Source organism: Sorex araneus, chromosome 6 (assembly GCF_027595985.1).
Source record: "Sorex araneus isolate mSorAra2 chromosome 6, mSorAra2.pri, whole genome shotgun sequence".
NCBI classification, from domain to species: domain Eukaryota; kingdom Metazoa; phylum Chordata; class Mammalia; order Eulipotyphla; family Soricidae; genus Sorex; species Sorex araneus.
Window position 1 is genome coordinate 45,910,420 of NC_073307.1, and position 60,948 is coordinate 45,971,367.

The window sequence follows — 60,948 nt, forward strand, 5'->3', positions numbered from 1 at the left end:
TTTCTCTTAGAGCTTTACAACTCACCCTTGAAGTTCAACACACTGGAAAATGCAATATATGATGTGATATCCCTTCGTCTGTTAAGAATGGATCCAATAATCATTGCCTTCCCTTCAAAATTGGATTCATCACTTTATGTTTTAAAATCAATAAATTTTAGCCAATGGAATTCTCTTTAAGTAAAGGTATATTTTATAAGATATTCCAAGCTTATGTTTTAGGAATATAGAGCTAAATATAGACCTTTTCTAGGGATAGATACAGAATGATCTCTCTCATATGTTGGACTTAAAAATATACGGCAAGGTAGAAGCAAAGAGCCAATCGCAACACAAAGGGAGAACTGATAAACACAGTTGAGCTAGTGTCAGTAGTGGCAGTGGAAAGGGAGGGGCATTGGGATCCTTAGGGAAGGGAGGTGACTAGATTGGAAATGGGTATGGTGTTGGAATTATGTACATAAGAAACCATTGCATAATTTCAATTATATAATTTATAAAATTGTGACTTGTAGATCACAGTAAAGAAAGAATGAAGGAGGGAAGGAGAAAAGAAGGAAAGAAGGAAGGAAGGAAGGAAGGAAGGAAGGAAGGAAGGAAGGAAGGAAGGAAGGAAGGAAGGAAGGAAGGAAGGAAGGAAGGAAGGAAGGGAGGGAGGGAGGGAGGGAGGGAGGGAGGAGAAAGGGAAGGAAGGAAGAAGGGAAAGAAGGAAGGAAAGGAGGGAGGAAAGGATCTTTAAGCAGCTCCTAGTCTAATACAGTAATTGCAAAATACACTTATTTATTAAGAAAAGATTTTCGAAGAATTTATGAAATTGAGATTACTTTGCTCAACTCAGTTCTTAATGAATATGTGTTGTTAGTAGGAATGCCAACTGGTCCAGTCTTTTTGGAAAACATTGTGGGCATTCCTTCAAAAACTAGAAATTGAGCTTCCATATGACCCTACAATACCATTTCTGGGAATATACCCCAAGAGTGCAAAAAGCATAGTAGAAATGACATCTGCTCCTGTATGTTCATTGCAGCACTGTTCACAATAACCAGAAACTGGAAACAAACTGAGTCCCCAAGAATAGACGACTAGTTAAAGAAATTTTGGTACATCTACACAATGGAATACTATGCAACTGTTGGGAAGGATGAAGTCATAAAACTTGCTTATAAGTGGATGGTCATGGAGAGTATCATACTAAGTGAAATGAGTCAGAAAGAGAGGGACAGACATAGAATGACTGCACTCATTCACGGAATATAAAATAACATAATATAAGACTAACACCCAAGGACAGTAGACCCCACAATACCAAAGGGCCAGGAATATTGCTCCATAGTTGGAATCCTGCCTCACGAGCTGGGGGAGAAAGTAGCTGGAATAGAGAAGGGATCACTAAGTCAGTGATGGTTGGAGGGATAGTTCGGGATGGGATATGTGTGCTGAAAGTAGATAAAGCACCCAACTTGATGGCCTCTCAGTATCTGTATTGCAAACCATAATGCCCCAAAGTAGAGAGAGAGTAAGAGGAAAATTGTCTGCACAGAGGAAGGGAGAGGATTGGAAAGAAGGAGTACTGGGGACATTGGTGGTAGAAAATGTCCCCATTTCCCCAGCAATATTGGTGGAGACATGGGTGTTCGATCATTGTATGACTGAAACTTGAACATGAAAGCTCTGTAACTGTATCTCACTATGATTCAATAAAAGAAAACAAATAAAATAAAATAAAATGCTCTGACCTCCCCAGGTCAGAGAAAACCCTAATATATATTAGAAGTGACTGATTTTAACCACCTATGATAGGTTCTACAATACATTTTGTCCCTGTAAGCATCCTCTCTTACTTGCTGAAGTCTCTTTGTTAGAACGACACCCTGCTGATGAGATGCTGTCTGATTTCAGAACCTGAAGAGAAGAAAATCTTTCTCCTTTAAGTCTCGAAAAATTCAAGTAGTATTAGGTCAATCCTCAAGTAAACCAAGTTACTCTGAGTCAAACATGATGATTTTTCAAGTCCACTAGCAGTATTCTTGTGAGAGATTAAAAACTGTGGACTGGGCTAGGGAGCTGGTATAGCCTGGCATGTGCCCAATCTCTGTTAGATCCAAGGACTACGTTCATCCCTTACCACCACGTATATCCCTGAAGATTCCTGAGACACAGGTGTGATCCTGGTGTCCCCACACTCGGGGCTGTGCCTGGTGATCCCTCACATTACACATCAGGGCCCCGGTAGCACTGTATCGTCTGTCCCTTGCAATCAACCATCCAGCCTGGTCTGCCAAAAATCTCAGATGTGACCCTTAAAGCTTCTGACCACTTCTCCGACGCTAACCTCCAAACCATAGGCATTAGATTTTTCCTTTTTAGGATGACTGGCATGGAATGATTAGTGTTCAGTGGACTGAGGCACTGATAGTCCTCCCTGGGGGATCTCCCCGATCATAAAACATAAAGCTTACAAGAACCAGTGGAGATACTGGTTCTTTGACTATTTTTATAAAACACTGAGAGAGATTAGTAAGAGAAAAATTTTTATTTGTCTGTTTCTAATTTGAAGCATGCTAATTTACAATGAGACTGAAGCAATAGCACAGCAAGTAGGGCGTTTGCCTTGCACTAGGCCGACCCGGGTTCGATTCCTCCATCCCTCTCAGAGAGCCCGGCAAGCTACCGAGAGTATCCCACCCTCATGGCAGAGCCTGGCAAGCTACCCATGGCATATTCGATATGTCAGAAACAGTAACAACAAGTCTCACAACGGAGATGTTACTGGTGCCCACTTGAGCAAATCGATGAACAATGGGGCGACAGTGCTACAGTGCAGATTTACAATACAATAGGGTTCCTATACACAACATTCCAGCACCTTCCACCAAAGTGTCCCCTTCCCTCCACCACTGTCTCAGTCTTCCCTCCTAGCCACGTCTTCCCCCTTGGTGAGCTCAGTTCTGTAAACATGGTCACAGGACAAAAATCAATTTTTCAGATAGTGATACATCCGATGAAATCTGTGCCCTAATCAGCAAGGCAAGATTATGTAAAAAGAAGCTGCCTGAATGTAGACTAGAGACTGAACACAGTGGCCACTCAACGCCTCTATTTCGAACCACAACACCTAATTAGAGAGAGAGAGAACAAAAGGAAATGCCCTGCCACAGTGGCAGGGTGGGGTGGGGGGAGATGGGATTGCGGAGGGTAAGAGGGATGCTGGGTTGACCGATGGTGGAGAATGGGCACTGGTGAAGGGATGGGTTCTCAAACCTTGCATGAGGGAAACATGAGCACAAAAATGTATAAATCTGTAACTGTACCCTCACGGTGATTCACTAATTAAAAATAAATAAATTTTAAAAAATTTAGAATATAGATAAAGTTCATAAATTATATAATGTACAGAAAGATCCTAGTCAATGCCCTCACTCTCCATCATTCTTTCCTACCTTTATGGGAAACAACAATGATTTTTAAAAACTAAATCTTATGCCTGAGATTTTAACTTTTTACTCTTCTTGCTGACAGTGTTTGTCAAACTAACCATAAATTACCCACCATCACTTGGTCTTATCTTCCCTGCTTTTCTCTTATGCTTTTTAATGACTCTGCTTAAGAGTAGACTAAAATGAATCTTTTACAAAGATAGATTTTTCTCAAAGCTTTGTGGAGATAAATTCACTAGGTACTCTTCCTTCTTTATAGTTTAAAGAATACTTTGATAAAAGATTTAATTCTTAACTGACATTGGATTGATAAGTAAGGACAGTATGAAGCAGCAAATTCAGATTTTTGGGGGGTGCTTTTTAAATCCAGAGGTAGATCACTTCAAGAAATCAATTATGTTCCAAGATACTATGTAATAAGAATGACAACAAAGGGACCAAGTGAAGTGATACCAAATATCTAATTTATAAATGTGGGTGTATGTTTTGCAGAATTACTGGTATTCTTTTAATGTTTGCTTTTCTAATATGGAAATATCTTTTAGCATTCAATTGCATCTGACATTCAATTTGATCTGACTTCTTCAGGCTAATAAAACATTTTTAGTTTTTAAAAAAAAAAAAGAAGAAGAAGAAGCTGCCGCCGAGATGTGACCCCGGGGGCCGCACACGTGTGCGGCCTCTCTGCAGCTGCACGAGCATGAATCCAGACCCAGCTAGACCACTTTCGACATGGGCAGTTCCTTGCAAAATGTCTCCAGCCTGAGAACTAAGCCTCGACCCCATGCCCACCCAGGAGAGGAAAGGGATGAAGGGCATGGGGACCGCCATATTATGACGACCACAGATGGGATTTACAAGCTTGCAATGGTTCAATATCCAGAAGAAATCTCCCTGAACTTAGTTGTTAAAATACAGAAATCCAAAACTGCGGCCGTGCGACCTCATTTCTCTTCACAACTGGTCTGACTCTAGTGGGGTACTCCTAGCAATAATGGTGAGGTTTGTGTTGAAATATTGAATGTAACCAAAGTAAATAGAAAGTAAAGTGAAATTTATCAGTTACAAGGTGGGGGGGAGGGGTGCGGGGGTGGGCGGGATAGGAGGTGTACTGTGGGTTATTTTTGGTGGTGGGATATGGGCACTGGTGAAGGGATGGTTGTTTCAGCATTGTATGACTAAGACTTAAGCCTGAAAGCATTGTAATTTTCCACATGGTGATTCAGTAAAATAAAATTCTTATTAAAAAAAAGATTATGCAAAAAGAAAATACATTTGAGATATAAAGACAGAACAAAAAAATGTTTGGGATTTAGAATACAACTATAGAAAGGTTTTAATTTTTAATTTGTTTGTAGGGGGCCAGGGGGGCTCTCAGGAAGTGCTCCGGAGGTTCAGGGTCCCCACCAGCAGTTCTGTCAACCAGGCCAGATGTTCAGTGTTAGGTTCTGAGGATTCTGTGCTGCTCAGGCCCTGTTCTCAGGGGACCCTCCAGGGCTGTCCACAGCTACGCACAGGACATGTGTGTTGGGGATCAAACCCAGGTTGTGCATAGGTTTAATGTACACCCTAACCATTATACTATCTCCTGGTCCCAGAAAGGGTTTATTAACATAATAAAGTAGACCTGGGGACCCCAACTTGGGGTTATAATGCTGTTTCTCACCTTCAGACCAAGGGGAGACATCTTATTTCATCCTTTATAGGGAGACGGGTAATAAGGCATGAAATTAGCCTTGAATCCTTGGCTCTGCCATTTCTCAGTTGCTTTCAATTCCAAATAATAATCATGGCCACACTGGTACATCCCGGGGCAATGTACTCTTGTCTCGAACAGAATATAAACTCAATCCTGATTCTCCTCAGGCCCACACCTGATATCAGTGATACTAGTACCATGAAACTAAGCTAGATGAGTGCCTCAAAATCTTTCTCAACATGCCGTCTTGCCATGCCTTATCAATCACATTTGGTATGGAAGATAAAGTCTATTTGCCATTTCCTATTTGCCCTTACTTTTTTTCTTATAATTCAGGAACCTTCGTGGTTTTTGAGATGAAGTCTCCCAGGCACCTGAGGCCTATGCCATTTCCTATATCTGCAACCATGCCTGGTCATTCCCTTTGTTTCTTCTAAAACAAGACTTAAAAACATGGCTGCACCATCCCAGCAGGCACCTTGAACAGTGTATCTCTACTTGCCAGCATTACCTTTTCAAGGCTTTTTCTAATTCAGTGAGTGAGCAACACCCCCTACTGGGGAAACCAAGCATGGCAGGTTGAACTTTGGAAGAATAACCACTAAAGAAAAGACAGCTTGGGGCCCAGTGATGGTATAGCAGGTAGGGCTTTTGCCTTGCTGTGAGAATGGCCTGGGTTTGATCCCCAACATCCCATGCAATCCCCCAAGCACTTCTAGGAGTAATTCCTTAGTGTAGAACCAGGAGTAACCCCTGAGCATCGTCGGGTGTGATCCAAAAAGGAAAAAAAAAAAATCTCAAAGTGATTGATGATTCAAAAAAAAAGAGAAGAAATTTCCCAAGGATCCTATATCTGACTTCTAAGCCAGAGAAACATCTGAATTCAGGAATGGTTATAATTTAAAGATATCACAAAATTTTTCTCCATTTAAATTCATCCAGGCTTTTTTAAAAATTCTGAGACAGCTGTTGCCTACTCTCATCCTGGTGGCGGATGCTTGAAAGTTCTAGAGTTACAATTTCAGCAGAAAGAAGTGCTCCTTGCCCAAAATTCCCCCAAATATGCAAAGATTTATGAACGACTTTGAATAATATTCCTTAATCATTTATTAATCATTTATCATTAATCATTTTCCTGGAGCAAACATATCATTGGGCTACACTAGCATGCGACAGGGACAAATGGAGACGTTACTGGCGCCTGCTCAAGCAAATTGAAGATCAATGGGAAGACAAGTGAAGTGATACATTTATTAAGGACATCTACATACCAGAGTTAACTGTTCTAGAACTTATCATATACCTTCCTGTAGTTCTGCACATTCCACTTCTGTCACAGTCCAGTGAAGAAGCCACTAAGCCAGCACATAGTTAAAGAACAGGATACTATTTCACAGTGAATAAGTAGGTTACAGCCATTTGTGATTTTAGCATGCTGTTCCATTTGTTTGTCCTGCATTTCATGGATGTATGTAGACTTTTTTAGCAGAAGTATCTAAAAGGAGACCAGGTGGCCCCATTGATACAAGCAGTCCTAGTCTTGACTCTGTATCACTGTTATCTCGTTGCTCATCGATTTCCTCGAGCAGGCACCAGTAACATCTCCATCATGAGACTTGTTGTTACTGTTTTTGGCATATCAATACGCCATGAGTACCTTGTCAGGTTCTGCCGTATCGGTGAGATACTCTCAGTAGCTTGCTGGGCTCTTCGAGAGGGGCAAAGGATTCGAACCTGGGTGGCCACGTGCAAGGCAAACGCCCTACCCACTGCACTATATCACATGAATTATTTCTCATATGATTTTTTATAAAAATTACGGTAAGAGTATCCATACCATTTATCATTTTAGCTTTGTAATTAAAATTTTTCATCTGGAGCACCTGATGGTATTTGGATCCAGACCTGGTGATGCTGAGCGCCACCAGCATCACGTCCAATGTTGCTGGGGGAGATGCATGTGGTGCTAGGGATTAAATCTTGGATTTTGTAGGCGCTACTACTTGAGTTCTGTTCTAAGCCCCTTAACATGGAAGAGAAGCACCCTGCCTGCTATACCACCATTTCGCTGGCCTCTGCTTTGGGAATTTAGGGGCCATGTGTTTAGTAGCTTCTGCCTGGTCTTCTCCTGACACAGCCAAAGAGATTGATCTGCTTTGTGCTTACAAAGGGGAAACCCATTTGCTCAGCCTATAGAAGGAGAGTCCTAACGTGTGAGGGAAAGCTTTGAGCCCTATGTGCAGCTGGGACATGCAGCTTAGAAAGAGAAATGAGTGAGGGGCCAGAGCGATGGTACAGTGGATAGGGTCTTGCCTTGCATGCAGCTGACCAGTATTCAATCCCTGGCATCACAGATGGTCCTCCTGATCACTGCCAAGAGCAATTTCCCAGTGAAGATCCAGGAGTAACCCTTGAGCACCTGTGCTCCTCCCGACCTCCCAAAAAGAAAGAGACATGAGTCTGAGAGTTGGCTGCAACCATACCTACTGGGCTTGGGAGTTGACAGGCTACAAATGTGTGCTTTTAAGGTTTCTAGTTTTGCTTTGTTTCCTAAAGAGGCCACATCTTGTTTTGAGCACAAGTTTGAAAGAAGATTTAGTGGGATTAAAAAAAATTGCCATGGGGCATTATAATACTACAGTCATTTGAAATATTAAATTTAGTCACTCCAAATTTTATGATAAATTTCTAGTTTACTAGCTGTGTGCCATGAAGCAAAATAGTTAACCTCTCTGAATTAATAATTGAGTTGAATTCCTTATTACTATGGGACTAGCAATATTTCACTGTATGACTGTATCACTGTCATCCCATTGTTCATCGATTTATTCGAGTGGGCACCAGTAATGTCTCTATTGCACTCAGCCCTGAGATTTTAGCAGCCTCTCCTTACTTGTCTTTCCCAATGATTGGAGGCGCTCTCAGGGTCAGGGGAATGAGACCTATCATTACTGTTTTTGGCATATCGGATACACCACAGGTAGCTTGCCAGGCTCTGCCGTGTGGGAGGGATACTCTCGGTAGCTTGCCAGGCTCTCCGAGAGATATGTATATATCTGTTACTGTATTTTGGATATGAATACGCCACAGGGAGCTTGCCAGACTCTCCCAAGTGGGCAATAGACTCTTGGTAGTTTGTCAGGTTCTCCAAGAAGGAGAACTTGGCTATTAGATATCTATTATATTGTATTATATTATAGTGTGCAATGTGGCCATGCACTTCCAGGGGCTGGGTTTTATAGTCTCTGGATGTTGCTCATTGATGGTATTACACGACGCCAGGGAAGACTCTGGGTGTGACTGTCTAGCTACTAGAAAATGGGGGGTCTGGGTGGAAGAGGCCCAGTCCCAATCCGAGCAGCCTTGGAGATCTCAGCCCCGGGTCCCACACACCTGGGTTCCTCCACCGGCTCCCCCATGCGTGAGGCTCATCTGAACATGTAGAGAGTGGCCCTGAGCATGGCCATGGCTGGATTCCAGAGGTCGTCAACTTTCGAGGCTCTGCTCGGGGTGGGGGGTAAGAGAAACACAACCTGTCCCCTCCGAGGGGCCCTGGTGAAGACAGCAAGGTGCAGGGGCAAGAGACTGCATTGCTCTCTTCCAGGAGCTTGGTTTTATAGTCTCTGGATGTTGGCCATTGATAGGATTACACAGCGCCTGGGGCAGTCTCTGGGTGTTACTGCCTAGTTACTGAAAAATGGGGGATCTGGGTAGAAGAGGCCCAGTTCAGATCCAAGCAGCCTTGGAGATCTTGGCCCTGGGTCACACGCACCTGGGTTCCTCCGCCAGCTCCCCCATGTGTGAGGTAAATAGCAATATTTACCTCATATAACTCACAAGGATTATGTATGATACTGATGTTTTTTAAGTGATTAGTATAATGACGTTGCGACTTTGTTGAATGCAAAAATAAAAAATTTGAAAGGAAAAGACTAAAATCAGGATGAGGCAGAAATATGAGTAGTGATCCAGAAACCCACTGGGAGAGGAAAGAGAACTAGTGAGAATGATTGTGATTATTTTAGTATGGTTGCAGAGGGCCTTCAATGCCTGCCGGCTGCTCCAGGCATCACAGTATCCCACCTTGCCAATATTTCCCACCTCTCTCTTCCTAGTTGATGATGTCTTCCAGTCTGAGAACAGCGACTTCTGCAGTCATCTCTACAGTACAGGTGTCTTACATGTCCAGATTCCATATCATCACGTAAATGAATGTCTCACAATAAATAAATCTTAGTAAAACACAATTCTTGGTATTTCAAACAATATATTTTCTAAAGAATGACTTCTTTACTCTCATCCTCCCAGAGATTTGGCTAAAAGAACACTACTCATAGGTTAAATATTAGAAAGAAAGCTCATCAAGTTTCCAAAATCTCACCCTTTACCTTTCCACTTTCTCATCTCATACACTTAATTTTATGCAGGATGGTACAAATTGAAGATAAAAAGCAAAGGCCTTGTCACTTTAGTTCTTGCTCAGAAATGATTTTTATAAAAACCTTCCTATCCAGGCTGCCTTTTTTTGTTGCTGTTGCCCTTCCCTAGATCCCTGTATTTGATTTTGCAACTGCAACTTATGTATCCCTTTGTGTATTTTTGTTATGAAATGAGGAAATTTAGAACGCTCTGAAACTGAACTTCATAAATACCATGTGCTCAATGCTCAGGCTTTTCAAACTCAATAGTAGCTGAGACGGAAAGAAAAGAGGCATCTGACCAATTAAATATCAGCAACCTTTGTGGAGTTTTTACTCTATGCCAGGCACTCTTCTAATTAGTTAGAAATATTATCTCATTAAAACTAATCTGAGTAAGAATGAGAAATTGGAACTCTTTTGCACTATTGGTGAGAATAGTAATGGTGCATAAGCTACTGAAAAGTTTTACAAAATGGCATATGATTCAGCAATTCCACTTGTGGTTCTTTATCCAAAGAAAGAGAAAACATATTTCTGCATTCAAGTTCATTGAAGTATTATCCCAATAGACAAGAAGTGGAAGCAATCCAAATGTCCATTGATTGACAAATGAACAAAAATATGATTAGATATGTACATGCATATACATATTATACCATCAAATAATATATGTAACATGTATATGGAAATATATATGTACATCTATAGTAGAATTCAGCCTCTAAAAGAAAGGAAATTCTGACACATGATACAATGTGGGTAAAACTTTAAGATATTAGGCTGCATGAGAGAATATAAATATGAAAGAACCAATATATTGATTCCACTTATGCAGAAGGTACCCAGACACAGAAGTAGAAATGTAAATTATGGGGAGGGGTGAATAGGAACTGTTTAAATTTGAGATTAAAAAATCCTGGAGGTAGGTGGTGGTATAGTTGCAAGGCAATGTGAATGTACTCAATGACAGTGAATTATATATTTTAAAATGTCTATAAGGGTCCTAGAAGAGAGTTCAAGTAGAAGCACCTGCAAAATCCCAGATTTAATCCCTGGAACAACATGTATCTCTCCTAGCACCACCTGGTGACTCCTAGTATCACCTGGTCTGGACTCATCAGGTGTGCTGTATAAAAAAAAATTTTAAATAACAAGATAAAAGATAAATGTTATGTGTATTCTTACCCTAATTTTAGAAATCATGTAAATAATAATTCATGAGATTAATTCAAGATTCAGGACTACTTGTACTGGTGGGGACCCCTGGCCTCCTTCTAGATACATATATCCAAATAAATACAGGACAAACAAGTGGGGTAGTGTGTTAAAATCACAGATATTCTCAGCCTATTTCTTCAGATAACATCCTATTCTTTTTTAAACTCTGTAATGGCTTAATGGCTTCCTCAGTGGAATGTGACAGAATTGATTTCCAGAATTATTGATATTAGATAATAAATTCTTTAACAGTTTTCTCTATAACCTCTCTATACCTGAGCTCCCTATCAGAACTCAATTCTTTGTTCTGAAAAACTCTAAACTGAGTGAAAGTTCATGTAAAGGTGTGCGTATCAGCTGGGCCTATGTAGGATAACATTGGTTTGTCCTTTCTGCCTTGCCACAGGGAGTTTAGGTTTGTTGGGTTACTCCCATCACAGTGATCCTGAGGCACTCCCATTCCTCTGTGTTTATCTGTAATCTTTTCCTTTTGTGCTCTGTTTCCCCAACTGGTCAATCACCTTTCTCTTTTAATCAGACTGTTAACTTGTAAATGCTGATTTTCTCTTCTCCTATGTCCTTTGTATAGTTACTTCAGAGCAATGTCCTTTTTGTATGGACACAGGAAGACAGTTAATGCTATGCTTTTGTAATCTGGGAGTTAATTGACTCCCTATACTATTCACTCCTGGGCATTTTTTCTTGACTTAAGCTCAGTTGCCCTTACATCCTAGCACCCCAAAAGCAGGGTCCAGATGAGGAACTGGATGGACCCAGGGCATCGAAATGGGCCAGTACAAAGCGCCATAATACTTAACAATAAGTTAAGAGCACGATCATGAACAAATTCTGCCATGATCCAAAGAGCAAAAACTGGATTAGGACCCTGCTAGGATTAGGAAAGACTAATCTGGCCGGAGCACTGTAGTCTGAGAGCTATAGCAAGATGACCCCAGAAAAGCCATCCTATAAGCTTAATGTATCTCTTACTGTGTCCATACAAAATGACTCATATTATTAAGGAATAAAATTAAAATGAATGTTTAAATGACTATTGGACTAAGGAAAGGAGAAACATACCCTAGGTGGTATTTCGCCCTTGAGCAGAATCTCCTGGCTTCAGGAAATCAGGAAGGGCTTTCATATGTTGATTGTGCTACCTGCCCTGGGGGTGGTTACTACTGCCAAGGTTGGGAGGAGGGGGAGAGACTAGACTGAGAAACCAGAACTATGAGTCAGAGCGCCAAGAGACTAGCATGGGGGACAGGAGAAGATGGGAATTAGGGGCAGAATGAGACTGGAATGGGGAGATTAGTGAGACTGGAACAGGCGAGTGGGGAGAATGAAATACACAGCAATTGATCACCAACCAGCCTGGCCCTCGTTTTCTCTTTCGTCCGCCCATGGCATCGGCTCTCCTGGCTGGGGAAGTGGCTCGAGACTACTGAAAAAAAGCTGTGAGAGAGAGCCATGGGCTTTTTATTTGTTTCATGAATACCCAGGCCTAGAGTGTCAACGATGTAAATCCATTTGAGCTAAAAATCACTTCAACTGACAGCCAACTATATGCTCCATAGAACCCTAAACTCAAAGAGCCCAGCTAAGTACACAATATCAGGACACAATATAACAAACTGTGTTAAAAACCAACCAAACTCGTGTGATTGGTATGATTTTTTTTTCTTTTTGGTTACACCTGGCAATGCACAGGAGTTACTCCTGGATCTGCTCTGAAGAGTTACTACTGGCTTAAGGGACCATATGGGATGCTGGGAATTGAACCTGGGTCAGCCGCATGCAAGGCAAATGCCCTACTGCCTGTGCTATTGCCTCAGCCCCTGAAAAGCGGATAGGGCATTTGACTTGCATGTGGCTGACCCAGGTTTAATTCCTCCGACTCTCTCAGAGAGGCCAGTATGCTATTGAGAGTATCTCGCCCACACAGCAGAGCCTGGCAAGCTCCCCGTGGCATATTCGATATGCCGAAAACAGTAACAAGTCTCACAATGGAGACGTTACTGGTGCCCTCTTGAGCAAACTTATGAACAACAGGATGACAGTGATACAGTGATACAGTTCATTTTTACATGACAATCCTGAGTCTTTGTTGAGTGCTCATCTCTGGCAATAAGTAGAGGAACTCGTAACTAACCAGATATTTTTGGACCTAAAGTCTGTATTGCTGAACACTAAATACAATTTCCCACTCAAAATGGCTGAAAAAGAATTTTTTTTTTAAAAGGTTCTTCATTAAAACTCTCAGCTGAGCTCAGCTCTAAAGATAAAGTGAACAATCCCCAGTGTGCAATGTACCACATTGCAGGACTGCATGGCATCCTTGGATGGAAGTAGCCCTGATGTATAGACAGACCCTAACTTCAACCACAGTCTGTTCCATAAATATGAGAGTTTCTAATAAAGCAGTTACCTGTTCTCCAAGGATCTGGAAAGTTTCAAGGGAAAGAAGAGACCTGTTCTAGACTTATGAGAATACGAGAACAAATGTTTTTAGATGTAGATCTAAACTGGAGATTAATGTAAAACAACAACACTGCTGTTCAGGGCCATTTATCAGAGGGCAAATTTTCCTGGAGAGCTGAGTCATCTCAAAGGATGACACTTTGTGACAGGACAGAACACAAATCCAGGACGCTAATGAAAAAAATATTCTGTAGGAACAAAAGTTCTTGAAGAGTGATAGTAGGTTGAATAGGGAGTTTGCTTTACATGCAGCCTTGCGAGTTTTATCCCTGGTACCCTACATGGTCTCCCCGAGCACCACCAGGAGTGATCCCCAAACTGAGTACTTGCCACCACTCACCCACCATACCCCCCAAAAAAAAAGTTCTTGAAGATGGAACTTGGGCATTGTATATGCTCTAAAATTGTTAAATGTTAAAACCAAACTAGTTTTGATGTGCAATTGTGCACAGTAGGCACTCAGTATTCATAAGATCTCTCAAGCATGTCTTATAATTCTTGTAGGTATGCTTTCTCCATCCTCACTTCCTAAATTTGAGGTAGGAAACATCTTAATTATAAATATTTTTGGACACTTCACTAGGTTTATTTTTTCCTTTGAGACATGCTAATCAAACACAGAAAATAATTAAAGAATTGATTTAACTGCTCTAAAATAAATCTATTGAATGCCTTTTACTTAAGTCAGACTCAGAGCCAAATACTTTCACAACCAATTTCTACTAAGTATCAGGAAACAACAACAAAAGGATTTGCTATTTTATGCATTTATATTTATATATGCATGGCAGAGCCTGACAAGCTCCCTGTGGCATATTCGATATGCCAAATACAGTAACAATAACGGCTCTCATAACCCTGACCCTGAAAGAGGCTCTAATACAGCACCATTTGTAAGGACGTGTAAGGAGATGCTACTAAAATCTCAGGGCTCGGATGAATGGAGGCGTTACTGACACCCGCTAGAGCAAATCAATGAACAATGGGATGACAGTGATACAGTGACGGTGATATTCATATATGAAAATGTAGCAATTGATATGAGAATATGATTTATTTTGAGTAATAATGTAATGTAAACGCTGGAATTAAGATGACTGGTGCATAAATATAATTAGATCTATTTTACATTTCTTCTCAGAGCTGCAAGTTAAGAAACATGGTTTGGCACAAATGTGACTGCAGAAGACAAGCTGAAATAGCTTGCTTCAAACCACAGTAAAGAGAAAAATAAATAGATATGCAAACAACCAAGAAAAGAATAGAAAAGACCCTGGAGGCTCCTTAAACTTTTCCACTTGCAACCTCTTTTCACCCAAGAATTTTTTACACGACCGTTAGTATGTAAATTTATAAAAATTTTAGACAAGCAACATATTTTGTGTATAACAAATCATAGAAATTTTATTTTACAAGTTACACAACCCCACATATGGGACCACAATCTACAGTTGAAGAATTAAGGGCATCCGGAAATCATCTTCACTCTTTTCTTTGGCATAAGCAGCCCATGTTTTCTCCAATCATGTCTCAGTATCAATACGCACTAACCTCATGAGGTGTTTTTAATTCTCATTTTATCTAGGTATTTTAGACCATTTAGAGTTAAGAATGCCTGGATTCAGAGTCTTATTTCTGAATCCCAAAGAAGATATGGAAATTTAAAACTCCCAGACACTCTGACACTGAACACACATTTTCTGTAAATATTTTCTCTGTGAAGCTGGTTTCAAATCCATTAAACAGAAGATCATGTTGATTCTTGCCCAAACTTGAGTATAGTCACGAGTTTTTAATTGAGACTACATAGTGTAAGTAGTCTCATTTTTTTTATTAAAAAGAAAAATACTACTGATTATGTGCATGGATAATGTATCAAAAATATGATTACTTTAACAATACACATCCAAACTGTCTCACACATCCCCACAAGTAAACCAAACAGGCCCCCCAAAAGTTTTCTTTAGCTGGAACGGTGAAAATCAACAAATTCTATTGGAACCAATCACCTTGTCATCTTGCAGATGACAAATCGTGGTCCAACGCCACTAATGCCAAAGTATCGACGACGCCAAAGTAAAAAATTAAAATAACAACAACAACAGCAACAACAAAAACCAGAACCACAACCTGTTCCCGGACGTCAAACACTTTAGCACGCTAGTCCACCCAAACTATTACGTAGAAGGTCCGGCACTGACGGCCCCGACGCACCACACTCAATATGGCTGCCGAGCAACCCCGCCCCCCGCTTCGGTTCCACACCCAACATGGATTCGTCCTGCAGCTCCGCCCCGGATGACTCTACTCCGGAAATACCTCGGCGGCGGCGGAAGCGGAAGTGCGGCGGAGGGGGGCCGCGGGAAGCGTCGGTGGCGTTCCTCCCTCCCTCTCAACCACAATAACAGACGGAGGGCCGGCGGAGGTGAGGCGGGGGGCCGGGGCAGGGCCGCGGGGGCCGGGCGCCGCGGAGGGGCGCGGGCGGCGGGATGGGACCTCCGGGCTGCCCGCCGCCTGCGTGTCGCGCTGCCTTGGGGCCGAGGAGGATCGGGGTGTGTGGCTCCTGGCCTTCTAGGCCCTGCTCGCGGCTCTGCCACCTCCTCTGAGCCTGACCCAGGGTTTGGGGCCCGGAGAAGCGGCGGCAGAGCGGAGGGGGGTCGGCGGGGCTCCCCCCGAGGCCACGCCGCGCCTCTCGACTTCCACATCTCGGCGTTGTCAGGGTTTGGCTGGGTAAACTGGACAGGCCACTGTGGTCGGCGTCCTGCGGGCATGCCCCTGGCGACGCGGTGAGCGCACGCATCCCTCGCGGGGCGCCCAGCTCGCCCCCTGCACCCCCAGCCCACTGACCCTCCCGCTGACCTTGCCCACTCGGCGAGTCTGTACGATGGTCAGCGGGATGCTGTGGGCGCCCCCCGCCGCCCCCCACTCCAGCTCCGCAGATCGGCCTCCCAGCCCGCTTTCCCCGAGTCTCCCCGCTCGGGGACGGCCGTGAGCAGGCGTGCGTGGGCCATCCTCGGACCCGCCTCGGCGCGTGCCCAAGGGCAGCTGGGCACTCGGGAAGGTGCCCGTGCTTCCGGGGCAGTGGGACGCTGGAGCCTGAAGACTTTGTTATGTAAATTTCGGTGTCGCTGTAAAACACAGCTCCTTAAAAAGAAAGAGCTGTTATGTTGGTGTTGCCCTAGAGCTGCTATTAACTTGCTGGGTCACTGGGCAGATCCCGTCTCTGTGGACGAGAGCTTTTCTCATCTGTCCAGTGAACGTGTTAAAGAAGGTCATTGCCTGCCTCGTTATCACCCTCTTCATCCTCCCAGCACAGCTGCAGGATAGAATGGTGGTTCGTTGGAGCATATGATTTTCAGAGGGAGGGGGAAAAAGATTCCGGTGTGGAGGGTGCACAGTAATCTGTATGATCCTGTAGATTGGGAAATCTGCCTCTGTAATTTTTGGGTTTCCTTGGCAATTAACCAGTTAGGTGGTCCATAAGGTGCCTTTCCTTTTACCTAGGTGGTCCATAAGGTGCCTTTCCTTTTACCATAGCAAGTGTGTCATTGCTGTGATTTTAATATCTTTTTAGGTTTTGTGTGTGTGTGTGTGTGTGTGTGTGTATGTGTGTATGTGTTCAAATTGACTATGTACTACAGCTACTTTAGTAAAAAGTAAAGTTGCTAAGGCTTAGAATGGGGGAACAAGAAAATCTAGATTTTATTAAAATATAATGATCCAATGGGATGAAATTAGACTTGAGCACCACTGGGCCCTTGCTTCATTACAGGTGCTTTCTGTCTCTCCAACTTCGGATAAACTGACTTTCCTGTCTGATCCTCCGATTCCCTAACTGAAAGAAAAAAGGTTGAACTCTCTGATTCCAGGATCCTGTCAGCCCTGTAATTCTTGGTTTTTGTTTTCCATTTGAGCAGTAGATGACATGTAAGGTTACTTGAAAACAAGCAAAGCGATGCCAGTAAGTGAGTGCTAAACAAGTACTAGGAACCTGAACAGAACAGCCTCTGCCCAGATAGAATGACCGAGGACATTGGCAGATTTTAAAGGGAAGAGAGGTGTTTTTGGTTAGCATAATGACAAGTAAATTATTGTGAATCGAAATCACTGAGGTTGTTGGCACCTGGTAGTTGGAATCTCTCTCCACTCTGAGATTGTAAGTCTCACCACCAAGTTCTTCATGGACAGTTAGTTATTGTGTTGCGGGGATGGATGAAGTTTCTCTAGAGAATTGCTCGGAATTGCAGACAGAATGGGAAATTAAGAATTTTGCCAGTCTAATTAAAGAGTTTTCTAAGTTTTCTTGTCTGTTGCAAACTGTGTTGGTTTGAACTGCTATGAGATGTGTGTTCATTAGAGACAGATACCCTAGAAAAGTGGGACTGAGTAATTGGTAGAATAAATCAGGCAGAGGTGCATGTTATTGACAAGATAGAACAGGTTGAGGATGTCTTTTAATTGTGACACATTGAGGGACTGAAAGAGTTGAAGTTTTAAAATCCTTCATGGAAATAGATGGTCTAAAGGGGAATAACTTGATTTTGTAAGCAAGGAATTGTTGGCGTTTTCTTGTTAGGAAATAAAAGTAACTATAGGGTTAAGGATTAGAAATGAAGAGAATTGGGCCTGGGCAGTGGGTAGGATGCTTGCCTTGCATGCTGCTGACACAGGTTCAGTCCCTCCAGCCCCCTATATGGTTCCTCGAGTCCCACCAGGAGTAATCCCTGATCGCCACCAGATGTGCCACCCCCCAAAAAAAACTTTAAATTATTTAAATAATTTAAAGAATAAATTTGGGAACAACCATAATGAATTTGGAACAACCAGGTGGTAGTATAGTTTTATTCAAAGTAAGAGATTTGATGTCACCGATTAGGAGAAAAGGAGTCCCTAAGAGACTGTTGTGAGAAGACCCTGCTTTACAGAAGGCTCATGAGGCAAACTCAAGTTTTATGATTCAAAATGCATTTGGGGCTGCCAGACAAAAAAAATCATGTTTCCTTTGACTAATGTGGCTCTCGTTTTCTATATGCTTGGAGAGATACACTGTTTTAATTACAACAACAACAGAACATAACAAAATCCCTAGACTTAGAATGAGAGGCTTAAGAGTAGTCACAGGAAGATGGTGGGCTACCCATAGCTGAGATTAGGCTACTAAAAGGAGTCTGTATTAGATGTGCCAGAAAGCCTTATTTGTGAAAGAGGGTGTAGCCAGCAGCACTTTTATCAAGAATATCCAGAAGCCCGTCTCTGAACACCGGGGTGTACCTTTGGCATGCAAGGAGGCAGCTGCACTGAGGAGGACTGCCTTGACAGTGCGTTTGTGGTACAGACTGGCAGTCTTGACTGCTGACCGAGCCCCTTGCGCTTAATATGTGCCCTTGAGCAACACTTCCAGCAGACAGCCTGAACGTTGAAGGAGCCAGTCTTGGATACAGACTCTGGGCCAGCTTTTGTTTATCTTTGAAGGCCTTGAAATTCTGTAGGTAATTCAGCATTACATGAATTCAGGTATAATTTGGTTTTCTCTTAGGGAGAAAATGGGCAAGTTTTTATTGTAGTCTCTCAAATATATATGTGGCCCATAAAAAATTCAGTGCTATATGGCTAAATATTCTATCAGGATCCTCTAACTTTTCACCAAATTTGCAGAATCTTTAATTCTGTCTGAAGAGTATTTCTTTGATATTCAAAGACTGAGCCCCAGAACTTGCTAACTCTAAAAATAGCACTAGAAACAACATTATAGTCTTCATATAATTTAAGCTTTCTAGTTACTTCACACTCACTTGTCCCTCACCATCCTCGCCTCCTTTGTTGGACATGCTGAAATGTCTCTGTTCCTAGTACCTAGAAGAGCTTCCCTTTTTCTCTTTCTGTTTTGTCCTACTCAGGTCTTTGGGCCTCCTCTGCCTTTTGGAGTTCTTTCATGTCAATGGAGTTGAATCGATGTTATTGTCCTTGTAGAGTTTGCATGTTAGTAAGGGATAATGAATGTGTCTGTTGGTGGGGCAGCTTTTTACCTACTGAACATTTCCAGGGACACTTGAGTTGGGGAAACCTGGTAGATTTCATCTGGCTAAAGGCCCTGATCTATCACACCCCTCAGTGTAGGGTGGAGGTCATATCTTTAATCCCATGTTCCTCTTTACATGGTCCTTCCCACTGAAGATTTAGAGTAAGGAGTTACGATTAAACCTGCTAGGAATAGGTAGCTACAAGAATGAATTTCAATTATAGGCAAGAGATGGGAAATTTATATATGTATATATATATATATACACATATATACACATGTATATATGTATATAGAGCGATAGCACAGCTGCTAGTGTGTTGTCTTTCACCAGGCTGGCCCAGGTTTGATTGTTCATCCCTCTCAGAGAGCCCGGCAAGCTACTGAGAGTATCTCGCCCACACAGCAGAGCCTGGCAAGCTACCCATGTCGTATTCAATATGCCAAAAACAGTAACAACAATTCTCACATGGAGACGTTACTGATGCCCGCTCGAGCAAATCAATGAGCAACGGGATGCCAGTGATACAGTTATATATATATATATTGCATCTTTCACCTAAACTTTAGCCTTTGGTAGTTAGAGCTTAAGCGCATTATAGACTAAGTGGATTTTGTGGTGCTGCAGATCTAACGTGTATACAGTGTTGGCCTGTAAAGTGTGCATGAGAGCTCTTAAATCTAACTTATACAAAAGTATAATATTATAAGATAAGAATGAATGATAGAAGCCAGAATTTGAAGATGATATGGATAGTGAGAAGTCTAAACCAGATTTTGATCTAAGTACAAAAAAGTAAAGATCTTGATATTCTCGAAGGATATAAATTGTGAAGATTGTGCAAGTAAGTCCTGTGCTGGAGATTAAGTCAGAATATTAGAATAATCCATGGATTGATCTGTGCCTGGTTTAGGAATTCATATGCTATATTGTAGCTATTTATTGTGCATCTTTATTGGAGTAATAGCTAATTACATTTTTGCCAGATTACACATGTTGATGAGATCATTGGGGGTTACACAGGTCAGTGAGATCATTGAGTGCTCTGGTAGCAAACAGAATTTATAGGAGCATGAAATTGGTGCTGAGTGGCCTTGAAACAACTGAATGCATATGGGATAAAGGAAAGATTGATCAAAAAGTCATTTATCAGTATTTGTGAATTTATTAGGAGCAAGAGACTTAACATGTAGAGGCAGGAGATTGAAATTGTTTTCCTGCCAGAAACATGCCCTAGAAAATACAGTTGCTAGAGTAAAAGCAACTATTATTAAAGCCTCGGAAGATTGGAAAGGTGGATAATCAGAAGCTTTCACAGATGATTTAATATTTTAAGCCAAATTTTGAAGGGAGATGGTTTTCTAGTCAAAAATTAGAGAAAAGAGATGCTGGAGAGACAGTACAGCAGGGAGGATGCCTGCCTTGCACGTGGTTGTCCCAAGTTCAACCCCTGGCACCCCATATGTTCCCACACCCTCCCGGAGTGAGGACTGTTGGGGATCGCCCCCAAACAAAACAACAGAAAAATGAAAATAAAAGGGGAGAAAAAGAACATTCTTGTCAAGTTAATAGCATAATAGGAACGAATGGTCAGCATTCGCTAGGGGGAATTGGGGATTTGGGTGCAGCTGGAGTCAGTATGCTGAGGGAGTGAGATGGATTGAAAGCAGATACTGGAAAGGTGATTTCAGACTGTTTCCAAAGGAGAAACTGGGGGGTGGGGTGGAATCCCCTTTGGAAACAGTTCCTGTGGGCTTGTTTTTGCTTGTTTTCTAATATAAATGATCGGCCCAAAACAGATTTCTATACTTTTTTGACCTCTCATCCCCTTTTCAGGAAAAAAAAAAAAAAATCACCCGCCACTCCCCAATTACACTTGAGGCTGCTGCAGCCACCCTGGATCTCTGCAGCAACCTGCCCCAGCTGCTAGCCCCTACTTTGGGAAACTGTTGTCTAAAGTTCTTAGGCAGAGAGCGGAGTATGGAAAGCCCGAGTCTCTTTCTACACCTTTCCTCAGTGCCCAGAGGCAACCATTGGCACATTTTTTCATGGATTCTTCTCAAAATGCCCCAAACAAGCACAGCACGTGACATTTTTCTTTTATGCAAATTGTAATGCTTTAGATATGCTCTACATTTTCTGCATAATTCATAGAGAAATGTTTTTTAAAAAGTTATTCTTAACTTCAATGTGGAGTGTATGGTAAGCAGTTTTTTCAGTAATTTCGTTAATCATGAGCCTGCTCTGTGATTGACCATTTTCCAGGCCTTACTGGACTGGAATGTGGACTGTAGAGTGGAATTATGTGGATAATTAGGAAACCATTGCAGAAAAACAGAAGAGTAGAAATGATTGTAAGGACAGTCTTGTAGATTAATTTGACAAGACTTCAACAAGTCTTTCAAAAGGGTGGAAGATCTTAATATATTGAGTGTCTAGTATGGGAAACCAGTAAACTGCAGTAGGGAAAATAATATTTGTTTGGGAAAGGGAGGCAGTTTATATTTGTGGGGGAGTTTATTTTGTTCAGCAGATACATTTTTATATACTTGAACTTTTTTTTTAATTAGCTTCTTTTAAGGGATTATTTTTAGAGCTTTTTTAATTCAAAGAGTGCGGTTGTTTCATAAGTTTATATTGAACTGGACCATTTATATTAAGTTGGAATACTCTATAAAATTCATAAAATTAATCTATACCAAACCTAGATTGCAATTTTAAGTTTTCCATCCAGTATAATCTGCGGATTACAAATCAGCCATCTTTGGAATTACTGAAACATCTTCAAACATGGGAGCAGAGCTCTTTAACTTTCTTATTAAGCAGAAATCAGAATGAGCTCGGTGCATTTATGGAAACTTATGCATGTAATAGTTGATTACATTCTCTCACATTATAAATCTTTGTATTTTCAAAAATACTTAAAGCAGCTGATCTCAACTCTGTCTTGGGTAGGGGGAACCTGGTGATGCTCAAGGACTGGCTCCTGGCTCTGTGCTCAGGGAATAGTCCTGGTGGACTCAGGACCATATGAGACACTGAGGTTCTTGAACCAGGCTTGGCCATGTGCAAAGCAAGTGTCTTGTCTGCTGTACTAGGTTCCAAGCCCTCAAATTTTTCAGTTAAGAAATATTTAAGATATGACAGATAAATATATAGAAATGTAATAAGTGAAAAAGTATTCAAAATTATTTTATCAATGAGCTTAAGAAATGAAGACTTTAAAAGGTGATTCAACTTAATAAGTGTAGTTCTTGGTAGTTACAGGACTAGAATCCAAAAAAAGTCATCTATGTTGGGACAATGCTAGAATCAGATGCTTCTGGGGTTGAAACAGGTTTTGTTGACCTGACTTAATAACCTTAAATGGAGAAATTGAGTAAAGCTGCAAAGCGGTAAGATGAAATTTAGAATCTAGGACTCCTGATTTCTGGATATTTTTTGCTATTCATAATGCATCTTTGTATTTCTTATTACCTTCAGAAAAAAGACAGCCTGTCTTTCGTCTGCTGTTTGTTAATTTGAATGTAGCCTGTACTCTTTTATTTGAAAATAAGTATTGCTGGACTCTCTTTGGCAGCACAGATAGTGAAATTGGAGTGTTACAGAGAAAATTAGCATGGCCCTTGCACAGGGATGACATGCACATTTATGAAGCATTCCGCCCCCCCCAAAAAAAGCCTTGCTCTTCCTAGGTTTTATAGGATACATTTTCCATCTGTGTTTGATTTGCTTTAGCCTTCTATATTCTCTTGCTTTTAGGTTCTTTGAAATCAAGTAATCAAGAGGGAAGATTTGAAATTTGTTTTTTGATACTGGTGTTAACACAAAAATGGGTCCAAGAAAGAAAATTGTTAAAACATGTCTTATGAGTAATGAAATCCTTGATGAAACCATACCAGATGAAACAAAGGACTATATGAATCAACTTTCACATGAAGTGCTTTGCCATATTTTTAGGTAAGTTTGATACTTTTTCATTTACCTAGAAGTTGTGTTGCACAATAGCTGTATTTGGCAACTTCATTTAAATTAAGTTGAATTTAAATCCCGTTCCTAATTTCCTAGCTGTTAGAAATGGGGTACATTTTGGTCTCAGAAAATTCTGTTATAATTCCAGTTCTTATTAATTGATAGATTTGCCTTTTTTTTATTATAGTACTTTATACGTGTAGCACAAGACCATGTTTCTGATCCTTTTGACTCACATGTACTCACATGTAATTGAAACAAGAGTCTTGTGAAATAGGGGCCAGAGATAACAGCGGACAGGGTACTTGCCTTGAGCATAGCCTGCCTGGGTTCAGTTCCTAGCACCTATCTGATCCCCAAAGTGCCTCCAGGAATAATCCCTGAATAGAGAGCCAGGAGTAAGTGCTGAGCACCACCAGTGTGGCACCCAAAATAATCCAAACAGCACAAAACAAAAATAAAGGGAGTCTACTGCTAATTTAGGAATATACTTTGGAGGAATTTTATAAAACTGTTAAGTAGCAAAGCTTAATTTAGAAAAGTCTGTTTTTTTAATTATACTTTGTGTATATATCATTTCTGAAAATTATCTTACTTGAGTATCCAGTTTTTAGAGACTACAGATTAACAATTTAATCCTTTGTGTGCAAAGTTTTATTTGCTTTCTGTAGTTAAACTAGTCTTAAAGGGAAGGGAAAGAAACTGATGGTTTAAAAAAAAAATGAAACAGAAACGCTTAACAGGCAACCTAGACTTTTCTTCTAGAATTAGCATAGTTTATGGAATCAAGAGTCATTCTGTGTTGATCTCTTACCTAGATGTTAATTTTTTGCAGTGGTTAGCTTTGTTGAGCCAATTTCCCTCTTGTAAAATGACGTTATAACAGCACTGTTTCAGAAAGAATTCTAGTAGGAAATGAGAGATACTGGTCTGATACTTTAAATAACACAATGAAGGGACTGTTTAGACAAGTGTAGGTAGGTTTTAAGAGAACCAGAAAGAAAAGTTGCCAAACTCAACTATGGCCATAGTAATAGAAAGGTTGTGACCAGTGCTTTCTGTTGTCCAACTTTCGCTAAGAGTCAGAGATTAGATTGAACATAGAAAGGAAAAAGAATTAGAAACAGATTGTGTTGCAGAGAACTACTTGTTAAGGTTGTAAAAGGTAGTTTTATATATATATAAAATGCTAGCTGGATAAAGGGTGGCTTTTACCTATTAGTATCATCATCACCATTATCAATAATCTAGTCATACCAGGAAAGGGTGTTTAGAGAAAGAAAAAAATGAATGCTTGTAATCTTTCAAATATAGATGTTACATAAATAAAACTGTAGCACTGTCATCCCGTTGTTCATCGATTTGCTCAAGCGGACACCAGTAACATCTCCATTGTGAGCCTGGCAAGCTACCCGGGGCGTATTCAATATGCCAAAACAGTAACATAACTCAAAAGAAGCAGAAAAAAAGTAGTTGGAAAATTTTAGGAAGTGCTAATGAGAGAAGTTGAAAAAGGGGAAATTGTGTTCAGATGGTGTATTCTCACTTAAAAACTTAGGTAATAATTTGATCAGAGTGGGTGTCCTCAGAGAAAAGATACTGGAAGAAAATGACATATTCCAAATACTCCAAAGCAGTGCTTTTTTACTTTTTTTGCTATTTTGCTAAAATAGGGAAAAATAATTTGCAGACTAAGGAAAAAAATTAACAACATTATTATGATAGTATTTTGTGTATTCATTTTAAAATCTAATAGTGTAAAGTAAAATTTTATCCAGGCACATTACTTTTAAGTGGCAGTAAGGTTTTGGTGTTACAGCAGGAAATTTCTATGGTCAACAACTACTAGTGGTTGAAAGACACTGAAGTGGACATATGCTATTTTTTTATGTTTGACTGCTTCAGCGTTTTTGTGACTTCTGATTTTAGTAAAACAAACGAACAAAAAACTTTCATATGCAAGTTAACCTTAATATCCCTTAAATGTCCTTGTGCTCGTATTTCATTTTAGGGGTAGGAGAATAAGGATAGAAAAAAACTTACCAGAGGACACACTTGCCCACTTTAAATATGAGTTTCTTTCTCTCACAAAGGTACCTCCCTCTGCAGGATATCATGTGTATGGAATGTCTGTCCCGGAAGCTAAAAGAAGCAGTGACCTTGTATCTCAGAGTTGTGAGGGTTGTGGATCTCTGTGCAGGGCGGTGGTGGGAATATATGCCAAGTGGTAAGTATATTTAGCCTGTTAGATTCAGTGGAGCCCTAATGGAAATGAAAAATGTTCCCATCCAGTTTGAGAAAGGCATTCTTAATCTTGTAGGTAGGGAAGGAAGAATTTTGTTTAAATTAATTTAGATGGTTTAGATTTGATCAAAGTTTAGCCTGAGGTTTTACACTGTTTTGAAGGTCTATTTTTTATTTCTTCTATTTCCTAAGGAAGTTCATCAGCCTGTTTCATAGTTATATGAGTGTAGAGTACATGCTGTTTAAATGTCTTTACCACATTAGACAAAGAGTCCTTCCTTCTGCAATGCAGGTTTTTATAGTTTTCCAGTACCTCTTCACGGTATACTCTGGGTAAACACACACTTGTGTTTGTAAAGCTACTCTACTACAGAAACTAGCATCTATCAAGAGGCAGGTTGACAGAACTCCCACATGATAGTTTGAGTTAACATCCCCATCCTTCACCAAATTAGAGAAGAATCTGCACTTCTCTACAGTAGTTCCTTACATAGCAGGGGTGGGGAATGTCCAGTATATGGGACATACAAGGTTTTTAAAATCGTGTGATCTGGCCCAGGTACATGATGGGACAGATAGATAGCGACTTTTTCTTCAGCTGCCTCTGCCCATTGTGTGGCTTGCAAATGACTATACATGTCCAGATAGCCCTGTGCAGAGAAAAAGTTCCCCATTCCTGCTATGTAGTAAATGTTAAGTAAAGTTTATTTGTATGCAATACTGCATGATTTATACCATTATAACTTTGGATTCTCATGCTTTTTCCGGAAAGAGGTAAGACTTCAGAAAACAAAGGAGTCTCTGAGGTTCCTCTTTCTCTTCAGTTATGTAGACCTAAAGTTGAAATATCACCAGAACTGACCCTATAAAATTTGAACAACTTCTGAAAACCTGAGCTATGTGTATTTAAATACATATACAGTATAATGATTTTGAGCTTCATTTTTATTTTTGAATTAATATTTCTGTTTACTTTTTATAACAGCCTCAATTAAAAACAAAAAAAAATCCCCCAGGTAATAAATTATCGTATGTACAGATTTGCCCCCAACATATCACACTAACATCTGTGGCTAGGGAAGTCCCTGCCTCTCTGGTTCCTTCTAGCTAATTGCTACTGTGGAGCACAGCTGACCCAGATAGTTTCCAGTCACCTCATGGCCTCTGAGTTTGGATCATTTATGTCCTCTTAACCAGTGTGCATCTGTCTTTTTCAAAAGAAAGGATTGTCTGTAATATCCAAGAAACGATAAGAACAGGCAGAGTAATTATAAGGAAATGGATAGAGGTAGACTAAAGGACCCCACATGAAATGGTACTTAGCTTGTGACTGTAAGGTTCCTGCAGACAAGGATAGTCTTTGACTCATTCCCTTAGTATTATTCTCTGCAGAGCTCTGAATGTTCTAGGGATCAGATCTTTGTGTGAGAGGGACAGTTGTGTAGATCAGGTAGGTAGTCCTTCATTCACCAGGTTGGGCGGTCCCAAGTTATATGGGTTACAAAGGTTGTTAACATTTGAGGGTTTCAATGCCTGAAGTAGTAGCAGCAACAAAAAATGACAAATGATAAACTCCCAGCTCTAATATAAAGTAGTCATTTCTGACACTTTTTCTCTGTTGCTAAAAAATTATGTGTTCAATTGAAACCATTTGTCTAAGTTGTCATATTACATATTAGCCTTTTGAGAATTTAAAAAGGAAACTTTTTAACTTTTGATAAAAATTATAAGTGCTTAGTAACATGGCTTTCAATACTCTTGATTTCAGGCTTCACAGATTCCAGTTTTCTAACACTATTGAAAAAGATGCCAGACGTTGAGCAGCTGTATGGCCTTCACCCTAGATATCTTGAGAGACGAAGAGTCCGGGGCCACGAGGCGTTTAGCATTCCCGGAGTTCTGGAAGCGCTGCAGGCATGCCCAAACCTAGTGGTGAGCATACGCGGTTGACTACCCGACATCAAGTGATATCAAATAAATCAAGAGAAGAATAGAAAATGTGTGTTCATCCATAAGAAACTTATTTATTCTATTAATTACTTAGCATCTTATAGAAGCAGAAACTTTGGATGCTAAATTTAAAACTTTTCTTATACTGCCTTTGGTATAATTTTCTAGGGTGTGGAAACATCTCATTTGGAATTGGTAGAATCCATTTGGACATACATGCCACATGTTCATATTTTGGGGAAATTTCGTAATCGTAATGGAGCATTTCCAATTCCCCCTGAAAATAAACTGAAAATCCCTATAGGAGCCAAAATTCAAACTTTACACTTAGTTGGTGAGTACATGTTTTTTGGGTTGCTTGTGACACCTCGAATTGAATATTCACTGAAAGGGAATAAGAATGAATTTTAGGAGTGATTTTATGGGTTGATTTTCCCCTTCCCCCCCACACACAAGTTAAGGGTTCTGGGGATGAGTGTGGGTGGGAGTGATCCTGCTTCACAGCCTGAACAAAGCTGTTTCTTTTCTTCCCCCTGCCTTTCCCTTCCCCGGGCTTTTGGACCATACCTGATGTCGCTCAGGGCTTACTTTGGCTCTGCCCTCAGAGATCACTCCTGACTCGGGATCATACCGAATGCTGATCAATCCTAACTAGACAAGCATCCTACCCACAGTACTATCTCTCCAGCCCCAACCTATTTCCTTTTTGACCGATTTTTAGTTCTGGAAGCTACAGAGTGTTGGGGAGTTGGTGTCATTACTGTTTATTTCCATTGAGTAGAAATACTGCTCTACTGCCTTGTTCTAGAAAAATCCACCTTTGGTCCTACCCTCTAGAGTTTTCCAGTACCACTTCTTGTGGTAATGGAAATGATCTATATTTTATTATTTTACTCACATTATTTTTTAAAAAATTAATTATGTTATTTATAATCTATATACCGTGTATCTGAATAACTTACTTATTGTGGTGATAGTTCCAAAGAACTGAAAATTTGTGAAACTGATTCAGGAGATTTCATAAAGGAGGGCAGGAGGAATGATAAGAAATATTATTACTGAAATAAGACTTCTGTGCAGAGTTATGGAGTTCTAGGGAGTAAAAAGTCTGGGGCATTAATTCACAAGATCAAGAAATAGTTCTGGTACAGCAGCTTGTTTTAGATTGGATATCTAGATAAGAGATTCTGTGCTCTCAAAATTTGTAATACAAACTCCATAACATAATGACTCTGGTGCCAGAAATACAGTTCTGCGATAAAGCGCTTGCATTGCATGCAGTGAGACCAGTTCGAATCCCAGCACTTACATAGTGTTCCTTGTACACCTCCAGGAGTGGTCCCTGAGTACAACTCTGTCTTTAATGTCTTCAGTGTCTGTCACAGGTCGTTGTAAATATCTGTACATGGTAAATTTTATTGAAATGCATTAATATGTTTGATTCAGGTGACAGAATATAGTAAATTAATGAGCCATGTATACCCTTAGTTTATGTGATGGATTTTAATCAAAATGTGAATTGAGCATAGACATAACTGTCTTCCTCTCTTCCTTTGTGCTTTTCCCCAATTTTATATTCCATCTATATTTATGTTATGGTATAGTATGAATGAATAATTCAAAATTATTGTTTTTGAGAGATAGTATAGCAGGCATGCGGCCAACCCAGATTTGCTCTCTGGTACCCCATATGGTCCCCCAAGCCTACCAGGAGTGATCACTGAGCACAGAACCAGGAGTAAGCCCTGAGCACCGCTGGTTGTGGACCTTAAAAAAATTAAATTTTGAAGCTGGGTGTGGAGGATAGAATCAGGTCAAAGCAGTATCCTTATAGTAGGTACATTATGCAAAGAAACGAAATGTTCAAGTAATCTGATTTTTCTTTCTCTAATTAGTGTTGCTAACAGACCTTCTTGCTACCTTGAGTTTAAAAATGTTACATTAAACAGATTTAAACTCCTGAGGCTTTGCTAGCTACTGCCATTAAAAGCCATCACCCTAAGTCCTTTGCATTTTTTTTCTTCAGAGACTATCTTCCTTTTCTAATCTATAGTGTTTAGATTTGAGAAAATTTCTTAAATTGCTCTCTTCCATTCACTTGATCGTAGTTACCTATCATGCTTCTTCACAGACCCAGGCGTTTCCTCAATCCACACATTCCCTCTCCTAGATGTGCTTTTCTCGATGTATGATTCCCAGTGGGTCAAAGAATCAAATAACTTCAATCTGACTATTGAAATGATTGACCAATTTCTCACTTTTCTCAGTCATGTTAGCTGGCTGCTATAATACACTTACAAATCTTGATGATTTACACATTTGCAGAAATAATCTGTCTCATTCTCTGGATATCCAGAACCAAGTTAGCTAAAGTCACTTTAGAACCGTAGTGTTTAGAAGTGGAGGCAGTGGCTGGCTCTGCCTGGTCCACCTAGTCAGCTGGTCATTTTCTGTATACCTTCCACATCTTCACGGGTTTGAATTCAATAACTTGTTTTCATTTAAATTTACTGGGAAAATTTATGTGGAAATTGTTTAGAATTATGAGAATACGTGTATGTAAAATGCAAAAATATTTTTTATGTACCAGTTCTCCTTTTCTAAAGTAGTCTGTTTAGGGTTGGTTAGTTTTTTACAAGCCTGTTTTAAGTAAGACAATTGGACAGAATTGGTTTATTTAAATAGAATTTAATAAGTAGAATCTAGTAAATGAGTAATGAGTTTTAGGTGATTTTTTGTTGTTGAAGATGCCAATAAATGATAAATTTTCAACTTAAAAGATAAACACTTGAATGCAGAGCTTATTTTTGTGATTTTTTTTTTATATATGTATTTGCTTTAGGAGTGAATGTTCCTGAAATTCCTTGTATTCCGATGCTCAGGCACCTTTACATGAAGTGGGTAAGACTCACTAAACCACAGCCCTTCAAAGATTTTCTTTGTATCAGCTTGCGAACTTTCGTCATGAGAAACTGTGCAGGTATAATGGGAATACACTTGTGCTTTACTAAAACTATGCTAACAGAAACTTGACAACTTTATTTGCAAGTGAAACAATATTTGCTGTCATGTCTTTTAGGAACTTTTTATAGGATATTTTGATAGACTTGTGTGCTGTTTCTCTCTCTAATCTCTTAATCATCAAGCATACTAATAATTATCTGACTAGTCTACCTTTAACAGTGCTTTTATGATACTGCTTTTTTTTTTTCAGAAATCTTCAGTTCTCTTGCTTGTCCTAGAGTTATGGAGGGGCTTCAAAGGCCCTAATACCCAGGCCCTTTTTGCTACCCTCATGAATTCTTTGAAGAAATATATCACTGTACACAACCATACCAGCTTTCTCTTTAGTGTCTCGTCTTAATCTACCATTGTTTTATTTTGTCCTGGAATATGCACTCCCTTCCTCCATACTAGGATATACTCTGAAGTTCTGAATCTTCCAACTTACATTTGTCTTCTCTTTCTTTTCCATGTAGTACAGCAGGTCTTTTAAAAATATATTTGATATGGTCTGCCTTTGCATCTTTTTATAGTTGTGTTTTACCTCCATGTCAGCTACACACTTTGATAGGTAGGACAATGTCTTCTGTCATCTTCTTCAAACACTGGTCACACAGGAAATATTTAATGAAGAATGTGATTAACTGGATAGTGAATACTTTTATGCATATTAAAAGTATTTTAGAAAAAATTTTAAAGCATATTAAATCTTTTCAAAAAATTTTAGTACTGTATATAAATTATAAAGAACTAATAACTTAGTAATTTTTAGATACAGAATTTTTAAGTCAGTCACTTAAGTAGAGTTGAAATTTTGCCTTTGTAGCAATATTTTTCCATTAAACTATTTTTTTCTTATTCTAGGACCCACAAACTCCTTGAAATATGTCCCTTTAGTAACAGGCTTAGCTTCTGCCCGAAACTTGGAACATTTGGAAATGGTTCGAGTTCCTTTTCTAGGAGGTCTTATTCAACATGTAGTTGAAGACAGCTGGAGATCAGGTATTCATTTCTCTTCAGTTCTTAGGTACTTTTAAAATAAGTTTTAGAATATTAGAATGTGATTCAAGTGGTAGAGCACGCATGTTGGATGTGCAAGGCAATGAGTTCTATCCCTGACTCTCCTCCCACTTACTCCCCTCTCTCCGATCCTTAGCACTGCCCTGGAAACCCTCCGCAAATATAAAAATAGTTCAAAAATATTTTGAGCTTTTTATCTTAATGCTTGTTAGTAATTATACTTCCTCCTGGCATATTTATGAAAAACAAGTTAACTATGAACCTGAGCTGACACTTTCTTGTGATGTAGTGTTATTAGACCTTTTCAGACTAGACTGTGTTAATATGTATGATGTATGAGTTAAAACATCTTAGTTATTTGAAATCTTGCCTAGAAATGTTGACAGAACTTCCTAGTGACCTTTGGTAATGCAGTGTTTATTTTGTCTTGGATATCCTAGGTCTCCTGACCTTAGATGTACTTAATAATTAGTATATGAAGTGCCTTTTATGTTTGTCTCTTGGTTATCATTTCTATTTCTTAGATAATGACTTTTAAAAGAAAAGTTTTGTTCTGGGTTTCTTATAATTCAAATAGTGATTATAACGGAATGCGCTTTATGTTAATCTCATTGCAATAAAACTATCGAAAGTTTAACAAGATAAAATAATTTTTAATTGAAGATTCTAATTATTTGACTGGGTATCCAAAATGATAATTGGAAAATCATCATGTACCATTGGTAACAAGCATATGTTTAATTAAGACCACACACTACATTTTCAGATGTTTTGTCAGTGATTAATACTGTATTTCATTGCATCAAGGGGATAGAGCAAGCTACTTTAGAATCAACAGCATAACGAAACTGCTCACATAGACCCAAAATGGAAACAAACCAAATGTCTTTCATCAATAGAGAATTAAAATGCCGTATAATCATGTAATAGAACAATATGCCGCAGTGTAAATGAACAAACAATAGCTGTGTGCAACAATGTGGAGGCATCTCATCAATAAATTGTGTAAAGTCTGACACGAAGTGTACATGCTATATGTTTTTATATATGAAAAGATCAGTTTCTCATAAAAATTCATTGAACTAAGTGGACTCAAAATCTGTGTAATTTTTTGGCGCTAAACTAAGCTCTTAAACCTCAGTGCTTTACTGGAAGTCTTGTGGACAAAAGGAATGCTTATTGTTTTTGATCTTTTTCCTTAGGTGGTTTTAGGAATTTGCACACTATTGTTTTGGGAGCCTGCAAAAATGCTCTTGAAGTAGATCTTGGTTACCTCATCATCACTGCTGCCCGTAGGTAGGTTTCTTTTCCATGGTGTATCTTTTCTCTCTGTTTTTCCAGCTTCACAAAAATTCGGAGAAATATACGTGTGAAATTTGATCATGTCTTGTTCAGGCTATATAGTATCTGGGCATTGTCTAAGCAGTCAGGTCAGTCTTGGTGGTAGTTTGCTGTTACCAACCAATGATGAGTTGTATTGCACTCCAGATCCAACATGTTCAGTCCCATTACAGAAAAGCAGTCAGTTATCTGGGTATACCTCAGGGTCCAGCAGCAAAAAGTCCACACTGAAATGCTGGTGTCTGCTGCTACCCTTTCATTTTTCAGATAATTCTGAATTGTTTTAGTTGGTAATAATATTTCATATTGAAAAATAGTGTTAAAGTTTCCAGGGTCCTTTATCAAACAATATATATATATATATATATATATTTTTGGTTTGGGGACTATACCTGACTGAGCTCAAGACTTCTAGCTCTGTGCTCAGGGATCATTCCTGGCGGGCCTCAGAGTATACCATCTACAATGCTGAGGATAGGTGTGGGTGGCCTATGTGCAAGACGAGTGCCCTCTTGAACTATCTCTCCAGCCCCACCATATATATATATGTAAAATATTTATATACATATATAAATGTATTATATATATATATATATATATATATATATATATATATATAGTATACATTTGCTTTTTGGGTCACACCCAGCGATGCACTGGGCTTACTCCTGGCTCATGCACCTGGGAATTCCTCCTGGCGGTGCTCAGGGGACCATATGGGATGATGGGGATCGAACCCAGGTCGGCTGTGTGCAGGGCAAACGCCCTACCCATTGTGCTATCACTCCAGTCCCCCACCGTGTATTTTTTAAGACATCTTTTTATCAGTTTTTGCAACATTCAGTTTTCCTACTTATCAAGGTCAACTCTTACATTGTTATTTAACCATTTCTTTCTTCAGAAGCAAAACTCTTTATCAATAGAACATACAAATACAAGAGAGACAGAACTTTCTGATTTTATGTAAAGAGGTATTGTTCTATGGAATGCATTCTGTTTATTTTTATTTTTTTCAAATTTTATTTTTATAAAGTTGTTTACAGTAATTGATTGCATTCAATATTCCAACACCTATCCCACCATCATCACACCTTCCCACCACCATATTTCAGATTATTTTATGACACTCCCCAAAATGTGCCTCCAAAGCAGAACATAATAATTTATTTTGTATTGCTTATTATGAAAAGCCTACAAAAGATGACCAAAAAAAGTTTCCTTAGAGGAAGGAAAATGTGTGAAGATTGTTCTATCACCCTGGAGCCATTAAGCCCTTGTTAGAGTATGAGATGTTGCACAGCTGCAGCTCTGTGCTCCATGAATTCTAAGATTTTAAATAGTATGATAAAGCTAGAATTAAATTTTTAACTGGTTGGTGACTTTGAAGTCTGGAGTCATCTCTGTAGCATGTTGATCTCTTCCTTTTCTGAGGCTTATTTATGAGTCTCTTAGTGAGCTTACATGAGGCCAGAGGCAGTTTGTGGGTGTGATTGACAGGCTACTGGAAGCACGGAGATGGCAGGAGGTGGCCCATTCCTCTGACTCTGTGAGCCTGGAGATTTCAGTCACAAGTCCCGCGTACCTGGGCTTTTCAGCAGATACCCTCATGGATGAGGCTCACCAGAGCCTCAGAGATCAGCCGTGAGCGATTGAGTTCTTGAGGTTTTGGGCTGCTGGGGCTCTTTTGGGGCAGCTGGTGGGACTCCCCCTCCCACCCCATCCCGCCCCCTCTGGATTGCCCAGATGAAACAGCCTGAGGTAGGGTCCGGTGGCATCTCTGTGGTGGGAACACATTTTGTTTAAATAGGACATGAAAAACATTACAAGAGATCTCAAAAGAAGTATCAGCACCAGATAAAAGATTCTCACCATCACTTAATCAGTTTTAAGAAAGCCTTGTAAAGAATATAAGATTCTTACCATCTAGCTCATTATTTCCTGTAATTTCTGTGTGCCACCTATGGCCTAGCACAATGTTCCCATAAAGGAAAAAAGTCTCTGATATTGTTTAATAGAATGGCTATTAAATGGGTATTATTTAAAACTTGAGCTACACAGAGATTCAAATTGTAAAGTTTGGAATGTTGCAGTTATTTTAAACATTTTCCGAGCTGTTTTTATTTTTTATTATTATTGTTATTATTGGGCTCGAACGATAGCACAGCAGTTGGGCTTTCGCCTTTCACTCGGTCAACTCATATTCGATTCCTCCGCCCCTCTCGGAGAGCCCGGCAAGCTACCGAGAGTATGGAGCCCTCGCGGCAGAGCCTGGCAAGCTACCCGTGCGTATTGGATATGCCAAGAACAGCAAAAATAAGTCTCTCAGTGAGAGATGTTACTGGTGCCCGCTCGAACAAATCGATGAGCAACGGGATGACCATATTCCATTATTATTATTATTATTACTATTATTATTACTATTATTATTATTATTAATTACTTTTTTTTGTGGGTCACACCCAGCGATGCACAGGTATCACTCCTGGCTTTGCACTTGGGAATTAATCCTGGCGGTGCTCGGCGGACCATATGGGATGCTGGGAATCGAACCCAGGTTGGCTGTGTGCAAGACAAATGCCCTACGCGCTGTACTGTCCTCCAGCCCCCAAGCTAATTTGAAATCAAAGTGCTCGATCACTTTGCTGGAGCAGCAGTGTTCTTTGTCTTTCATGCCCATCAGACATCCCAGTAAACTTTCAATGGAAAATCTTGATTCTAATTACTTTAATTTTACTGTTTATCTCTTTGCTCTTAGGTTACATGAAGTTCGAATCCAGCCTTCCTTAACCAAAGATGGTGTCTTTTCTGCCCTTAAGATGGCAGAGTTGGAGTTCCCTCAGTTTGAAACCCTTCACCTGGGATATGTAGATGAGTTTCTGCTGCAGAGTAAGACTTTGCCCATTTCATTCCTTAGAATCTATAGAGAACTTAATTACAAACTGAAATTCAGACTGGGCTATGCCGGTTATCTTCCTGAAGTGAAGTGAAGAGAACTTAAAGTTTAGGTGCTCTCAGTTCTTGGAAACAAATTTCAACACGAAGTATCTCATTTTTCTTCTGTATTGCCACCAGTTTTAACATGTTTTAGAAAAAAGTGATTAATAGTATCCCCTCAGAAGATCCTTGGCTATATATATGATATTGTCTCTACTTTACTGCCCAAGTTTCTTTCCCATTCTGCTTCATTTTTTTTCACAGAATTTCATCTTTGGTTCCATTTGTTGAGTTTGATCTGCCACACTTCTTGAAGCTTTTGATGGTCCTCTCAAATGAGGGTCCATTCCCTGCCCATGCTGTTCATTTCCATAATAAGTCTGCTGGGGTTCTGGATTTTCCAGATAGTGTGATCACATAATGGTCAGTATTTATTTAATGGTGACTGCTGTTGGCTGGCTTGTTCACAGCATTTTCTCGAATGCGTTTATAGTTGCAACTTCATTCCTTTGGGTTTGAATGCATGTCAGTTCATGATTTTAGACTTTTTTTCCCCTCATGACATTAGACATGGAAAAAAATTCCTGCCATTGACATGTTTTTATTTTTGCTAGAGTTAGTTTCTTCCCTTTGTGATTTGTAACAAGCTTAATTACTTCCTAGTAATTCAAAAGTTTAGGGCCACATCTGAGGGTCTCAGGGTCTCCCTGGTCTGTGCCCAGAGGTCAGTCCAGCAGTGTTCAGGGGACTCTGCGCTTCTGACGATTGAACCCAGGCCTCCTGCGTGCCAATCAGAGGCTCAACCCCTTGAGCTCTCTCCAGCCCACAACTCTTTCTTCAGCTCTCACAGTGATACCAGATTTTTCTATGAATCTTCTGTGGACTTTTATTTTCTGAGGATTTATCTACAGATCTGGTATTTTTTTATGGATCTTATCTGCATAGTAGAAGAATTTAAGAATGTGTAATCTCTTTACTCAGGACATTGATATTAAAATATGACCTTTTTCATTTCTAACATAGATCACAATAATTTGACACTTTGGTGGGATTACATTTCTTTGTTAGTACAAGGGAAGGATCAAAAATTTAAATTATTTTCTAACCAATTTAGGAATCATTTTTAATCTGTATAGCTTTGGAAAAACTATTTCAACCAAGATTGCTTAAAATTGCTATTTCTATCTAATAGTAATTTCACATAAAGTTTAATGTATTTGAAACCATACTTTCTTAGTTTTGAATGAAGTTGCTAATATTCTTTGTGTATCTACAATAGCTACATAACAAACTTACTACTTTTTTATATAATAGCTAATTATTATTCTATAATCTTGTTTTTTATTCTTCCCAGTTCTCAACCTTGATATATATATGTATTTAAGATGATCACCTTTAAGTTCACTGAAAGTTGTCTTTGAGCGTGATCTTTATAACGAGCCATTTTCTCTCTTTTGTTTCTTTTGGAACACATTTTTAACAGAAAAGCCCTTTTTGACTCATTATGTTTTACTTTTTATGTCTCTTTCGTATCTAATACTCTGTATTCATCTTTTTGGAAACTATTCTTTTTATTTGTTGCAGCCTATCCATTTCCTTCATGTGTTTTCATTTCTACTCCAACAGAGACTACTGAGAATTCTATATTACAAAGTAGGTGCCAGGTGACCATATAGGAGAAAAAGCAAAGATTGCTCTCAAACATTTTTATTCCTCTCTCTTCTCGGTAATGTAGGTTTTGAAGTGTTTCTTAGGAAAGTATAATCGGGTAGCACCTCGTAAAACCTGAATCACATCTCTGTTACAGAGGGTCTGGCAAACCAGAAACAAAGCTTTTATATTACTTTATAAAAAAAAGTGACTCTATCTGATTAGAAATGTGAATGTATTGCAAAGCAGGTGTAATATATTAGGCTAGTGACCCTAGATGAATGTTTGGAGATGGTTCTCTACCTAGATTCATGATTTCAGGGCACAGTGGAGAGATGACAGCATTGTAATACTTGATTACAGAGAAGCAGCATAGAATAGTCTTTATGCTGGGACTTGCAGCGGGGGAAGGAAATGGATTGAGACCTATTGTTAACTTTTGGGACCTTGGGCACGTTTCTTCTCTTCCCCTTGGTTTTTCCTCTGCTAAATGGAAACGACTATATGTCACCCTTTTTTCTTGGGAGGTTCTAAGAGGAACACTATCTTGCGTCTGTTTAACAAATGATACAGCTTGGACATTTCTAATTCTCTGACACTTTGAAAGTATTCAATATATACATGGTGACATTTACTTTCAATTGACCAGTAGGCTGAAGAGAATGAAACAAAAGTGACTCAGAGTTTGAAGGGAGTGTGTAAAGTAAGAAACCTTAGGCAAGACAAAATAGTTTCAAGAACGAATGTAAGGTATGAATTTGTCATACTAGTCTGTAGCATTTTTGCTGACAGTTCTCAAGGAGCAGGGTGAGTTCATGAATTATTCTGCATTAATGGAGAAGGAAGATTTTGTGTCCGAGGGCTGGAAGAGGTTTTTGTCAAGAGGTTAAGATGTCCCAACCAAACTGTAAATGATACTATTGAGGTGAAATATGTAAGAAAAAACAGTAAATGACCAAAATGACTATAGGAAAGTGATATGGAACTACACAGAGTTAGGATTGTATGGAGTTTGGAGTGTTTTGGTTGTTTTAGACATTTTCTGAGCTAGTTTTAAATCGAAGTGCAAGATCGCTTTGCTGGAGCAGCCGTGTTCTTTATAGTCCGTCCATCGATTGCAACATGCATTGAGTTTCTATACCCACGGTACTCTGTGTAGATGAAAATTGAATAAATTTCGGTAGGTGTAGTCCTTTGAGATTTTCTTCTTCAAGGTGTAGATTATTTTATAGACCCTGAAGAGCAAGAGGCATGCGGAAGAGAGAAATCATAAGTCAAGGAGTGAAGTATAATTCCCAGTGCCATAATCTAAGATGGAGGGTACTCTTAGACCCTTTTTCCAGTCTAAATTCTGTGTAGTCTGTAGTAGACACTTAGGATTGTCAAAATTTACCCCTCTTTATGCAGGTCATATTAAAATCATGATCCTTTTCCTATGAGAAAAGAGTTACAAAGTTAAGATTTTATTTTCCTCTTTAAAAGATAAAACTTCACCTTGATTGTTAGCTAATATAATCCCATCCCCAGTTTTGCTACAAAAATGTTTGCTTTGTTTGTTCCTTTGCTAATCAAGTGAATATAATGTTTGGCTACTAGCTGTTGCTTGACTTTTAATTCCTATCTTGTAAAAGAAGTGCTCCTGTTTGTATAGAGAATACCTAATCTAAAATAGGTCCAAACATGAACTAATGTTCGACAGGTGACACAAAATCACAGAGAGAGACCATAATAAGTTTCAAGGTATAGAACTTACAATATCCCTTGACATTTAAAAATGGTTTTTAATTGATTTTTCTTTCTAGGTAGAATGGCTAATGCTGATTTAGTGAAGTATGGTTTGGCTGATGTGGTAGAGAATCCTGGTATCATCACTGATATAGGGATGAAGGCAGTCAATGAAGTTTTTTCCTGTATCAAGTATCTGGCAATTTATAATTGCCCCCATCTACATAACCCATTCAACTGGATATCAGGTACTGTAGGCTTTTCTATTCTATTTTTAAAAATTTTATTGATGTCAAAATAACATGTCTATATTCTGTGTGGCATGATTCCATTCCTAACATAAAATGTGCATATTTTGTTTGAATTGTTCATACCAGCTCTGGGAATCTTATGAGAGTCAAGTTAGAAGTATATATAATTCTTCATTGAAATGAAATTTGATGCCTATAAATGAATAATAGCCAGATTATGGTTTCAAGAACCCTGATGATAGAATTAAAATTTAGAATTGTGACCTGGGATATTACTTTCTCTGAATTACCTTCAAAATAGCACACCATCTGAAAAGAAAATGTGACTCTGTATTTAGGGGGCTAAGGGACTTAGGCATTAACAGGCATTAACTTGAGAAAAAATTTTCCGTTGATTTAGAATCCTAGACTGTTTCGGAGCTTTCTTTCCAGCCTGTTCCCTTTCCTTAGGGGTGTGATTTTTGCACTTGATGCTTTTCCCTATGGGAAGTTCATTTTTCTCTCTGAGAATCTAGTGATGAATGATTGACTAAAAAGCTTCTTTTAATACCTAGCCTCATAAACTTTTAAGTAAATGTAGAACTGGAGGATTTTCATTGTGACATCCCCTTTAACTAAATGAAGCCCCCTCCGGTGGCCTGCAGCATAGTCTTTTCTACTATCTCAGGCACTTCTCAAGTGATTCTACCATTCTGCAAAACCTACTAAGGGTTCTGGGATCTCTCCTGGACTCACTCTTTTGAATGGCCATGAAAGAAATGAAATTTCTTTCTCATCCACCAGAAATTTCTTTCTTGTCCCCTGCCCCAGCTGCAACAAGAAGTTACTGGGAAATAAGAACTTTAGGTTGTAGCAGGTGTAGATCACTTTTAAAAAATAACATTTATTGGGTTTTTGGTTTGTTTGTTTTCTTAAATACAGAAGAGTTTAAAGAAGAAAACAAAAAATGGCCTATAATCCCATCACTCAGAACTCCTGTTAACACTTAAAAAAATTAAAGTAATACATGTACTTGATAAACAGTATCAAACAGTACAGAAAGGTACAAAATGAAAAGTCTCCTCTTCTCAAAGGTAACCACCATCAATGGTTTCTTGTATATTCTTCTGGACAAATTATTTCTTGCATATTGCAGCCTATACATGTATAGCATTTTAAAACTGAATTTATTTATACAAAAGGATCTTAATATGTATACACTGTCCTGTGGCTTGTACTTTGCACGAAGTGTGTTTGGAGAGCTGTCCATACCAGCAGCATATGCCATTCTCCCTCATTCGCTTAATAGCCGCATAATGCTCTAAGTGAATACACCAGTTTTCCTTAGTGTCCTACAGAAATGGGACACTAAATGGACATGTTGAATTGATATGTTGGTTGCTGAGTGGATCACATTTAAATCAAGGCTGACTTGGTTTCAATTTAATGATTCCCAAGAAATTAGGTTTTCACACTGAAATTAGGTACGATGCCATCAGTAGAGTTACCTGAGAAAGTTAAAAAGTTATGAAAGTCTTGTGACCTATAGCAGAATTCATCTAAGGTAGAGAAAGTGCATCTTACATTTTCTCTTGCTATGTCATTTCTTCAACAGACCACTCCCGATGGACTCGATTGGTCGATATCAACTTAGTGCGGTGCCATGCTTTAAAGCTGGATTCCTTTGGCCAGTTTATTGAATTGTTACCCAGCCTGGAGTTTATTTCCCTGGACCAGATGTTCCGTGAGCCACCCAAAGTTAGTCACCTTAAGCAAGCTGTTTGTTTTGATTCTCAAGAAAACAAAACCTACGTGATAATCTTTAGTAATAATGCACCCTCACATTGTTACTAATAGAACTTTCTACTGCCAGCCCCAGTGAAGGCTTAAAGGTTATAGTAAGATCTGACCTTTTATAAATAAATATTAAGGAATCTCCTGAGAAGGGAAAGTAAAAGTGAAAAGTAGTCTCCCTTAGGTCTATTAATTGGAGGTAGTGTAAGAACAGAGGTGGAAATACAAGCTTAATACAAAAGTTGCTACCTAGTAAAATTATTTGGGAGGTCAGATGTCTTCCTAATTAGAAACCCATACTGTAAATATGTATTAGAAATTCATTTAGAAATATCTTACATTTTGACTCTTTTTTAGTTGTATGTGCTTGGTTATCCAGTTGTACAAAATGTTACTTAAAAACTGCTTCACAGATGAATGCTATATTCTCAGTATATTAAGAACTTCATGATTCAATGAATTATGTTTTATCAGCTCTTAATGGTTACGTTCCTTCTGTAGAAGCCCTGTGGGATAGTGAGGAAAGGAATAAAGTTCTTATAAATATTCTTATTTAAAGAGAAAATGGATAGTATTGAAAATGTAATACTCATCGATGAACATGGTGGTTTTGTCTTTCCTTAGGGCTGTGCTCGAGTTGGCCTGAGTGCAGGCACAGGAATTGGAGTTTCCTCAGCCCTGGTCAGCAACCAGAATTCTAACAATGATAACGATAATAATGCCCAGAATAATGCCAACATTCACGACCATCATCACCACCATCACCACCACCACCACCATCATCACCACCACCACCATCACCCAGATGACTCAGATGAGGAGAATGACTTCCGGCAAGACCTGCAACCAGGGGAGCAGCAGTTTGCAGCCGACGGTAACCCAGATCTTTTGTGAGCTCCAGATAGAAATAATTTTTACTTTGGATTATATTGCTCTGTTCCCATTTCAGCATGTCACTTACACATCGAGTACTTCATTAATACGGTCGTAAGTGTCTTGGAAAGTGAGTAATGTGAGCCTGAGAGGCCTGGCAGTTTTGTCAGCCTTTAGGATTGAGGTCCTGAGGCTTCTCTTTGTTTTGGGTTTAGGTCATACTTGGCAGTTCTCCGGGCTTACTACTAGCTCTGCTGGGATCTCTCCTGCTGGTAGTCAGGAGTCCATATATGATTCTGAAGATTGAACCAGATTGACCACATGCAAACAAGCTTTTTAATCCCTGTGGACATATGGAGGCCTTGCTTTATACCTTTAAACTGATGACTAGATAGATAATACATTGAGGTTGACTATGCAATCCATTTTTTTCCTATGAACTTGAAAGAATGATCATTACCCCTGTGCCATGGTGTTGGGTACTGTTCACATTCTTTTCATCATTAAATCTTTCCAGCTATCTAGCAAATAAAGTCCATAGATTGATAAGTGAAGACATAGTGAATTTCACTTATTACACTTATGTTCTTGTCCTTTCTGACCATAAAGAGTGACTGCACATCTGTGCCAATGTACTCTACCTGCCATTCTGTTGATGAGTAAAGATGGAGATTATTTCTTTGCCAAATTTTCCAACTTGCCAGGTGACCCTTAGGAACTGAAAAAGAAATCTCTTCTAGTTATCAAGAATGTTGCCCCTTGGGGCTGGAGTGATAGCATAGTGGGTAGGGCGTTTGCCTTGCACGCGGCCGACCCGGGTTCAAATCCCAGCATCCCATATGGTCCCCTGAGCACCGCCAGGAGTAATTCCTGAGTGCAGAGCCAGGAGTAACCCCTGTGCATCGCCAGGTGTGACCCAAAAACCAAAAAAAAAAAAAAGAATGTTGCCCCTTTCGCCATTGTCTTGGGCACAGTTCTCTTTGACACAGCAGTTGATGGGACTAGGGTGTTTGGATACTGCTTTGATGTTCTGATGCTCTTACAGAAAAACATTCTGTGTTAGCATTTGAATTCCTTTAGATTGCTCTGAGATTGCAGGTCCTGATCTCAGAATTATCTTTCTATACTTCTAGATATTTCAGAACCTTCTCTTTTTCTCATTTCATATGTTCTTTCCATTTTGGCTCTTGGCAGAGTCATCAGTGACTCTTAGGAAAGCTGGCGATTATTTCTCCACTCTCATCTGATTTGACATCTCAGTAATGTTTCCATTGTTGCTCACGTCTTTTCAGAGATATTTACTATCTCTAAAACCATTTTCCTCAGTTTCCTCCTATTGACATTGGTTTTCTCCATTTTCTTTGCTCTCTAATCCACTTTTGACTTTGATGTCCCTTTTTCTCACTGCACATTTCTTCAGATGAGCTCAATGAATTTCATGATTTAGGACTGAATAATGCAATCTTTAGGGTCTTGGATTTAATCATATCAAAAGCTAGCAAAGCCAATCATTATTTTGTTTGGGGTTCTCTACTAAAAGCATTTTATTTTTCTTAAGAAGAGAAAGTTAATGGAGGCTTACCAATGTGAAATTGCACATAGGGCTTATCCTTAGGAATAATACAAATAAAATTATTGACGGGCACTGTTTACTGTAGTAAAGACTGATGCAGGTATAACACTTGACTAATATTAGGGTGTTAAACATGGAATATTTATTTAGTATATTTGTTAATAATCCTGGCTCTCCATTGCCAAAAACAATACTAGATGCACTGGAAAGGAAGTACATTTCCAGTTTGTCTAAGCTACTATAAGCTTATCAGGTGATCATAGTAACTAGCTCATACTTGGTTGCAGCAAGTAGTTTAGTTGGAGATGGAAAGTTTCCTTATGTAGCCTTCCCAGATAACACTTTGCAGAAGAAACACTGTGCGCTTTGCTTTCAGCTGTCTCTCTCCTTACTTCTCTCTCCCTCTGTCTCTCTTTATTTCTCTCCTTATTTCTGTCTCCTTTCATCTGTCTTAAAAAAACAGGCTTTTCCTCACCAAATGGTCTTTTACTCTTTGTGATTTTCTGGATAACCCAGTTGCTACTTGTTAATGTCTGTGTGATGAACACTTTATGTGCTATTTTGCAGAGTGGGCCCAGTCATGGGTTCATTCCTTAGAGGTACTACAGTTTTGTCTGCCACTGTGGAGTTAAACCTCTTGGTTTTTACCTTGACTGTGTTTATCTTTCTTTGAAGCATTGAATGAAATGGAAGACATGGTGCAAGAAGATGGAGAAGTAGCCGAGGGCGGTGTTGGGAACCCAGCTCAGAGCCAGGCGGTTATTCCTGTGGATGTTGATGAGGAACAAGCAGGTAAATCATAGGACTTCACGCATTCTTGGTTCTGAAAACTCCAGTTTGCCTTTAAGGAAGAGAGGAAAACACTGAGAATGATTTTTTTTTTTAATTTTTAAAACTGCTAGTTGATCTGTTACATTCATAATAGAATAATATTCCTACTATAGTATTACTGTATTGTAGTACCTGTATTCTACTAATGTTCCTCCTTGCTGCATGGTTTTTAATTTTTGTTTTGTACTCTGTTTCCGGTCCTGCAAGCAATGCTCAGGAGGCCAGGGAACCCTCCCCGTGTGCTCAGTTGTACTTGAAAACTTACTGTGCTTATGCTCTCCCTTCATTTGGGAATGAGAGTGAGCAGTGGAGAGCTTGTGCTGGTCTAGTAAAGACCACGATCTAGTTTCTGCCATCAGAATATGAAGTCATAAGGGCCTTCCAGGTTAGCTAATAAAGCCCTTCATTTCACAGAGGGGGAAACTAACGGTTTTTAGAAATTTTCTCAAGACTCTTGAGCTCGGGATCCAGGAACAAAAGTCAGAGCACATTTTCTCACTGCCCATCTGTTGGAATGCTACCTTCCCATTGAATTGAAAATATCATTAACTAAATTTGTTTTAAGTGTCTTACAGATACCGTCACTAATTCAGCAAATACTTAAGGAATTTCTACTCTGCCAGGCATTTACAGTGTGACAGGCATGGTTCCTTGGACCTTTCATTTTACTGGATCAAATACTAATCATTAATCAAAGAAAATTATAAAAGTTGAAGGTTTATAAGATGTATTACCAAGAAAGCATTTTTTCTTTTTTTTTTAAATAGAAGCACAAAAACCCGATAACCTATAATATACAACTAGTCTTTCAAGGACACATCTACTGGGGCAGGGAAGATGACTAATGGCAAAGCACATACCCACCATCGGGTTGGCTTTGAGCACCAAATCCTCAGGCCTGCAGTGCTGCACTGCGTATCCCTGGGAGTGGCCTCGGATACCTCTCCCTCATGCTGTGCTGCACCATGTTGTTAATTGCAATAAAATAGGATACGGTTGGCCATAGAAGGCAGAGAATGCTCACCAGACTGCTGTGCGTTTCTCACTTTTATCTTTATTTGCTTACCTTCACTCAGACATTTGCAAACTTGTGGAAATACCTAGCTTATTATTTAAATGGTTGTGACCATTTATGTGACCTTTTAAGAGAGTGAGGTCCAGACCTTTTAATTTGACCTTTTGGAGTCTATATCAATGGTTGACATACTCATCACGGTGTTCACATAATGCTTTAGAGTTAAAGTCTGTTTTACACTGTCCAAGTATGCAGTCATTTTAAACAAGTGATAAGGGAGCCTACTATAGCCAAAATATCTCTAGAACCTGAATCTCAGGAAATAGCATTGAGAGCCTTTCTTGATGATAAATGATGGACTGGTTTCTTTCCCCACCTAGGACCCAGTGGTCTTCAGCGCGTAGTAAAACCAACCCCAATTACTGTTCACGATTCAGAGAGTGACGATGAGGAAGACAGTTTAGAGCTCCAAGAAGTCTGGATTCCTAAGAATGGTGCTCGGCGTTATTCTGAGCGTGAAGGAAAATCTGGTGATTCAGGGCAGTCCCGAGAATTGTCAGGTGAGAGATTATGTTTTATTAGTGTCCTATTAGAGACATCCTGGAAACTGACACTTGGCCTTTATTTATGTATTGCTGCCACATCTTGTGGTACAGCTACATATTTCTTACGAAATGTCACAGGAATCAAGAAAGGCCAAGCGAAAGGGGAGGGAATCTGGTGGCACTGTTGAGAGCAGGTGTAGTGCAATAAGATCACTGGAATCAGGGCTCAGTGGAGGGGCAGACACGAGAATCGCAGGTCCTGCAGAGGAAATTGTGGCATCAGGGTATCAGGTTAGTCAGAGACCTGAGTCTAGAGTGAGCGATGATCAGAGTAATAAGAAAACCCTATTGATCATCTTTTCAATATGCTTAATAAATGTTGGTGGCCGATGTGGTGCTTGAGGGAGTCCCAGAATACTTCATACAATCCCTTACCTGCCTAAAATGTGGTCAACAGCCTTCTGCCCTTTGCCTTATGAGGAAATTATAAATCTCTTAGCTTTTAGATTCTTCCTTACCTTCTGTTTTTCAGGACCCTATACTTAACCACTTTCAGCAAAAATTTTTAAAAAGTGGTTGGGGTTTTTTTTGGTGTTTTTTTTTGCTGGGGGGGGGCATTGTTTTGTTTTTTGGGACTTCTTTGGGTCACACTAGCAAAGCTTGGGGGTTACTCCTGGCTCTGCACTCAGGAATTATTCCTGGTGATGCTGAGGGGACTATATGGGATGCCAAGGATCGAACCCAGGTTGGCTGCATGCAAGGTAGACACCCTACCCAAATCACTCTGGCCCCAAATTTGATGTTTTTTTAATTTATCTACTAGTTAGTCTTTTGGTATCTTACTCTCTAATATGTTTGAATGTTTGGTGTGTCTTTTACACTGAACCTGAGTATGGAAAGCTCAGTTCTTTAGACTTGAAATAATTCACTAGCCATAAACTGACCACTTAATTCCTATGTTATTCCTTATAAGAAAACCAGATGTCTTTTATGGAAACCGAAAACTATTTAGGAGAACTATTATGACCCAGAAATTAATCTGTTTCCTAAAAAATTCATTTTCTGAAGTTAGGAACCAGATTTGTGAGCCAGACAAGGCCTTATTTGTTGACATTTTCATTCATATAGTCATTGACTCTTATTATGCCCCAGGTGCTGAGAGGGCATAACCTCTTTCTTTTCCTCAGGACCTGCACTCTCATGGAAGGTCGAATCAGAAACAAAGATAAAAGTGCTTCAGGGATTTGGGGTGGGGGGTGTAGAAGAGGTTTGAGCAGATGCCAAGATAGTAAGGCAGGTATTTAGGAAGTTTTGATTGGAGTGTAGAGTATGTACGCAGCGGGTAGAAGTGGAGAGCTTGGGAGGCCGAGCGAAGAAGCACACACCAGGTAGGCGCCAAGGAGACTAGAAGCACGTTGAGTGGCTGAGGGGTGTGGTCACCGTTATGGCTAGGACATTAGTTTGCATTGTTTCCTGTTCCAGATTTGCTCTTGCCCTTTTGTCCAGAATTTGTACTGAAATCTTTTCTTTTCCTCGGGCCATTCTTCTTTTTCTGTAAGCAGTAAGTGGAAAAGGCAAGACTCCACTTCGAAAGAGGTACAACTCCCATCAGATGGGCCAGTCGAAGCAGTTTCCCCTCGAGGAAAGCAGCTGTGAGAAAGGCTGTCAGGTCACCAGTGAGCAGATCAAAGCCGATATGAAAGCAGCTAGGGATATTCCTGAAAAGAAAAAAAACAAGGATGTTTATCCCAGCTGCAGCAGCACCGCCGCCTCCAGCTCACACAGCGCTGCTTCTCAAAGCCCCGACTTTGTAAGGACGGTGAACAGCGGCGGCTCCTCGGAGCCTAGCCCTCCAGAAGTGGATGTGTCCAGGCAGTGTGTCTGCTCCCCCGGTGGGTCAGAGGACTCTGAGGCCATGGAGGAGGGAGATGCAGAGAGTTCTGTCTGCCCCAGATGCTGCTGTCACAGGCCCCAGGAATCCCAAAGGAGAACTAGCAGGTGTTCTGATGAGGAACGTCCTTCAACCAGCCGAGCCTGTGTTGTGAATGGCCCGGATGGTACGAGATCCGCCTTTTCCTTTAGGACTCTACCACAAGGGGGGTCTTCAGGCCCAGCACATGATGAGAGGACTAATGGGAGTGGCTCTGGGGCTACAGGTGAGGACAGGAGGGGGAACTCCCAGCCTGAGCGCTGTGACGTGCAGTCTCATGAAGACTTCCCTCGGAGGCCCCTAACAAGGGCCAGGAGCAGACTCTCCCATGTACTGCTGGTATCCGAGTCAGGTATGACAATGCTGCCAGGGTTAGCACCCGCAGGTTAGGACGGAGATGGGCATGCGCTCATTGCATAGGTTCGCGTGCACAAAGCCCATTTGGCAAATCGAATCTTATGTGGGAGGTTTGTGAATCTTAAAGCTTTCGAGCTAATTTTCAGCAGTGGGGGGTGGCGATGGGGGTGAGGGTGGGGGGTGGGGGAGATTATCAAACAGCTTGTGGAAGATCCACCCAGAAAAACTCAGCTATGTGTTAAAGAAGATTACAATTCTATATTTAACGCAGTATTTACAATATTGATTTCGATGTCTAAGTCCCATTAATTAATTCCACTCCCACCCACCCCCCCACAACTGGTTTTAATTTAGTGAAGTTGTAAATCTTAGTCACAAGGTAAGGTGCTGAGGTTACTGGGGTTGTGGGAACATGTGTGGGAAATATACCCTTATGTCTGTAGTACTGGTCATTTTTTTTTTTTCTGAAGTCTAGTTTTGCTTCTCATGAGGTTTGTCAGGAGATAAGCAGGTAAGTAGTTAGTTGAGAGTTGTTTGGATTGGTACTGATAAATTATATGTGTGTAATTTTGTTGATATGTATAAACATGGGGGTGTGCACTTTTTTAAATCATAATTGTTTGTATTTTCACCTTATTTTTAAAATTATCTCCCAGCTATATTAAATCATCAGTGCCTGTTAATGAATAATATAGTTCAATTCTTTCTCAATTTTAAAATATTAAAAACAGTCTAGAACATAAGAGTCGATACTTATTTTTTTAATGTAGTTAAACGACCAGAAACAAGGCTTTATAAAATATATAGCCCTTTGTTATGTGATACTCATCATATAATAGCGCAAACTCAGAGCAAAATTACATTGCAGTTTGGCATTAGTTAAAATCTGTCATTTGATGAAAATACTTTCCTCACTTGGATTTTTATTTTATTTTATTTTGTAAAATACAATTTATTTTTGACAATTTTGAAGCATATTGTTCATTAGCACTAATATGCCTCAGATTGTTGTGCCCCATCACCACATTCATTGTCCCAAGCTGAAACTACTTGTTAAAGAGAAACTCCTCACTTTAACAGGTAGGTAGTTTAAAGTTAAAAGAAAATTTGTTGCTCAAGTTTTTGTATACATAAACTCAGATCAACATGTTAACCTTTATAATTATTTTTATGCTATTATTCTGATACTGTGCTTGGTTCAGAGAATTTTCACATTTTCTCATTCTTTGGCTCATTAATCTGGTTTTGTTTTAGTTCCTGGCAACTGTAAATTTTTATTTCAGATAATCACCAGTACTTTTTATTGACATCCATCCTGTTGACAGTTCAGAAAATGTTTGCTTTTTTATTGTCTCCCTTACTCAGGTTTACCTCTGAGCAGTCTGTTCTGTTTTCTTTCATAATTCTTTTTAAAAAGTTTCCTTGTCATGTATTTATCATTTTTATGGCTATATCTTTTATTTTGTCGAACTTTGACAATAATTGACTAAAACAATGATGGTCATCTTTATAGCAGAACACTTCCTTTTTTGAGGACTGTTCTATATCCAGTTTTGTCTTCTGTCTCTAGTGGAGTTCCTATCTTACGGATTTTTGTTTTTCAATGTAGACCCTTCATACAAAATGGTATTTTGGCTTTCTCTTTGCCTTCTATTCTGCTATCCTCTTTACCACATCCTCCTGACTTGTTTCATGACTAGAACTCTTAAGTTTAATAATTAGGTGACAACATTTTTCATCTAGTTATTTACACATTATTTAGGTGTTTTTTTAATCCATTTGAAAAAATTGGCATATGTTGCCAATGCATCTTTATGAGACAGATTATTTTATAATATTCTAAAACATGATGCAAATATCTGTTTACTTTAAATAACATCTTTTCTGAGTAGGTGTCAAAGTATTGATTCTGGGTTTCTTTTTGGAAAGTTATTTGAGTGACTTATAACTTGTTACTTCAAATATGACATATTTTGCTATCTGTTGGCTATTCTACTTTGAAGGTTTAAAGGGGAGAAATACTAACTAGCAAAGTAATAGAATCATTCCAATTTTTTTTTTAAGACAGCACTTGGGTTTTTATTTGGTTTTCAATTTATAGCTCTTTAATGTAGTTATTTGTCTTGTGAGGTCCTGCTTTGGGAATAAACACCTATAAATTTCTCATTCTTGTTATGTAATATTTTGTAAATAAATATTACAAAAAATAATTGGGTGAGTGACCAGCATTTAGATTTCCTCTGCAGTTGTCGTAAATGCTAACCTTTTTCTCCTTCCACCTCAGGTCTGGATTGTTGCGCTTCTCTGTATTTCAGTAGCCTCCTCTACACTAATGTTTATTGCTTCATATCGCACTCTATGCTTTGCTGTGTCTTTGCAGTATACTATGAGCTCCATGAGAGCAGGGACTTTGTCTGCTTGTTCATCATTATATTCCCACCTTCTAACACAGTGTCTTATTTGGTTTGGGGCTCAGTGAATAATTGTGAAGTTAATAAGTGGTAGGATCCTTCATATGAGGTATGTTGATGCTAGTGGATGTGTGAAATGGCTAAGAATTACCCCTAATCAGAGAGCAGCATAAGAAAATAAGAAAAATTTTTATTTTATTTTACTATGGGAAGCCTTTGTAAATAAAATGTGATTGAGTTTTGTAACTCTCCTTAGAAAATAAGTAACAGTTCGGATATTATGCAGAGTAGGAAATTTAACATCTAACTTAATATTCTGATCAGTTGAAAAGGGAAGGAGCAAACGCAGTCCACAGAAGTCGGAAGTTTGAAAATCAGGCAGTAGGGACCAGAGAAATAGTACAGCAGCTACATCATTCCTTGAGCCCATGAGGAGTGAGCCCGATGTATAGCCAAGTGTGGCCCAAACACACACACGCACGCACGCACGCACGCAAAGTCAGGTGGTTAAAAAGAAGAGGCCAGAAGATTCTTGCTTGAGTGTTGTCATGAAAGAATTGAAACATCTGTTTTCTGTTTGTTTTCAGTTTTGTTCTGATTCCTGAGAAAGGGAACCAGAGCCTAATACTGATTATAGCAGATGTGTTGATAGTCATCTGAAATACTATGGAAGAAAGCATTCTCTTTTGTATTTTTGGGGGGGTTGGTTGGTTGCTTTTGGGAGCCACATCCACCAGTGCTCAGAGCTTCTCCTGACTCTGCACTCAGAGATCACTCCTAGCAGGCTTGGGGGACCATCATGGTGTTCCGGGGATCAAACCTGGGTCAGCATTGTGCAAAGCAAAACACCCTACCCTGCTGTACCATCACTCAAGCCCCGTGGAAGAAAGCTTTCCGTGGGCTCCCTTCAGAATTCTCCAGGGTGTGGTTTGGCATAAGGGTCTTTAGAGAAAGTTCAGTGAGTAATCTTGGGTACTGTTTTGCACAGTAAAATTTCAGTGTTAGTGAAAAGGATTCCGGGTGTGTAAAAGACATCAGGAAGTTTGCATCTGAGCCCATTTCTTTGGGCTTTTGGTGGTTTTTGTTTGTTTGATTCTGTTTGGGGGCCACACCTGGCAGTGTTCAGGGCTTACTCCTGGCTCTGCACTGAGGAATCAATCACCTGGCGGTGCTCAGGGAAGACCACATGGGGTGCCGGGATTGAACCCGGATAAGATATGTGCAAGGCAAGCACTTAACACACTGTCCTGTGGTTCTAGCCCTGGGCTTTTGCAGAACTTACACCTTCTTCCCGCCCCTATTTTTCTTTTTGTTTGAATTCGAGAATTAGCAGGTGAAATGAATCAGAAGAGTAGATGGGCAGCTATAGTTCAGGATGTCTTGTTTTACTCAGGCCTTACTAACCAGGATTTGACAGATGAAAGATTTCAGGTTTTCTCGTGTAGTGTGGCACTAGATTTCCTAATGGGTTATTGACTTTTGGGTCACAGCCACTTAGACATTGGCAAGCTGTTTTGTCTTACTGTGTCTGTACCTAATTTGTAAATAATATAGTAAATCTATCTCAGGGAGCTATTATTAGGATTACATTAGATAATTCAAATAAAGCCTTTGGCAAATGCCTGACACAATAAGTATTCAGTAAATATTTTATTTTTGAATTTCTGAATCTGTTAGGCACTCATTTACTTAATAAATATTGAGTGCCAATTCACTCAGCAAATGTTTATTTTAGCTCATTGCAATGGATGACATCGATACAAAGATGAACTGAGTTGCATTAAATAAACTTTTAAGTGAAGAAAGAAAAAAGTAACATACCAGGAGTTACAGAAAACCCTGTGTTGTGTTTGGGGATCCAGATTAACCAGTCAAGCAGATGTTGTTAGAGCTGGACTTTTTAGGGACAAGTAAGTTTTAAAGAAGTGGAGTCAGAAAATAGGGCTAGAGCGACAGCACAGCGAGTAGGGCATTTGCCTTGCACGAGGCCGACCCCGGGTTCGATTCCTTCGTCCTTTCTAGAGCCCAGCAAGCTATCGAAAGTATGTCTTCTGCACCGCAGAGCCTGGCAAGGTACCCCTGGCGTATTGGATATGCCAAAAACAGTAACAACAAGTCTCACTATGGAGATGTTACTGGTGCCTGCTCGAGCAAATCAATGAGCAGCGGGGTGACAGTGACAGTGAAGTCAGAAAAAATATTCTGAAGAGAAGATGCTTTTGTATTGCTTCAAAAATACTGACATTGGAGGCCAGAACAATGGTATAGATAGGGTGGGGGCCTCCAGGAGTGGCCAGCAATATAAAACAAACAAAAAAGGCACTCGAGATGACAAGAACGGAATAAAATTGAGAACAGGCAAGACTAAGCCTAACTCCAGATATTATCAGACATTAATGGCAGTAGTTCATAACATAAAGTTATTTTGCAGGAAAATGGCAGGTTTAACTTACAGGTATACTTACTTAGGCTGGGTTCAGTTAGGAATGTTAGATTGTTGAAACAGCTTAGTTATTATGAAAGGGAATAAAAGAATGCAGTGTTTAATATAGAAATATTTGAGATCGTGGAAGATAATTTTGGTTTTGAATAGCCAGATAAAAATAGCCCTCAGATTGAATTCCTGTGGAAATTGACTTACATGTGTGTGATTTTCATTGGTGTAGTTTATACATTACAATGAATGTGTTCTGTTAAAAGAAAAAAACAAGGCCAAAATTGGGGTTTTCCTCTTTTTCTAGAAGTCGCCAAAACAAAGTCACGTCATGCTATGAAGCGGAAGCGGACGGCTGATAAATCCACCAGTACCAGCGATCCTGTGATTGAGGATGACCATGTGCAGGTGAGGAAAAAGCCCATAGTTACCATTCAAGCTAATGAAGTTCCTAGATATTGCAGAGGAACTAAATTCTTTTATTTCTGTGAAAAGAAAATTGATAATAACTGCATTTTATTGTACCCAAAAAATTAAGCTTAAAAATAAAAATTTCCTCTAAGTTCTTTTCTCCTTGTAGGTCCTTGTATTGAAATCTAAAAATCTTGTTGGAGTTACTATGACCAACTGTGGAATCACAGATCTAGTGTTAAAAGACTGTCCCAAGATGATGTTCATCCATGGTATGTATGTATAACTATGTCATCCAAAAGCAATCATGAATGAATGGTGGACTCATGTCATTCTGTGTGATCTTTTTATTTTATTTTTTAAGAATCATTGGGGACTAGGGATGGATGGTAGAGCAGATGCCTTGGGTTTGGGCATCTTTGTTTCTCTTCCTAGTATTGCATGGTCCCCAAGCACAGCTGGGAGTAGCCATGATCCTAGTTCCTGCTAGGTGTCACCCCAACAGTAAAATAAAAATCTGTTGGATAATTTATAATTATCTCTTTGTTGTGTATACTTCTCAGAAATTCCATAGAATTTGTTGCGTTTCCTCGGGCAGAGACTTGGGTCTTTTAAAATAGCCTTTTAAAATACCCTTTCCACTTGTCGTTCCAAGTGATAATTATTACTTAATCTGTCGGAGTATGTTAACACCCTGTAAAGACTTAGAATAAATAGACCCCTCCTTTAAGTCTTGACTCTCCTTTGCTGACTGTGTGGTGGTGGGTGTGGTTTATAAGTAAATGTGTTTTGTTGGGGAGTAGTGACTGGTTTTTATATGCGTAACAGCTGCTCTGGTCTTGATTGAGATATTTTATCATATCCCCAACTCATGACACGTTATCAAGTCCAGGCCCTGCTCTTACTTTTAGTTCTGTTTATCCTTCATTGCCAGTCCCACCATTTATTCCAGTGAATTACTATAACTTCTAGTCCACCTTTGATGTCTTGTATGTATATCTCTGAACAAATAACAGGGTATCACTTGGTATTGCACTTACAAATTTTAAATTGGTAGTTTGTCCTACACAGAATCTGTTTTCTCACAATTTACTTAAAAGTCTACTTATGATAGCTCTCCATATAAAAATTATGGCACTCTGATTCCTTGCATTGAGCAGAGTTCATTATTCTGTTTATTTTTCTGATCTTTAAAATATGAGTAATTGTATTCATCTTATAAGTCATTTACCCTTACAACATAAATGCACTGATTGATATGTATATGTGTATACATGTACATAGTACAGACTCATCTCTAATAAAAACTGCGAAAGTGTAAAGGGTTTTTTTTTCCCTTCTGTTCACATCTGTGATTCTGGCAGTTGTAAAGACAGTTTTTTAATCTAACATTTTGTCAAACTTGGAGAACCCCAGAAAGAAGAGAGAAAACTAAAATTGGAATAGTACTTCTTTTCTGAATCCTAGAAAACTCCAGACTTAGGGATCCTAGACTCATGTTTCCCCTTAAGGGTGGTACTTTACTCAGTTCCAACCAAAAGAGTTTAAGATATCTAAGTCACCACTTCCTACTGGAGTTTTCTTCTAAAGCAAAAGAACAAGGACCCAGCCTAGCCTAAGTTATGAAGAGTCTGTCAGAGATCAGCTTTCCTCCTAATTCTGAGAATCTCATACTTCCACAGGAAAAAAGCGGGAAATGGGGATACTTGACTGAGGTTAGGATGTCATTGTAGATATACACTATCACCATGACGTGTGTAGTTACATAATTTTCATGTTAAAGAAAGAATATTGAGTATTTCAAAACAGAACTTTCAATAAAACTTGATGCAGTGTTGAAACTGTTCTGTCCTCTGCGTTGCTTAATGAAACCCCTGGCCACAGATGAGCATTGAACAGTGAGCACTGGGGCTGTTTTCTAGAGAACAGAGTTGTTCACCTTATTAAAGTTAAAGTAGTTGGGATTTTTTTAAACTACTGGTGGCTAATGATTTGAATTTTATAATCCAAATTGGATTATAAAAAAATTTGAGACCAGAATATACAAATGTTTATAAAATCTTTTTTATTAAGGTTCTTTTATACTTGTGATAGGAGTTAAAGTCAGTTTTGTTCATTTCCTATAGGAGAATCTAAGGTAATGTATGTGATGGCTTACTTGACTGTTGAGCATAAAAGTATATCATTTAGTAGTGACTATCATTAATTTTCATTGGTATGTCCTTAGTGGTGCCAGTGTTTAAACAAGTCATTCTCTGGGATTTAGGTTTCTTGCTAATAAAATGTTAAGTAATAAAAAGTGCCTTAATATCCTTCTTGCATGATGGAGATTACCTTGTTTTGAGCAGAAAACAATTTTATTTTCAAGTAATATATTAACTGTGACTTATAGTGTTATCAGTGTCTGCAGATTTATGTTGGTAGAAGTGGAATCAGTCCTCAAAATACGATTTCAAGTAGTCTCTCCCTTGCCTCATTATGTTGTGTGAATTGGTTTTAACACTTTTGTTTCTGTTTTGTAGCTACCAGGTGCAGAGTACTGAAACATTTAAAAGTAGAAAATGCTCCAATTGTAAACCGATTTGACTATGCACAGTGTAAGAAACTTAATATGGACCAGGTACTAGATCAAATACTAAGGATGCCTCCCGAGAGAAACCGCATCATATACCTACGCCCAATGCAGCAGGTAATATTGTGCCTTTCTGATGCTAGACATATTGCAGTAATTTTGTTTGTTTTTGAGTTTGGCATCTGCTCATTTGTTCTGCCTGATAGTTTGATAATTCTTGAGATTCTGACACTTTTTTAAAATAAAAAATACTCTGCCAATCTTTCTAAATTGTGTTTCTACTAGATGATGCTTTGCTAGTTTTTAGCAGGTTATATGATGAGAGAAGTTCTTTCTCAACAAATTTTTATACTCATTAGAACTTGCCTGTAGTGAAGCATGCAGACTCTGGTTTGAAACTGCCTGTTCATTCATTGACCCCTAGCAGATTGCACTTCTTCTCTGCTTCAGTTTCTTCATATGTGAAATTCAAAGAATGGAAACCTAGTTATTGCGATGGTTAAATTAGTATATGTGAAATACTAGAAGAGTTGTGAAGATGTAGTAAGCAATCGCAGTAACAGCTATTGTTGCTCTCATTGCCCAGTAAAAGTTATGTGAGATTGTATTTGATGCCAAAAAACTTTAGGGGAAATGCTCAAAAACCTTTGCAGACAGTGTTTGTAAAACCATCATTATAGCAATCTGTTGATTGGGTGCCTAGAATTTTTCAGAGGCTGAAAATTGTGCCGTTTTTTTCTCCTTTCCTTGGGAAATTGGCCTTCTTTGGGCAGGTTGACTGCACATATGCCTTCCTATGGGGTTCCATAGGAAGGCATTCACTGAGATTAAATTGTGAACAGCAGAGAGTACAAGTGAGCAAGGAAGGAACTGGCATCTGTCTAGGAACAGGCTGTAGTTCGGCTATAATGCAGTCCGTATTTAAATCACTAAAGGGCATATTTGGAAGTAGACTAATTTCTGGGAATAGTTAACCTGAATTCAGAATCTCTGTTTTAATGTGTTTGGTACCAATAGATGTAAATCATAGCCTAATCAGAAGTATTTGCTTAACCCTAACTCCCATTATGGTAGGCAGTGTTCAGGGTTAAATGAACTATTGGACGTTCAGTCATCTGAAGATTCTAAAACTGAAGGTCCAAGAAAGGATTATTTATACTGGAGAAGAGTGTTTTCTAAACTGTTTTTTCCCTTGTTCTGAGCCTTTTTTGGTTTTGTCTGTAGGTGGACACACTAACATTGGAGCAGAAGTTATTTAGTGGTCCATACCCCTATCACATCTGTATTATCCACGAATTCAGTAACCCTCCCAATGTCCGGAACAAAGTGAGAATTCGAAGCTGGATGGACACAATTGCAAACATCAATCAGTAAGTAATCTGGATTCCCCTGAGCATCCATACTTTTGTTTCCCCTACTGAGGGCTTCCTGAAACATATTCTAAATTTAACACTTCCAGATTGTCTTCAGTGTCTTTCTGAAATATGAAAACTAAGGGAAATGGCAGCAAACTTCACAAAAAATATTTGGGCCACACCTGGTGGTGCTCAGGGACTACTGGATCTGTGGTCCTTGGGAGACCATGCGCTGTGGGGAATCAAACTAGGGCGTCCTGCATGCAGAACATGCACACCACCCATTGGGCCATCCTTCTGGCCCTCTGGTTTTGGTTTTTAGGCTCTCCCTTCTTTATGCTCAGGATCAGTCCCAGCTGACCATATGTGGCTAGGAACCAAAACCTGAACCATACAAACTCAACCTCTTGATGCCCCAAAACTTAAACTTTAAAGCATGAATAACATTTGTACCTTTTCATATTCAGACTTCAGGAAAATTGAAAAACAGACTTTTTATTTTATTCCTCTCAGCCATAGGGCATAGTAAAGAGGTCATTATCAGAATATGTAATTTGTTACTTAAGCATATTAAGCATCATACATAGATGAGGCATTTGCTTTGAGAATGCCTTTCTTGGTCTGGTATGATTTTAAAGATGGTGACAAAAGTAATTTTAATTTTAGTAGATACATATTCTCTAGTTTGAGCGTATGTTACTTCTTTTTGGTAAATAATACTTTGAGATCATCAATAGAATCTAACCTTTAACATAGTTTGGTAAGTTTCTTTCCTTCATGCACCAGAATCACTTTGTTTGTGGTTTTTACTTCATTTTTCTATTGTCTCCAGAGAGCTCATAAAGTATGAATTCTTCCCTGAAGCCACACGAAGTGAAGATGACTTAAAGAAGTACCCCAAGTATCCCTGGGGCAGAGAAATCTATACTCTAGAAGGTGGGCATTTACAGAGTGTTAAAGATTATTACTTTTTGTTTATTGGGGGAGGCCATACTTGGGGGACTCAGGGCTCACGCCTGGCTCTGCAGTCAGGAGTCACTCTGGCAGTGCTCCAGGGACCATATAGGGTGCTGGGGATCAAGTCTTATGTCCACCAAGTGCCCTGAATCCACTGTACTAACGTCTAGCAGCCTCCGGTGTTGGATGTAAGCTAAGACACTTCTTAGGGAAGATGGGATGGAGCATGAGATGGAAGAAACTGTAAGTTTATCACACCTACAGGTGGTTTAGACATCTACATGTAGCAAGGACCAAATAAATAATTCTCTCCCTATGCGTTTTTACCATACCTAAAATAATCAGTATCGAAGTACAGAAGGTAAAGATTGAAGCTTGCTTCAAAGAGTTGGGAGGGGCTTGAGAGATCACCTGACTTGACGTCTTTTTTTATGTATAGTGAGAGGAAAGCAGGCTTAGCAGAAGGAGAGGATGAACAAGATCACGTGGCATGGGCAGAACTAGAGCTGGAATCTACATTTTTGTCTCCATGTGGATGAAAGTTCATTTTACATTTCAGAATGACTAGTGTTTGCCATCCCTGTAACACCGCAGATCATTAACCTTTCTTCCTCTTTTAGGTGTTGTGGATGGAGCCCCATATTCCATGATCTCAGACTTTCCCTGGTTACGATCACTACGAGCAGCAGAGCCCAATAGCTTTGCCAGATACGACTTTGAAGATGATGAAGAAAGTAATTATTTGGATTCTCCATTTTTAGTATATTCTAGTGTTCTAGATATTTGATGTTTTGTGTTACAGAAACAGTATAACTTTAAAATTGCTCGTTATGTTAATATTTCATTTGCTTTTTGTTGTTATTTGCTTCTCTCTTTATGAGAAATAGCTATAAATCTGTAATTTAGCTGATCAGTTGTCCCATGGTGAAGGGAGATAGGAAGGTTCCTTCAGATGAGTTTTCTTACTTTGCTACATGTTTGTAATTGTACTGTGCCTTTTGAAAATTTGGTCACCTATTTTATTTCAAAATTGTTTTGTTACACTGATTATCCTGATGCTTTTTGTGAGGTAACCTATGAGAACTTACACTTTGGCATAGATATTTAGAGGGAAAGTTCATTTATTTTGGTCTTGGTGTCATACCGAGTTTTAAATAGGGGTCTCTTCCCAGATCATAGCAGCATCTTAGGGGACCGTGGGCTTCCCGGGATTGAACCAGGCCTCTTGCATACAAACAGTATGCTCCAGCCTATCGAGCTATCTCTTCCCATCTTTAAGGGGAAATTTGAAGGAGCTTTCATTAAGTGTTAGCAGACTTCGTATCTATTTGTAAGAAGCTTTTTAAAATTTGAAGATTGGGAGCGATAGTACAGTGCCTAGGATGCTTACTTTGTACACGGCAGACCTGGGTTCCATCTCTGGCACTCTATATAGTCCCCTGAGCACCGTCAGGAGTGATCCTTGAGTGTAGAGCCAGGCGTAAGCCCTAAGGACTGCCGAGTGTAGTCCAGAAACAAAAAAGATGAAATATTTTATGCATGCACTTGACTTAGCTTTGGTGCGTTTTCCCCTTGGGCCTGTTAGTGACGTATGCTGTCTTAGATATATGTGCCATCTTCCTGCGCTGATAGCAAACCTCATCATGAGCAGTGCGTACTCTGTCAGTGGTATTGCATTATTACATATAGGTGTGTCTCAAGGACCCATTTAATCAGAGTGATGTTCCAGATGATTCTAATGGTCATTCCTGTCTCCCCCTATTCCAAGGCACCATCTATGCTCCTCGAAGGAAAGGGCAGCTGTCGGCCGACATCTGCATGGAAACCATAGGAGAGGAAATTTCAGAGATGCGACAGATGAAGAAAGGTGTGTTTCAGCGAGTAGTGGCGATTTTTATTCACTATTGTGATGTCAATGGAGAGCCAGTTGAAGATGACTATATTTGATTGGACTTTCCTGCTTCCCAGCTGTTCTGACAGAAAGCCGCTGGGGCCCGCCAGCTTCCAGAGCTCCAGAGGGGGATGCATTTGGGAAGCCCTGAATGTTTGATATACAGGAAATATATAAGGAACGTTGAAGTTGTATACAGATATTTGTACATAGAGGAAATATACAAAGCTCCTACGTACCAACTTTATATCATATGTTTATACAATTTAATTTAAAAACTCATTTTAATGAAGGCAAATAATTGGAAAGAGTTCATTTTTTCCCCCCAGACTTTTTGGCTGAGCCCCATTTACAATATTCTTAATCACTATCCCTCCTCTTAAATCTGTGCCTTTTTTCTTCTCAGTGAGCAAAACTGTTTGAGTAAATCTATTGAAGAGTGTGTGTCTTGTGTGCTTTTTTGTTGTTTTGTTTTACTACTAAGACACCAGTTAAACTCTCTGTAATCAGGCGGCTATGTGTTTCTGTACAAATTGTGCTTCCTTTTTCTTTCAGTATTATAGTTGCCATATTTCTTAAAATCAAATTAAAAAGACTCATGACTTAAAAAATGGAGTTTGAGGGAGAAATGGAAAAGTTTCTAAAAGCATTTCT

The 60,948-nt window shown here is 39.4% G+C and overlaps 1 protein-coding gene and 1 non-coding gene across 4 annotated transcripts; both read left to right on the plus strand.

Moving 5' to 3' along the window:
• The first annotated feature begins 15,600 nt into the window (after positions 1 to 15,600).
• Positions 15,601 to 60,738, plus strand: FBXO38 (F-box protein 38). Of its 3 annotated transcripts, none has more exons than XM_055142187.1 (22): positions 15,601 to 15,681; positions 23,039 to 23,236; positions 25,342 to 25,475; positions 27,261 to 27,424; positions 27,611 to 27,776; positions 30,285 to 30,422; positions 31,310 to 31,447; positions 32,668 to 32,761; positions 35,562 to 35,692; positions 39,193 to 39,363; positions 40,961 to 41,103; positions 41,764 to 42,013; positions 44,261 to 44,377; positions 45,812 to 45,991; positions 47,539 to 48,258; positions 53,416 to 53,516; positions 53,689 to 53,791; positions 56,042 to 56,208; positions 57,316 to 57,461; positions 58,279 to 58,382; positions 59,024 to 59,137; positions 60,172 to 60,738. In XM_055142187.1, the coding sequence occupies exons 2-22, from the start codon at positions 23,109 to 23,111 to the stop codon at positions 60,348 to 60,350; spliced, it is 3,588 nt and encodes a 1,195-aa protein (XP_054998162.1). In that variant the 5' UTR covers positions 15,601 to 15,681; positions 23,039 to 23,108; the 3' UTR covers positions 60,351 to 60,738. The 3 variants fall into 3 exon arrangements, with proteins under 3 accessions (XP_054998162.1, XP_054998163.1, XP_004620651.1); XM_055142188.1 differs by having other exon boundaries at positions 47,539 to 48,132; XM_004620594.2 differs by having other exon boundaries at positions 47,539 to 48,033.
• Positions 22,841 to 22,947, plus strand: LOC129406220 (U6 spliceosomal RNA). Its single transcript, XR_008630880.1, has one exon. It is a non-coding gene; the product is annotated as a U6 spliceosomal RNA (small nuclear RNA).
• Positions 60,739 to 60,948: the final 210 nt, after the last annotated feature.

What these genes read in the sequence shown, in the direction of transcription:
- FBXO38 (XM_055142187.1), top strand. Translation starts at nt 23,109, where the DNA reads ATGGGTCCAAGAAAGAAAATTGTTAAAACATGTCTTATGAGTAATGAA. An exon ending in TGTTCCGTGAGCCACCCAAA is followed by an intron (nt 41,104 to 41,763) that starts GTTAGTCACCTT and finishes GTCTTTCCTTAG; the next exon opens with GGCTGTGCTCGAGTTGGCCT. An exon ending in TTGAGGATGACCATGTGCAG is followed by an intron (nt 53,517 to 53,688) that starts GTGAGGAAAAAG and finishes TTCTCCTTGTAG; the next exon opens with GTCCTTGTATTGAAATCTAA.